Genomic DNA, 72,089 nt, shown 5'->3' with positions numbered 1-72,089 from the left:
ATACAGTTGCTCATTGCGAAGGAGTTCGAGGATAAGGCGTAGGTGCTGTTCATGCTCTTCTTGACTTTTCGAGTAGATCAGGATGTCGTCGATAAACACAATCACGAATTTGTCGAGGTAAGGTTTGCACACTCGGTTCATGAGATCCATGAATACTGCGGGCGCGTTGGTCATTCCAAAGGGCATGACAAGGAATTCATAGTGACCATAACGAGTTCTGAATGCAGTTTTGGAGATGTCTTCATTACGGACTCTTAGCTGATGATAGCCCGATCGTAAGTCGATCTTAGAGTAGTAGCTCGATCCTTGCAACTGATCGAATAGGTCGTCGATTCGCGGGAGAGGGTAACGATTCTTGATGGTAACCTTGTTCAGTTCACGGTAGTCGATGCACATTCGGAACGTGCCATCCTTCTTCTTAACAAAGAGTACCGGTGCTCCCAAGGGTGATGAACTAGGGCGGATAAACCCTTTATCCAATAGTTCCTGTAGTTGTGTAGAGAGTTCCTTCAATTCTGCGGGGGCTAGTCGATAAGGCGCACGAGCTATGGGCGCTGCTCCGGGAGCTAGCTCGATTTGGAATTCGACCTGACGGTGGGGAGGGAGTCCAGGTAGTTCTTCAGGAAAAACCTCGGGGTAGTCACGCACTACTGGAAAATCTTCAATCCTCTTTTCCTTTTCCTGCGTGTTGGTGACAAGTGCTAAGATAGCGGTGTGCCCTTTTCGTAAACACTTCTGGGCCTTCAAGAATGAGATAACGCCTGAGATTTCTCCGCCTTTGCCACCTTGTACAATAAGGGGTTTGCCAGAACGGCGGGGAATGCGAACCATCTTCTCTTGACAGAGGATTTCCACGCGATGCTTGGATAACCAATCCATACCGATGACGACGTCGAAGCTTCCGAGTGTAACAGGGAAAAGATCGATGCTAAACGTCTGACCAGACAGTTCTAGTTTGCAGCCTTTGGTAACATGTGAGGCCTCGATGTTTCTACCATTAGCTAACTCGACAATATGATGAGAACGTAGTAACGAAAGCGGACGCTTAAGCTTCTTACTAATACGTAGGGACACATAACTAGCATCGGCTCCAGAATCAAATAATACAGAAACATAACGATCATCGAGTAGGAACTTACCCGCCACGACATTGGGGTCATTCCTCGCTTCTCCAGCTCCAATCACAAAAGCCCTTCCCCTTGCACCATTCCCAGCATTGTTGTTCTGATCGTTGTTTCCAGCTCCCTGATTGTTGTTGCGGTTCTGGTTCAGTTCAGGGCAATTCTTCTTAAAGTGCCCCTCAGCTCCACACTTGAAACAACCCTTAGCGTTCCCGTGATGCTGCTGCTGCTGCTGGTTCTGCCCCACGGGACGTGGGCTCCTACAGTCCTTGGCCTCATGCCCCATCTTGTTACATCGCTGACACTGACTTTTCCCACAAGGCCCACTGTGATGTCGATTGCACTTGTTGCACTTGGGGTGGTTACCGCGATAGCCACCCTGTTGTTGAGTGCCCTTGTTGTTTTCAGTTTTCCTTTGCTGTGCTGGGGCCTGAGTGGGGTTAGTATCCTTGCTTTGATTTCCTTCCCACTTACGCTTGTTGTCACTAGAAGTTCCGACAGTAGCACTGATCCTTTTGGGCAACCTGCCCTCTTCTACGGCCTGATCAGTGAGTTTGTGAGCAAGTCGAACGATCGGCTGAATGGTAGTGAGGTTGGCTGCGGTCACATGGCTCCGAATTTCTAGAGCCAAACCCTTGACGTACAATTCGATTCTTCGATACATAGGTCGAGACATGTTTGGGCAAAGGGCAGCATAGTCATTGGACAGCTTGGTGTAGGTTTCAATCTCTGACCCAACCATCTTAAGCGCATAGTACTCGTTCTCAAGTTTGTGGATGTCATCCCGGTGACAGTACTCCTCCTTAATCATGTCCTTGAAATCCTCCCACGCAGTAGCATTAGCAGTTTCCAATCCAAACATCTGAATTTGCGCCTTCCACCTGGAAAGCGCGTTTCCTTCAAGCGTAGCAGTAGCAAACTTCACCCAATTCGCAGGAGGACACTCACAGACAGCAAGGACAGCTTCAACTTTCTCAATCCAGTGCAGAAGACCTATGGCACCCTCAGTGCCATTGAAAGGGAGAGGCTTGCAATCCATGAAAGTTTTGAAAGTACACACGGGTGGTTGCGCAGGTGCATGCTGACCTGTTCGTGAGAAGCGAAGCGTATAGATTTAGGGATAAAAGGCGATGTGGCGGTAAGATCTAAACATCCTAGGGTAACGAGTTTACCTCCAGGGTGAGCTGCGAAAGCTGCAGCCACCGTGTTAAGCAGGTTAGTGAATTGAGCCTGAGTCATGTTAATGTTTCCTCTTCCACGTCCACTCATTGTCTTCATAATCAGAAAACATAGTATGAGTGTGATGTCGTAATGTAGCGAGAATGAGATAGAAGAGAGAGGTGTATCTATCTAATTAGGCACACTAGTACGTATAGCAAAATAGGAAACATAAGGTAAGCAAACATGTAAACACCAGTCCGAGCTATGAGGTCTAATGTGTTGAGCCTTGCACTTGGAGTGTAGTGTCGTCGCGAGTCACGGGTTATAGTCTGGTTTTTCCCAAAAAGATTTTCCCCTTTTTAAAACCAAGTTCACTATAACCAATGGCTCTGATACCAATCTGTCACACCCCCAAAAACCACATGCGGAACACCACCGCTTGGAGGCGTGACCGACCAGGATCCAACCACCAATTATACTGAGCATTGATTAATAGTAGAAATATTTGCTATCCAAAGTAGTTAGCAACATCGTAGTTTAAGTTAGATAATTAGTTTAAACAAAACAGCGGAAGCAAAAACCAAATAGTTTTAAAGATAGTTCTTAGTTCAAGATAAGTAAACCCAACACACGGGTTTTGACGAACACTACACATCCCCAAGCAGCAGCTCCTCAGTCACTGGTTACCTGCAAAGCATGCAGTAAGGGGTCAACAATAATGCTGAGTGAGTTCACTAGTTGTCCAGTTTTAGTTTACCAAAAACTTAGGTTGTTTAGATAAAGCATTTATAATCACGTTGTGGGGAGCTACCCCATCTGTAAGCTCACTAAACTGTAGATACCGAAACTGTTGACGGAAAGTTGTTGTGCCCCGAGTCAATGTCTATCGTCATTGACCATGATGCAAGGTCTACTAGTTCACGCCCGATCTCCCCCGGTCACGGTGTGAGGTTGTCAAACCTAATAGCGCTATCAACTAATAACCCGTTCGCCCCCGGCGATTAATCGGTACTGTAAGCAGGGACTTAAAGTGATAGAGTTTCGTTTAGCATGGCTAGTTGTGATTTATAAATAATATCCAAACGTATCTCCCCCGGAGATAGTAGTTACCCATTCTGATTTCCCCCGGAAATAATGGTTCAAAAGTGTTTTTCCCAAAGTGGGTAGTTTGTCCGTGTCCCTCCACGGGACGCATGCTTTTAGTGTGTGAACTCACCTTGGGTTGCTCGGCAGATTAGGTTACTTTGTCAAACACGCTGGTTACCACGTCCTAGCATGGTCACCAGTAGGTCAGGTTTGGTATACAAGCATTCACGTATAATCTACACATAACTAACACGTAGCATGCATACAAACAGACATGGGGTTATTGGGCCGGCCCTAATATTTACACAATCAAACAGCAACACATAGTCCAGTCAACAGGTAGCCCATATTAAACACATTATGGCCCAATAACCAAAATGGACAGCCCAGTCGCAACAAGGTGGTCTCGACTCGAGAACATGCGGTCTCGAGTCGCAACCAGGAGGTCTCGGCTTGTGCTGGCTGGTTTCGAGTGGTGCAGGCTTGACTCGCAACCTCAGAGGTTCCGAGTCTGGTCTCGAGTCGCAACCGTTGTGATCTCGAGTCGCAACCGTTGCGGTCTCGAGTTGTCACGCTGTGGTTTCGAGTCGCAACCGTGTGGTCTCGAGGCGCAACCATTGCGGTCTCGAGTTGTCACGCTGTGGTCTCGACTCACTAGTATATTCGCATATATAAAAAAATATATAATACATACATACAACACATATTATGCACAAAGGTCACGTTTCCATTTAATAATATATATATATTCACAATGATAATACAAGATGTTCGTTCGGAAAAACCTAGAGTGTCACAAACATCTAGAATTATACACTAACCCCTTAAACAACATCAATTTAACACCATCATCAAAGGATTCATCCTTTTTAATCAAAACCCATATACTACAAATATGAAAATCCATCAATTCAAGTGATTATCATTCAAATCATCGAATTCTTATCTAGGGATTGTTCCTAGACATGTATTCACCTTAATTTATCCATAACATACATCAATTCATCAAAATTTTCATTTATGAGAATTCAAGGATCATTAAAACATCATCATATATCAAAATTTAGCATACCTTTTGATCCCCTAGGGTTAGTGATCAAGATTCTAGCTTAAGATTGCTTCCTATTCGAATTCTTCTTTGAGAATTGAAAGGATTTGAGGGAATTAGGGTTTTAAGATGAAGGCTCTGTTTCTCCTGTGGTTTGTTCGATCCCAGCTCATACACTCAATGTGTGAGTTTGAGTTTATCCAGTGTTTTAAAAACACTTGTTTCAATTTGCCCCACTTTAGTCCCTCTAATTTATTATGTTATACAAATGGCTAAAATTCTTTGATTTCCCATATCTTTATAACAAGATTTTAACTAGGTTTATTATTCCTAACTAAAAATCTCATTATTTTATTTTTAATTCACATTTAAATATATAATTTAATAATTTTAGGGGTGTTACATCCCGTAAATTCACCACCCCACCATTGTTATCCCTTTGGCACAAAGAACCACTGAGGACTCTATGAATGTGGCGTATGAGAGGGTCCATTATCTTTGTGCTCTTGGTTGAACTTGGGTTGTATGGTCCATCCCCAATCAATGCCCATGCAGCCTGGCGGAGGTTGTCCAGTAGTTCATGGATGGCTTCAGTAAATTCTGGTTCAGCCGCGTCCTCTTCGGTATATAGGCCGATGTTGATACCGAATTGGGCGACTAAAATGTTGTACCATACTGCCCTACATCAAAACTCCACAACATCTGTTTCAAACAAATCTTGTTCGGTCCTTTTGAACTTTAGTGTGCTTAAGAACTCCATATTATTTTGATGTATGGACCGGAGCCTGGTTTCTAGAAAGATTCGGAGTGGAGCAGTCACTAGCGCATCGTACCTCTCCCTTTGTCCCACTATCTCGAGCGTGTCTTAACAAACCTGCCTCGGGGGCTCTTCATGACGTGCTTCCAAGGTTTCGAATCATGTTTGCTACTCCAACTCAGAAGTTTTGAACCTCAGAAATTTGTGTGGAGCGATCCTGCAAGAAAGAACCAATAAGACGGTTGATACGTTCGAATAATATGTAAAAATACGATATCAAGGGGTCTGTACACAGCCTCGTGTCAGTTTGACCCGACCCCGTGTCTGGGGTTTAAGGTTGGGCACGGCCCCGTGTCGAACATTCTGTTTCTCCAAAATTTAAGGTTTTCAAGCCGGCTTTGAAAAATTCAAAATTTTTGGTTCATTAGCAGCGGTTTACCCCAATTAAGAAACCCCAATAATCATTTTCACCAAAAACGCTTGTTTATCCTTCTGATATTAAGATTTTCCGTCAAGAACAAGGGTTTGGTTGAAACATTGTGAATAAATCAATATCCTCAACATTGTTCAGATATTTACTTTTAAAATCACTAATACTAACTACTACTAACAAGATGTAAACAAAAATTCGAGATTGGCATGGGTCTAGTTCAAGAACCCTAGATTAAACCCGAATTTTTGGTGTTAAATTACATGCAAATCGTTAAACTAACTATCATGATGTTAAAATCATAACTTGTAGTTGGATTAGAGTGATGAACATCGAAAACCATCAGAAAATCGGCAGGAACCGGTGTGGCAGAGACAACGGGTCGTGTTGTGTTTGAAAAAGTGAAGACTGAGGGTTTTATATCCCAACAATCAGTCGGACATGGCCCCGTGCTGATACAGGACGGCCCCGTGCCGATACAGGACGACCCCGTGCCGATACAGCACGGCCCCGTGCCGTGTCCTTATTAATTTTTAGTATCTGGGCATTTGGGCACGGGGACGTGTCAAGTGGGCACGGTCCCGTGCTCAGACTGCCAGTAACATAACTTTTTATTCATGCACATGTGTTTGAACATTTTTCTGTGGTTCCTTTGGTACGTACCTGTTTTTCTTCAAATCTTCATGGTTGATACTTTCCAATTGTTCCTACAAGATGATTAAAAAGAAAAATATGCAAAATAAATTAATAAACATTTGATCATTTTACCGATCATGTGTCCACCTCTTGAAGATCCATTTCAATTTCCTCCTCCTCGATGAAGCCTCGATAGGGTTTAAGCCTTCGTCTGTTTACCTTGAAGGGCACACCGGTTTCTACCGCTCCATGTGGAAAGATTTGGGTGATGGAAAAAGGTCCCGTCCACCTTGACTTAAGTTTACCCGAAAATAATCAAAGCCTCGAATTAAACAATAGCACTTGATCCCCCTCCCGAAATTCTTTAGGTTTGCTTATTTTATCATGTATGTTTTTTCATGCCTTCCTTATAAATTTCAGAATTTGAATATGCTTGATTTCTTAATTCATCTAATTCATTTAATTGATAGAATCGATTTTTAACGGCAAGTTCTTGGTCTAGGTTTACGTTTTTTAACGCCCAATAGGCCTTGTGAGCAATTTCTACGGGGAGGTGACAATTTTTCACATAGACGAGCTTATATGGGGTGGTGCCTATTGGTGTTTTGTAGGCGGTTCGAAAGGCCCATAAAGCATCGTCTAATTTATCCGCCCAATCTTTCTTGTTTTGACCTACGGTTTTCTCTAGAATTCTTTTTAGCCCTCGATTTGTTACTTCAGCTTGACCGTTGGTTTGAGGATGGTAGGCGGTTGAAATGCCGTGATAGACCCCATATTTTATTAAAATTTTGTATAATTGATGATTGCAAAAATGGGTGCCTCTATCACTAATTAGTGTTTTTGGAGCACCAAAACGAGAAAATAGTCGTTTTAAGAATCTTATCACAACTCTACAATCATTGGTTGGAAGAGCTTTAGCCTCGGCCCATTTGGACACGTAATCAACTGCGACAAGAATGTATTTGTTACCTTTTGACGGTGGGAAAGCTCCCATAAAATCCATACCCCAAACATAAAAAATTTCACAAATAAGAATGCCTTTTTGAGGCATTTCATTTCTTGTTGTGATATTACCTGTTCGTTGGCATGCATCACAAGTTTGAATGAAATTATATGCATCCTTATGGATGGTTGGCCAGTAAAATCCTGAATCGAGTACCTTTCGTGCGATGCTTGCGACTCCGTGATGTCCTCCATACGATCCTTCATGACAATGGCGAAGAATTTGTCTTGCTTCTTGACCATGGACGCATCTTCAAATAAGTTGATCGACACACCTTTTAAAAAGATATTGGTCATCCCAAAAATAGTGTCTTATATCGGCAAAGAATTTTTTTCTTTGTTGATGTGACCAACCTTTGACTAAAATGCCACTAGCGAGGTAGTTAGCATAGTCGGCGTACCATGGTTCTTCTTGGTATTCGACCATTTCCAAAGATTCGGTCGGGAACTTATCGTTGATGAGCTCTTCTCGAGTCGACTCCAAAGCGGCATCTTCTAAACGTGACAAATGGTCGGCGGCAGTGTTTTCGGCTCCTTGTTTATCTTTTATTTCAATGTCGAATTCTTGGAGGAGGAGAAGAATCCACCGGATCAAACGTGGTTTGGCATCTTGTTTCTTGAAGAGGTATCGAATGGCGGCGTGATCCGTATAGACTATTATTTTAGAAAGAACAAGATAGGAACGGAATTTATCAAAAGTAAATACTACGGCTAGTAACTCTTTTTCGGTTGTTGTATAATTTTTTGAGCATCATTAAGAGTTTTATTTGCATAGTATATTGGGTGAAAATGTTTTTCTTTTCGTTGTCCTAGAACGGCTCCAACTGCAAAGTCACTTGCATCGCACATGATTTCAAAAGGTAATTTCCAATCGGGCGCTATCATGATTGGTGCATAGACTAACATTTCTTTTAAGGTTAGAAATGCTTTGTTGCATTCCTCATCAAAGACAAATGGTGCGTCTTTTTCAAGTAATTTTGTTAGAGGTCTAGAGATTTTTGAAAAGTCTTTGATAAATCGCCTATAAAATCCAGCATGTCCTAGGAAACTTCGAATGGCTCGAATGGAGGAAGGTGGAGGTAATCGGGAAATAGTGTCTATTTTGGCCCGATCCACTTCCATTCCTTCGCTTGAGATTTTATGACTGAGCACGATTCCCTCCATTACCATGAAATGACATTTTTCCCAAGTAAGGGCGAGGTTAGTTTCCTCACATCGGGATAGCATTCGTTCAAGGTTATCGAGGCATTGGTCATATGTATCTCCAAAGATAGAAAAATCATCCATGAAAACTTCCATAGTTTTTTCTATCATATCGTGGAAGATAGCCACCATGCAACATTGAAATGTCGCGGGGGCATTGCATAGATCAAAAGGCATGCGTCGATAAGCAAAAGTTCCATAGGGACATGTAAAAGTCGTTTTTTCTTGGTTCTCCGGTGCTATTGGAATTTGAAAATAACCGAAGAAACCATCGAGAAAACAATAGAATTTATGATTGGATAGTCTTTCTAACATTCGGTCAATGAAAGGTAAAGGAAAGTGGTCTTTCCTTGTTGTCTCATTTAACTTACGATAGTCGATACAAACTCTCCATCCGGTGACGGTTCTCGTTGGTATTAATTCATTTTTATTATTTGTTATTACCGTCATACCTCTTTTCTTTGGAACTACTTGGACGGGACTTACCCATGGACTATCAGAAATGGGATAGATAAGTCCGGCGTCTAGTAGCTTGATGACTTCATTTTTAACCACTTCTTGAACATTTGGATTTAGTCTACGTTGTGGTTGTATTACCGTTTTATAGTCATCTTCCATTAAAATTTTGTGGGTGCACATGGATGGGTTAATGCCTTTGATATCCAGGAGCCTCCACGCGATTGCATCTTTTATGTTTTTTTCAAACACTCTATTAATTTTTCTTTTTCAAAAAGTGTTACTTTAGAAGAAATGATGACAGGGAACTTACCATGTTTGTCTAAAAATGTGTATTCTAGACCTTTAGGTAGTTCATTGAGTTCAAGTGGCAGTGGGTCTTCAATATACCTCTTATTTTCTTCTATTTTAAAGTCGATGGTCGAAAAGGTTTGTTCTAAGGAGACTTCCTCTTCAACGAATTCTTCTTCTTCCGTATCGGGTGGTTCCGCTTCATCTTCAATTAGGGGGTCGTCATCATGAATTGGATATTTCATTGATTGGTCAAGATCGAAGTACCTTTTGTCGGCCCCTGATTGAAGTGGGAGGTTGTTTTGCTTCCGTTGGGTCAAGGCTTGATGGGATTTTAGAAATGGTTGTCCCAACACGAGGGGGGCATCATCTAAGATGACAAAGTCGGTTGGGACTACCTCTTGACTTGTTTGAATTAAGAAATTTCCGACCATTCCCGTGATATTAATCGTTTTGCGATTTGAGAGAAAAATAGGAATTTTAAGAGGAGAAAAATCACTAGTACCCAATTTTTTGAAAATATAGTTTGGCATTATGTTAACACAAAGATCTTTATCAATTAGCACATTACTAACAAAGATGTTTTGAAAAAAAAAACATTTTATCGGTTTTATGTTCATTTCATGATATTCATCTTTTATTAGTAAAGTTTGATCATTTGTTAACGTGACGCTTACTAATTCTTCGATCTTAATAGAAGTGTTCAACTCTTTTAAAAACTTAGCATGTGAAGAAACCAAACAACGATTTTCAAAAGAAGGTTGTAAAACATGAATTTCTGAAAAAGTTTCATCTATTTTAGAATCGTTAGTTGTAGACTTACCTTCTTCTTGGGTTGGTTCATGCGTGAGTTTTTCATTTTGTTCTTCTATTTTTACCTCTTCGATTATTACCTCTTTAGTACAAATAGCCTCTTCTTTTTCTCTAGATCTCTTAAGTAAGAGTTCTAGATTTTTGATACTTTGTATGAGTCTTTCGGCTTCGGGAATGATTGTCAGTGGCTCAAACCTTGGTTCTTCATAAGTGGTATATGAAGAACTTGGTGTGGTGTATGAGGTTGATGGTCTAAAAAGTTCACAATATTGTACCGAATGAGATTTTCCGCAAATGGTACAATAAGGTTCCTCATAATCATCCTCAATGTAATAGGTGTAGTCTTCTGAGTAGTAATCCATTGTGTTGGAAGATACCTAAAAGAATAACGAGCATCGGGATCAAAAACAGAAATTAAAAATTTAATAGAGGATTGACCACGGCCCTGTGCTGAACTGGCCCGGCCCGGCCCCGTGGGCAGTTCTGTATCTCGGCGTTTTAAAAAGTTTTTAGAAAAATTTGCAGCATGGCCCCATGTTAAACCTACTGTAAATAGAAAAAAAAAATTTAAAAACGAGCGCAGTTTTGAAAAAATGTTAGAATTTGATTAGGCCGTTAATTTTAAGCTTTCTTAAAATCCTTGTGTCCCCGGCAACGGCGCCAAAAAGTTGACGTGCGTGCGGGTGTCTATATTTTTTGGTATATTTTTAGCTCCTTTTACTTGCCGATTTCAAGTTTTAAATTTCTAAAACAAGATATTCTATTATCACTCTACACACACGCTAGGGCAAGTGTACCCATCGCGGACGTAGTATAGTGATGGCAAGATACCGAGGTCGTCCAAGGACACAAGTGCTTTTAATACCGGCTTATCGTCAATGTCTAATCAAACCAAACTTTGAGGAAAGATTTTTAAATTAATAAAAAGATAAAAACATAAAATAACATAAAATAAAAACAGATAGACAAGAAAGAATCACTTGGATCTGACTTATCTTTCATGTACCCTTTTGATGATTTTCGCAGGATCTATACACTGAACGAGACATAGAATTACCCAACCACCCTTCTAACCCCATTCCAAGTAGTTAACATGCTTTATATAGACCGTAAAGACATGAATATGTGCATAAACGACAAATGAAGAATGGTTGAATAAATTCGCCTTCAATATAAAAACCTAATTATTAAAGTCATTAATACATACCCAATTAAAAAGTTGCCAAAGATTGGAAATCATAAAAGAAATACATAAAAGATATGTCTTCACCAAGTGATGAAGAATTTAGCCAAGCATGCCCTTTGTTTGACAAAGATTCTTACTATCAATCTTGGATCCCGAGACTACACACACTCTAAAAGATGGAAAATGGATGATGGTGGTGGATGATGGTGTTGTAGTGGTGGTGGAGTGGTGCAAGTGAGAGAGAAGTGGTTTGCCAAGGGATGAGTTGAAGTGAAACCAAGCATCCCTATTTATAGCTGAAAACAGAACGTCCACCACAGCCCGTGCCCGCCTGGCACGGCCCCGTGGCTATCAGTCTCCCTTTTCTACATTAACTGCAGTGTCAGACTTATACTAACACGGCCCCATGCGTCAATGGCACGGCCCGTGGCTAATGTACTTCCTGTACTTCTTCAGATTCTGGAAATCCAAGAGTTGACCACGCCCCGTGTTGCTTTAGCATGGCCCCGTCTTGAGCTTGGAATTTATCTTTTGTTGTTGTCTCTTTCTGCTGCAGTGAATTCCCACCGGGCACGACCCGTGCTAGGTGAGCACGACCCCGTGCCAGAGCATCTTTTTTTGTTATTTCTTGGGTTTGGATGTGGATAGGGGCTCGAAAAGTTGGTCAATCCTTCTTTATAACATTTTATATTGGTTTTTGCTGTCTTTTTGCTTCTTTTGTTATTTTAAGCTCTTTTAGCCCTGTTTATTATAAAGGAACAAAAACACAAGCTTTTTCCAACATTAGTACTAGAAAAGGGTTGCTTTTATGACGTATTTGATACAATTTATATCTTGTATTTTAAACACATCATTTGACAATTCACAAATATAGTTCTAATGTAGGACAAATATCAAGCAATTCAAAATACAAAACAACTTGTCACAAATCAACTAAGAAACATAAAGCAAACCTTAAACCTTGCAAAAGTCTACACCAGGGTGAAACCTTCGGGAATTAGCCGCTCATGGTGAACGAGACTTGATCAAAGATGGATGAGAGCTTGAATGTTGACATCTTGGAGCTTTGAAAGTGATGAAAATGATGGTTAGGGTTTGTGGTGATGAAAGGTTCGATAGAATGATAGAAGGGATGATGATCAGGGTTGTGGACGTGATGGAGATAATGAAATCGAATGATTGATGGATCGAATGGATGAATTGTGTGACGCCCATTTTAAAAGAGTGGTCAAAACGGCATTTATAAACGACTAGCTTTCAAAATTTTCATATCAATGTAAAATTTCAACCAAACTAAACTTTATACATTTTAAGAAAACATTGGTCACACCTAGAGTGATGACCATATTAGTCTAACAACCACTATTCGACATATACCAAAAAGGTAACCATAAGTCTTTAAACAACTAGACATAATTTACTACATAACCAAAATGTTTTGACCCAACTGAATTCACTAGATTCGGAAGCGTGTGTCGAAGGCGTCGCGGTTCGTGTTCGTCCCGAGCAAGGCCTGGTCGTTTAATTAGGTGCTTTACCTAACATTCAACAAAAAATAAAAAAAATAATAATTCTTACATAAAGCAATATTCAACTTCTAATAAACATAACCTTAAATTCGTTGCAATTCATTCTTTCATAATCAACTTATCACAAGATCGTTGGCCCATAGCCAACGGGTAACATATTACAATTCTTTCTTTTGTCATTCTTTTTCCTTAGTTCCGAACGACCCGTTTAGAAACGGTTCGACACAATACCATTCTTTTACATTCCTATTCCATTCTAAGTAACCCATTCATAATGGGTTACCATGAAACCTTATCTTACACATTCTCAATCAAATCCCAATTGACCCGTTCCACACGAATCAATACGGAACCTTACTTTCGCTTTCTCATTCAAAATACAAAATGTCTTCTATTAAATGACCAGTATCCAAAGGAACATACTCTAACAATATTCATAGTTTTGATGATACTAATTTACAACTACTAATATTAAATAAACTTGTAAGTAATGAACTTACCTCGTTCTTGAGCTTTTTGTTGCAATCCGGAACTTGCTCATTCTTCTTTCAATCCTTATGCTCAAATCACTTAGGTTAGGGATTAACTAGGCTCATGCATTCAATCTTGTGTCTAAAACCATCAGTAATTGCTGAATTTCTTGAGTTAGATTGAAGGAGAATGGTTTTCTCCTTCCCTGCCCTCTTGTTCGCGACCCCCACACCCACCAACACTAGGTTTTTATTTTTGTTATGTTTATTATCATATTTTACAAGTTCAACCCCTCAAAGTTTCTTAAGTTATCATTCTTGTATATTTTCTAACTTTTTAAACTTCCATTATTTATTTATAACTTAACTAATCATTTAAAACATTTAAACATTCAAATAATCTATTATAAAATTTTGGGGTGTTACAAATCTACCCCCCTTAAAAGAGGTTTCGTCCTCGAAACCTTAATACGTACCAAATAAAGACGGGTAGTGCTTTCGCATTTCATCCTCCGATTCCCATGTTAGATCCGGTCCTTTCCGATGTTGCCATTGAACTAGAACTTGTCGAATGGCCTTATTTCGAAGATGCGTTATTTTGGAATACTTGATAGCCACCGGCCTTTCAACATAGTTCATTTTCTCGTCCAGTTCGATATCGTCAAGTGGCACATAAGCCGTTTCATCCGTGAGACATTTTCTTATTTGTGACACGTGAAATGTGTTATGGATCCCATCCAAAGCTGGAGGTAATTCCAACTAGTATGCCACCTTTCCAACACGGGTTAAAATTTTAAACGACCCAATGAATCGAGGGCCCAACTTCCCTCGTTTTCGGAACCGTATTATACCCTCCCACGGTGAGACCTTTAAAAATACTCGATCCCCTTCTTGAAATTCAATAGGGCGCCTTCTTTTGTCTGCGTAAGATTTTTGTCGGTCTTGCGCTGCTTTCAAACGACCCCGCACTAGATCAGTCTTTTCATTTGTTATTTCCACAACATCATTAGGAGCGAGTTCTCGCTGTCCTATTTCTCCCCAGCACACGAGGGTTCTTCACTTTCTACCATACAACATTTCATACGGCGCCATTTGAATACTACTTTGATAACTGTTATTATACGCGAACTCTACCAATAGCAAATGGTCGTCCCAGTTTCCCCCAAAATCTATGACACAAGCTCTCAACATGTCTACTAACGTTTGTATAGTTCATTCTGACTGCCCATCCGTTTGCGGATGGTACGCGATACTCAACCACAACTTAGTGCTCACACTTTCATGAAATCTATGCCAAAATCGAGATGTGAATCTTGTGTCGCGATCTGACATAATAGACACGGGTACTCCGTGACGAGCTATTATTTCATTCATGTAAATTTCCGCCAACTTTTCGGAAGAAAAGGTTTCTCGTATAGGCAAAAGTGAGCACTTTTCGTGAGACGGTCGACAATAACCCAAATAGCATTGTGCCCTCTTTTTGTTTTGGGGATTTTTGTAATGAGATCCATGGTTATGTCTTCCCACTCAAACCGGTACTTCTAAGGGTTGTAATTTGCCATACGGTTTCTTGTGTTCCACTTTCACTTGAGAACACGTCAAACACTTGGTGACATACTTAACGATGTCGCGTTTTATTCTAGGCCACCAATATTCCCTTTTTAGATCTTGATAAATTTTTGTTGCTCCGGGGTGCACCATATAACGAGATTTGTGAGCTTCCTCAAGTAAAAATGATTTTACTTCACATAACCAAGGTACCTAGATTCGGCCATACCTGGTCATGATGCCGTGAGCATTCTTTTCTAGCTCATCAATGAATCCCTTTGTTCTCTCTTTCCTCAGGTCATTTGCATTTAGAGACTTTATCTGGGCCTCTTTTATCAACTCCAATAGTTTAGGGGTGGCTCTCATTCTCATAGATTTAACTTGTATTGGAGGTGGGTAATCCTTCCGACTTAATGCATCTGCTACAATATTGGCCTTCCCGGGATGATAAAGGATTTCGCAGTCATAATCCTTAATTAGCTCCAACCACCTTCGATGTCTCATATTTAAGTCTTTTTGTTCGAAGAAATACTTGAGACTTTTGTGGTCTGAGTATATCGTGCATTTCGTTCCATATAGATAGTGTTGCCACAGTTTTAATGTGAATACCACTGCAACCAATTCCAGACATGCGTCGGGTAATTGCTTTCGTGTGGTTTAAGCTGCCTCGAGGCATAGGCTATCACCTTACCCCGTTGCACTAAAAAACCTCCCAACCCCTGATGTGAAGAATCGGTATATACAACCAAGTCTTCCGGTCCCTCGGGTAAGGTTAACACCGGTGCACTAGACAACCTATCCTTTAATGTTTGAAACGCTTTCTCTTGTTCAGGCCCCATACAAATTTCTGATTCTTCTTCGTCAGTTTGGTTAGGGGTAAAGCTATTCTGGAAAAAACCTGTATAAACCTTCTGTTATACCCAGCTAAACCCAGAAAACTTCTTACTTCACTCGGGTTCCTTGGAGGAACCCAGTTCAAAACGGCATCCACCTTAGTTGGATCCACTAAGACGCCATCCTTATTGATCACATGGCCGAGAAATTGTACTTCTCTAAGCCATAAAGCACATTTTGAAAACTTTGCGTAAAGCTTTTCCCTCTGAAGAGTTTCTAATACTTCACGCAAATGATTCGCATGTTCGGCTCTACTACGGGAGTAAACCAGAATATCATCTATGAATACTATTACGGACTTATCCAACATAGGCCGACATACTCTGTTCATAAGATCCATGAATGCGGCTGGTGCATTAGTTAGTGCGAATGCAAGCCTGGAATTGAATCGTTTCAGAGTAGAGTAAATGAAGCAGCGTAATTTCTTAACGGAGAGAATTTGACCATCTCAAGCAATCAAGAAGCCATAAATTTCATAATCCTTTGGAAACCGTTGGAAGATCTTAAAATGGGTACGTATCATGTGCTACATCCCCATCGTCTTCTCTGTTTTTTCGAAGCCGACGGAAACTACAGTAACCACCGGAACCAACTATCAAAGAGGTCATGTTTCCCATTTGTTCGGCTTCCCGCGAAAGCATGTAAAGGCCGTCACACAATGCCCCCTTTAATATCGGTAAGAAACTAAAACCTTAAACTGATGTTATAACTGTACTATTTTTTGTTTCATTAGTATTTTTGGTTGTTTCTCTGGAATATCTTTTGGGCCACCATTTATGTGTATATATTCATGTATAACCATTTATGTGGTTAATTTAATTAGATGTGGAAAAGTGAATGTCTGCTTCAGCGAGGATTTTCGTCAGGAACGTGGTGGCGCTGGCACGATTTTAATGCAGGCAAGTGTGTACGTAAGTGGCTATTTTACAGGTTGTGTCAGTGATTATGTTTGTTTTAAAGGCCGAACGCCAAGTGTTTGTGATATTGCCTGAATGAATGGAATTAGATTGGTTGATTGGTGGTGTGTGTGTTTTGTATAGATGGTCTGAGCATTGGGCTATGACTCTGGTTGAGGGATGTTGACTATGTTTCAAACAACATTCAGCTTACTGTCTGGTTACCATCAGGTTAGTTTTTGGTTTAATATCATTTTGTTCGCATGTGCTTGGGACCGATGAGTAAAATGCATATTTTACAAGTATCAGTTAGAGTTTGAGCCAAAACTTGAAGCTCTTGTTGGAAGGTATAGGAATGAACTCTATCCTTTTTATACTTTTGATTGGGCAAAAGATTACTCTTAAAAGTTGTGAAATCATATGCCAATGTAAACTTGGTAAACATCAGTTATAGAAATACTGTCAATTCCACAAGAAGAAAAAAGGTTAACAAAATTGCCTTAAAAGAAGTATGCAAAAGTTACTAAAGTTGAACAAGATTATAGATTTCAGTAGGATACTTTCGATGCTTTGTTGTGAGTTATTAAGCTTGGTCAGCTTCTCAACAAAAATTTGTGGATTAAATGTACTACCCATTGTTTGTGATTGAAGTCCCTTCAGCTTAAGAACGAAAATAACTTCCGAAAGACAGTCAATCTACACAGCACAAGTATGTCTTTTGTGGTAGTGGATGGATATAAATTACGTGAAACCGTCGCACAATGTGCGCCAAAAAAATAAAAGTACCTGCTGCAAATAAAAGTCCTCTCGGCTCTGGAAATTCAGAAAATAGCGACCATTGGGAGGCTGGTATGAGAAAATGGATGAACAGGTTATAACAGTTTATAGTCTAATATGTAAAAATAGCTAGAGAGATGCAGCTTTTAGTTATACATAAAGCTAATTTACGACTGTTTGTCTTCAATCATGCTTTATTCATGTAAATATTTGTGCTCAAACTTCTCAAGCTCCATCATCGTATTTTCTACATGAAAAAAAAATTATTTATCTTTCTCAGGTATTTACTTTGTGCACGCACGTTTTTGTAAAGAAACAAGGTCCAAATTACCATTTTGCACCCACGTTTTTGTAAAGAAACAAGGCTCCGACTGTTGTGGCTGCAACACCGGCTGCGGTTGTGGCGGATGGACCGAGGAAGGTTGTTTCGACGCCGTATGCGAAGAAGCTGGCGAAACAGCATAAGGTTGATATTATTAAGATTGTTAAGACTGGGCCATCTGAGAGGATTACTGCAGCTGATGTGGAAGCTGCTGCAGGAATCGCGCCTTCGGAAGAAAGGAAGCACTAATAATATATGTGATTAGTTGTGTTTCTTTGCTCCTTTCTTTACATTTGCTTGACTACAATGTACCTAGAGGTAAGAATGTTTGATATTTTTTTTCCTATGACTTGTTTTATTGCAATATATTTTGTTGTATTAACAACCACAGTAAAATCGATCCTTGTAGGAAAGCTGAATCGGGGCCTCTCTGTTATTGACAGTTACCAATTGCTTAAAGGTGCAGAATTGATCGATGATGAGGTTTTCCTTGCACCTGCCCTTGGTTGGTGCATAAAGCAAATAAACTATATTTAGTTTTTGTCATGACAGTGAGTGGAAAGACACATGTATATTTCAATGGGATGCTATACCAAATTTCCAGTTCTGGTACAGCCAGTAGGCAACTATTATGGCCTGTGTTATTAAGAGGTACAAGTTCAAAAACTGGGATGATCTTTTACCTGATATTCAGTCAATTTCTAAACATGTTTGAGGTACTTTCAACATATATGGTTTAGCATTTACCAATTACTATAATTAAAAAAAATTGTAATCATGGATGTTTACAATACTTTTAGTCAGGGATGAATCAAGCCGGGCTGGGTTGGGTTAACTACAAACACTTTTTTATCCGTTTGTTTAAATAATGGATGTGCTATTTATGGTTCCAAAATTTATATTAGAATAATGATCTAAATTGTTAAAACAAAAACGATTTTCAAGGTTGTATGGCATTCTTTATTGTGTTCTTGAGAACTAAATCATCAAATCAATCTATATGTTTATTGAAATAATGTTAGAATGAGATTATTACTCAAATTAGATTATAAGAGGCGGGAAGAAGATATACAGAAATGGACAAAGATAAGAAGAGACGTGGTTCAAGTTTCTTTTCATGGCTCCACGTACATATTAGACGAGTTTAACTATCTTAATGCTTCTAAGCTAGATGGATCAAGAAACCCGTCCAACTGTACTTAACCTAAAGATGTTTCTTTTTTTTTTTTTTTGCGTCAGGAAGTCGTTGAGCTTGTACATAGGGCACATTTGCTTTGTTTAATTAAACGAGGACGATTGATTGATAGCCTTTGTCATGATATACAGGTTATTTTCTTAACAATTACTTATACTTGACATATATGTTCTCATAACAAAACGTGTTGAAGTTATAACTTTAAAATGTTAATAAGCATAAAAAAATCGGTTTAAATGGGCCGTGTTGAAGTTATAACTTTAAAATGTTAACCATACGGCTCACAACTTCACTAGATTGGGGGAAATCATTTATGTGGTTCACTTTTGTTGATATTGAGGTTTGTTCCATCAATTTTTTTTCTTTCGATTTCAATTTATGGTTTCCATGTTGTTTTCTTCCCACCTGTTAAAGATGAAACATTAAATGTATTTAAGGTTTTTCTGCCCTAACTTTTGCGTTATCTAAATTCTTCAGACCCATTTTAGGCTTCTAATCTGTATTTTTTTCCTCCTTCACAGGACCAGTCACTTTCAAGTTAAACCAGTTTGGAAGTGAATTCGCCAAAGGACCAATTCCTTCAGACCCATTTTGGTATTCAATTTGTATTTTTTTAAACTTTTTATCTGAATTTTTACTTGAGCTTTGACTCAACAAAATCAAGGATTTTAGGAGCTTAATTAGACTACTTTTACAAGGTTTGATCTCGAACAAATCGCTAACACTGACCTTGTTTTCTATTCAAGTTTTCTTGATCACATACTTCAACTAAATCAGATTTAAACTAAAAAAATTCCAGTCTAAATTCTTTTACATGGATGACATTTGTGTTGGGGAACCGAATCGATTGCAGCGGAAGGTTTGGATAGATTCGAGTTAACAGACATGGTTTCTAATGTGGGAATGTGCAGTAACTACTGAATGGACAAAGTGTGCAGGGAATGAACGGTTTAGTGGACAATTTCGGTTGAAAGAAAATGTCTTGATACCGGATCATGTTGCCGGTAATCAAATATATATACTTCAGTTTTGGCGGTTGATTTGGCGGGAAACTGCTCCGGCAGTTGTTTTAAAATCCACCCGCTTATCAACATAAATTCGAGTACATATCATAGTTACATAACCTATCTACATGATTCGAGTACATATCACATAAAATAATACATAAACATAATTAAGTTTAACTTTGTTCTAACATAATCCCCCTTAAACTAGATTATGTTTTGTTGCATTCATAAGGACGCTGTAATTGGCTTCTTCCACCGCTTTACGAGCTTCATTGAAATTGAACCGGCGGCGTTTCTGTGCAGGTTCCATGATCCTTCCCAACTTTTTCCGGCATAAAGAGCATAATGCTCTGTTGCAGCATCCTCCGGTACCGATTCTGCACTCTTTTTTCTTCCTTGTTCATCGCCGGCTATAGAGCTTTCACCTTCATTGATCATCTCTTTATCATACATCTTTTCTTGAATGGATTTGAACCTGTAATAGTATATCAAGACATCCAAATACATGGTATAAACTGTTGGTACACATTATGTGGACGCGACTCGATTCGGTTCGACCCGGTTAGGTTCGGCTCAAGCCCGATGTCACGACATTCCTCCGTCGTGCGCCCCAGAGTTCGACACGCGAAGCACGAAGAGCCGTGAGCCGTTTCCCACCAACACATCATCATGACATCACCATGATGATGTCATATGAAGTCCTTTCATGTGAAATATAAATATCAACGTGAATTCATTTTCAATGAATTAAATTGTTGCTGTTGACTATTCGACGAAAGTCTTGCAATGTATGGTGATGACGAAACTCCTACTTCCTGCACGACGAAACTCCATCAAGATGAACATGTTTCGTCAACTTGTGAGTGTGACGAAACACACTGAAGTTTCGTCGCATTTAAGTTTCGTCGGCTTCAAGTTTCGTCGACCTACCAGATGTTTCGTCGAGTGTTTCGTCGCTGAAAGAGTTTCGCCGATTAACTGCCTATATAAACACCAGACATGAGGCAGAAGAGGGTAGACAGAACAGAGAACACACACATACACGAGAGTGAACTTAGAAAGTTTGTGAGTGACTTATCTTATGTAATCTGTGTAAAACAAACTTTCGAGCATTAATACAGTTAACTGTTTAAACATTGAATCTTTCTGTTTCGTGTTCTTATCTCGGTTTGCTTTCTCGGTTGGATTCCGCACAACCGGGTTAGTTCGTATACAAGGATTAGGCGACTAGATCCTCCGCGCTAGCCGGACCTACAAGTGGTATCAGAGCCGCGGCTCTCTTCCTTGTTAAAACCGAGTGTTTTTCGAGTGTTTGAAGTTCATAATTTCTGGAAAAATCAGTTTATAACTTCGAAAATCTTGGTATTTTGTTGTTAGTTCTCACAAAAACCTTGTTAGTTTTCATTTTTACATGATAAGAAAAGGTTTTTCTTTGAACTTTAATGCAAAATCATTGTTTGGAAATTTTTCCATTGGCCGGAAAACTCATATTATTCACCAGAAAACTCATCTTGTTCTTCATATCTTCATTGTATTCTTGATGTTTCTGGGTTTTTTGATTTTTAAAAGGGATTGCTTGTTTGAAAATTCTTGATTTAAAAAAAAAAAGGTTACTGTGATAGTTGGTAAGAATGATCGTGGTTTGAAAATATGATGAAAAGTATGGTGTGAATGAAAGTTGTTTTACCCACCTTCTGTGTGTCAGAAGAAGGGATAAGGATAAGATTTGGTTTATTAAAAAAATATCTCATAAAGTTGCCTAACAATTTGGTCAACGAAAAACCTGGGTTTATTCTATTCTCAACTGGGCTTTTTGTTCACAAAGAATCCTAACCATTTGGATTTAACTTCCTTTCAAGTGGGCCAACATTGATAATTAGTGGATATTAGTAATTTTTAGTGGATATTGATTCTAAGTGGGCCAACATTCAACATTCATATCCATTAATTTTTAGTGGATATTAATTTTCACACCATTTTTTGTGGTCTCGTTTCTTTCACAGTTGGTTCACAGTTGCCTTTTAAGTTGCTTGTTTTCAATCCATCATGAGTACACACTTTTAGGGGTTAAGCATTTTAGGATCTCAATCATCAAATGATCCTTCTCATCAAAGTACACCGAAAATGACAACAGATATGTATGGTCGTTGGATACCGGATCCTAATGCTGATATGTATACGAGTAAAGGTTCATGTTCAGTTCCTTCATGGGCTCAGTCTCCCACACCCCATCCTCATCAACTCCATCCCTAGTGAGTTTAATTGCGAAAATTTCTTATAAGCAAAAGGGTTCAGTACCATCTTCAAAAATCAAGCTTTGGGATAAATCTAATGTCGATTGTGATCCGACAGTTCAGTTGGAGAACAATGGTCAAACAAGAACGGCGTTTTATGCTGAAATTGTTAAGAATGTCAGCGATGGTGAGTCCTCGGGAAATGATGACAGTTCTGAACATGGCAGTAGTTCAGTTGAAGATGTTACAAGTTCAAGTTCAAGCGAGGATGGATCAGAATATGAATCAACAAGGGAGGTTGTTGATTCTGAGGCAAATGAGTCACTATCTGAGAGCGAATCCAGTCAGGTATGTGTCGATAAACCAAGTTCTGATAGGTGTAATAAATGTGTTAGTTTAGGTGATAAATTGTCGGAGTTGCAAAGCAAATATGACGATTTGCAAAGCAAGTATGACGTGACATTTATCCACAATTAAGGTTTGATCGTGGATCTTTCGAAATGCAATGAGGCCAACATGTTTTATGAAAACCATGAAAAAGAGTTTAAAACGGTGATTGAAAATTTAAGAAAAGATAAAACCGAGCTAACAAAAATGGTTTGAAGAAAACAAACTGACATAAACTGTTATATCAATCGTCTCAAGATCATGCAAAAAGAGTTAGCCTGTGTAAAGTGTGAAAGTGAGGCGATCCGGCTTAAGCTAGACAGTTATTCAAACTCTAGGTATGTGCTGGATCACATCATTGACATACATAAAGAGAAAAAGGATGTCATGTGCATTGGATACAAGAAATGTCCACCACCTGTTAGACAAAATTACGATGCAATGCCTGATGGGGAGAATAGAACTTATTATGAGCAATCTGTTCCTTTATACATTGAAGAATTTGCAACCGGACTTGGATACAAAACAGAAGTATCATCAGATTCAGATGTGTCAGCAGATACAGATGTGTCAACTGCTGAACAGAATCAGGATCCTCCAGTCATTATTGAGGATGCTGATTCTTCAGATGATGAATCCGATGATACTGACTCAGCACAGTCTGATGCGGTAATCAAAGAAGAGGACAAACCTCTTGAGAATCATATTCTATGTGATCCTCCCGCAAAACCTGCTAAGACTGTTCTGGTTGAGTCCACGTCTGCGTAAGAGTCTGAAAGTTGTGAAAGCGTGAATTTGCTTTACACGTTGATTGGATCTGATAAAATATATTCAGTCAAGGATTTCCAAATCAAGAATGTCAATCAATCCTTGATTGATAAAGTTTTTGAAGATTCTACTAGTAAGTTCTTGGGAAAGTCGAGCCCATGAGTTGTGGTAACTCAGTGTGCTCCTATCCCAAAATCCGAAGTTAGAAAGAAATATGGGAATCAAAAATTGCAACCACAAAACAATCAACGAAAGCAAAGTCACGCTCAACAAGGAAATGGAAAAGGCAAACAGAGCCAAAACAAGAACAAGGTTCGGAAGGTAAACTTCGTGAAATCCCGAGGGACTGATAAAATTGAAACTTTCGAAAACAAATCCAACACGGATTTTGTTAAACAAGTTAAAATTTTGAAAAGAAACAGTCAAAATAATTACACACAACACACAAACGGTTGTGATGTAGGACCAAGTACCTCAAGATCATGAAGTTCATCATCAAGTTGTTCCGGTTATGATACTCCAAGGTTTGTTGAGTGGAGATCATGTTTTGAATGCGGTGAGTATGGGCACATTGTCAGAAACTGTCCATATCTCACGAAAGGAAAGGCAAAGGTTGATGCCCCTCGTGGTAACAGTAACCATAAAAGATCTGTTTCATCAAAACAGGACCCTCGTCTTGTTAAACAACGGGAAATGAAATAGAAAGGGAAACAAAGAAAAGAAATTGAAAAGGTTTTAAAACCAGAGGTTGTCCAACGCAGTCTGTTAAATCAGATGTTAAACATGAAAAACAAAAACTGATTTGGAAACCAAAATCGGAAATTGTTTCAGGGGGAGTACATCAATTCCGAATCATTAGGAAATGGATGTCACAATTCTCGATGATGACGGAAGACCCAAGTCTGTGAAGGCTTGGGTCCCCCTCTCCAACTAATCTCTGAATGAGTGTGCAGGATGTTCCAGGAGGAACTATTGATAGTCTTAGGATTGTTGATAGTGGAGCGTCCATGCACAAGATCGACGACATAACGCTCCGAAATATTGTTACATCTAGGAGAATATTGTTGCCATTGATGGAGAAAGGAAAAAGAAAAGAAGATAAAAATTCCGATGAAGGAATGATGGTGAAAGAATGTGGTTGAATGAAGTTGAAAATTCAACAAGTTGAAAAATGTGCCAAGATTTGATTGTTGAAGGTTTTGATCGGGTCAACATGATAGATTCCAACAAAATGTACGTGCCTGTAACACGACTGAAGTTTATCGAAGATTCGTGACTTTTTATTCCATGAGAAGTTCAAAGTCTGCAAGATGAACGTGTAGTGTACTTTTCTCCACGGTGTGATTGAAGAAAATGTGTTTGTTGATCAAACCAACTGTGACAACTCGAACTTTAGATTTATCTCGTAACGTTATGTGCCTATATGATACTTTGAGTTAATGAATGTTTTGTTTATGTGCATTATGTGTAACGTGGATTGCATGATTGTATGTATGTATTGAACCGCACAACACTAGGCAACCCGAACCACACAACATTCACACTCGCACAAGCCTTTGGGCCGTTTTGCTTGTATTCGGGACTCATAGGCAGGCCGGTATGGGTTACGACCCACTACTCTTAATCGTGTAAACCCCATAGTTGGGGATAGAGGATTCTCATTTGTCATAAAACACAAGAACACACAAAACCCTAGGCGATTTCCTCTCTATCTCTCTCGTTTGCTCGGAACCGACGGCAAGACCTTTCCCTACTCGGATCACCTCTGCTTCTTCTCTAATCGGTTAGTATGTTTGATTATGTTCCTGTATGATTCGTGTGGTATTGTTTGTGTTCTTGCTAATCGTTTGTTTACCGTATGAGTGTAATCGGATGAGATATGTTATTAAGATAAACTGATTTGTTATTGCTATGCCGAGTATGCGAGATGGTGATGTTTGAGTGTTGTTAATGTTCATAAATCGGCTCACATGTTTTAGAATTGCATGATGATAAACTAGGGCTAATCCGGTTAGGGTTCATGTAATCGGTTATAATAAGATGTATGGTAATCGATGGTGTTTGATAAATCAGTCGATGTGCTAGATGGTTCGGATTGAACGTTATGATATATGCTCTTGTAAATCGCTATATTATTGTTCATATGTTTAGATTCAGGTTCATACGATGTGGATGTTAAAATGCCATGTTTGATCGATTTTGTGTTAACTAATTTGTTGGAAATTGTGTTAATGGATATGATAAGTATGGAAACTTTGAATGAGTGTAACTGATTTGCTTAAATCATGGAAATTGGTTAATCAATCGCACAAGACTTCTTGGTTGAACAAGAAGTCCAATCGCACAAAAGAAGCACACAAGCTCTCGGTTGTACAAGACTGACCTGGTCGCACAAGTTAATCTGGGCCTACCTGTTGGGCCGGGCAGTCCAATTGTCCATTCGCACAAGTTGAGCTGCTATGCCGTTTGGGCCGGACAAGCCCAAAGGCTAGTCGCACAACCAAGTTCACTCGCACAAGGTCACTGAATCGCACAATGTGACCTCAGGCCGCACAAGTTATGTTGAATCGCACAAGACCGTCATTTGTTTAATGTGTTGGGCTGATATGTTAATGGATTGTTATATTATTGTTGGGCTGGACTAATCGGATCGCACAAGCCGAGCTGGACCGCACAAGGCCCTTATGTGCTATCGGTTTGGGCCGAGAATTATTATTGGGTTTGTTTATGTTATTGGGCCAAATCATTCAATCGCACAACGTAGGATTTCATTATACTAATTGACTGTTATGTCTGATTGCTATGTGGTTTGCCATGATCAATACATGTTAGTAACGTGGTTATTTATGTGATTCATACGTGCATTACTTGAGTCAAAACCTGACTTGTATGGTAACCCTGTTAGGACGAGGTTGACCACTTTAGTTCAAGAACCCTATTTGTGTATCTGCCGAGCAACCCAAGGTGAGTTCACACAGCCAAAGCATGGGGTTCCCAGGGTGGGAATGGGATTGAATGAATTATACGTACATACTTAGTTAATGGAACTTAATGATATGAGTCCTCAGGGTGAGGATGGTGAATGATAAGATACGGCTAGACTAGTATACCTACTTGAACAGATCTTCGCACACACGCCAAGGGTTGGCTGCGATAATTATGACTGATCTTCGCACACATGCCTCGGGAAGGCTGCGAACTAAACATATTAGAACTTCGCACACATGCCAGGGTGGCCAGCGATACAAATATACATAGTCTAGGATATTTGGGAGTATTAACCCAAATCTTCGCATACATGCCGAAAGGGCCCGCGATGGAAGCCAATACTATACATGAACAACGAACGAACTAATACGATACGTGATTAGATGAACGAACGCAATGCTTGCTATACCATTTCTATTACTGAACTTACTTTCTGTGAACTCGCTCAACTAGTTGTTGACTCTCTGCTGCATGCCTTGCAGGACCTTAGGTACATATTGGAGCTTGCACAGGGAGGAGCAGGTCGTTGTGGGCAAAGGATCATGAATGCTATTTGAACACTTATGATGCTTCATACATTAATATTTATGTTTGGGTTTACTTAAATGCTTCCGCTATACTTAACTATATTACACGTTCAATATGATTGGTGGTTAAGATCCTGGTCAGTCACGCTCCCAAGCGGTGATACTCCGCAGTTGGATTTTGGGGGTGTGACACCAACCGGGTGTGCGGATGCCTTGGAGTGGATTGAACAATCGCACACTACTTCTAAAAGAGAAAGACAAAGACCTTCGCTGGTGCAATGTGGAAGACCAGCCGGACCCGGAGGTTACCGATCTTGATGCTATGAAGAGATTTCTCAGATTAATTGAAGTAGCTGCCAAATCGACTTTGAAGTCCACACCGGGTGGATATCCAGTTTGGGAGAGCTCTCAGATTCCTGCCAATGCACAAAGAAGTTGCAGGATTACGGTTTTGAATTTCTAATCTCTCTTATACTTGTCGATATTTAAGCTGCTTTACGTATTACTAGAAATCCAGTGCAGCACTCAAAAACCGAACACATCGAAATCAAATATCACTTCATACGTGATTGCTTTGATAAAAGGCTTATCGATGTTGTTAAGGTCCACACCGATGACCAACGTGCCGACCTTTTTACCAAAGCACTTGACAAATCCTGATTTGACTTTTTATTAATGGTAAACGACATTAAGGTCAACCAAGAGTAAAACCAACATCTAAAAATCATTTTTGTAAATATTTGTTTGTGTTTTCTTAATTTCTCGTACTTTTTGAATTTTAGGGGGAGTAAATTCAAAAAATACAAAAACAATGAAGAATTTTAAAAAAATCCAAAAACATCGAAAAATTTCAAAAAAACAAAAACAATAGAAAAACAAAAATGAGTTTCCTCGCGAGCAAAAGAGAAAATGATAGTACATCAGTGGTCTGTCCAAACCTCTTTAAACCTAAAATGAAAAACGATAAGCAGCTCTATATAAGACGTATCGGTAGGCTCACAATCATTTTAAAGTGTGCAGGGTGATATAAACTTAAATCGACTGATATGGTCTTGGTACCAAATTTCGTTTGAGAGATTGCTGAGGTTCTGAGATATGTGGTCTTTATGCTGTTTATCATCTGGGTATCATAGTTGTTTCCTTTGCCGAAATATATCGGAGACGAAGTCTAGATCTTCCATGATACCATACATACGTGTACATACTGCATACGACCTCAATAAGTGATCAACAATCACATGTCCCACAAAATAAGTGATAATATATCACATTTATCCGGGAGTCAAGTTCGTCTCTTTGTTGTACTGTAGGATCGTTGAATCGATCTAGTGAGTCTATCAGAAGAGTTCTAATCCAAACCGAAGGCGGAATTCAATGATTCGGACTTGATTACAGCTTGTCTAACACTTAGATTCACTTTAATTGTCGTATATATTGATTTGAAAGCTTTTACAGTTCACTCGACACTTTGGCAGCACCTCCGCTCCGGAATCATAACTGTTCCAAATGAAATCACAACTCAACTATTTATAGGAGATCCAGTCCTCACGAACCAGCACAACCCACTTCGTGCGAAGTGGTCACTTCGTACGAACTGGCTCTGCCAGTTCGTGTGAACTGAACTGTTTGCTCTAAAAACCTATTTTCTTGACTACCGAGCTCTGTTCTATCCTATCTAGATACAAGACTCGATACAAGACGAAGTCGACAGACATATGCACCAACAAACTCCCCCTTGGATGTTGACGAGTCTTCTGTACGAGTCTTCAGTATGACGAATCTTCAGTCTTGATCAGTCCTCTCGCTCTCTCCAAAATGTCTTTCACTGTAGGCATCCTTCAATCTTTATCTTTCACTCTTCAGACTCCCCTTTGCTAACAGACTCCCACCTAAGTTGTTTCGGGATCGTAATCTGACCTAGCTTTCGTCCTAAGATCGTATCCTGGCTCAAACTCTGCTCAGGCTTAGACACGGGGATCTTTCTTTGCAGCTTTCACAGATTCAGAAATGTCTCCTGGCTCTCCGTAGCAACAGGATCAGAAACTTGGCTCTAATCTGCATATCCTTAGAAATCAAACCTAGCTCTTTAACAACTTCTTTCCTGCACAAACTCTACCCAACAGTAAATTTCTCAGATGTTAAGATTTAACAAATTTAGAATCCTCTTGAAGATATCATCCAATCATCAACAATAGTTATATCAAGTTCAAATTAGTGACCTTGATTAACCACTTGTAGGATTATTGATACAACAAATCAATACAAACATTGATCATTTTTCATTTTTCTTTTTTCAAAACAATCACCCAACCAGTTGTTGTTCATCATGTTTAGCACTTGGAATTTTGAAAATCAGCTTTTTAACCTCAGTTGTCGAAAACAAGATAAAATAAAATCTTTTTGATTTTTCAAAATTTATGCTAAAACATTCCTAAAATCTTTTTGTAATTTTTCATTAATGAAAATCTGTAAAGAAATATTTACAGACAATATTTTTGTGAGTTTGTGTAAGAGGATCATATCAGTTTATGAGACAAATCACTAACACCGTTGAACTTTAAACACTTTAAGTTCTAAACGAATCACTTAGATTGTCAGTATATTGATCCACTTAAATTTTCACACAAAGTTCAATTGTTTCGAGATACGAGATTAGTGTTTTAATTGACTTAAACTTATTCGCGTGTGCCACCTCAGAATATACTCCCGTATCCAGACTCCTATATTCAGTCTTACAGGTGAATGTACACTAATGATATCTGTAAATGGGTAATGCGAGACCATGAGAGCTCAGGTTAGAATTTCCGTTCAGACAAAGAGATGATGGCTCGACTTTAAGGTATGTCCCGTTTGGGGATCTTTTCTTCAACAGCACATGATTAGCATTTTTCAATGTTTCATCATTTTATACTGAGGGTGGGCTTTATGATTAAAGCAGTGCAGAGTATTATACGAGGATTTGGCTATTGCTTCCGCAAAATCAGAAGTCCCGGTATAATACCCCAGATATCATCACGCACAAAGACCTAGTATGTCAGAAATAGAAAGCCCTTCAAACAAGATTTCAGGGGTTACCTATATATCCGAGAGATGTTCCCCACGAAATAAGTAAGTATTTGATATTTAGGTTTATATCTCGAAAACAATCTACTGAATGTGTAAAAACCTACTGGCATATCGTCAGTGAGACCGTTTATCACATTTTAACTTTCCAATTCTTTAGCGTGCTGTGATTGTCTACTGATGTACTATCATTTCCTCTTTTTCACAACAAAAATCGTTTTGGATTTTTTGATGTTTTTGGCGTTTTTCTGGTTTTATCATGTTTTTGGATTTTTCAAATTTTCAAAATTTTTAAATTTTTTACTCCCCTAAAATCAAAAATATGTTTCAATTTTTGATTTTCTGGGAAAATTTGAAAATGAATGCAATAAACTGTACAAATAACGTGACAAACTGATGTGAATTGCTTCAATTCTCCATTCTTTTGGCTTAAACAATCAGAACTCCCTCTGACAACAAACTCTTTTCCCATTATGATTTCAAAACACTTAAGTTTGTTTTAATCAAAATGGTTTTTCCGGAAAATTAGTTTTGTTTATCATTTCACAAACATGGGGTCTCATTCATCACTTTGTTTTCATATTACCACTTGTAAGATCTAACACTTGTAGACTTTTTCACAAAAACATTTTTCAAGAATGATGTCGATTCATGCTCCACGATTACCAACTTGGGAGCTCCGGCAAGTCCGGATTTTACTTCTTAAAAAATCTCACCCATGCCTGAGGAATCACGGGTGAACCATCCTCATTCGGTTTAACAATTTTCGATTCATAAAACTCTTTTAATCCCTTCACTTTTCCATCTGTCATCTTTCCAAAAATATGTAACACTTTTCCATTAAAAGCTTTCTCAGCATCAAACTCTTTCTCATCAGCAAAGAATTGATCTGAAATCTCACTCTTACCATCTTTTGACTTCAAATTTCCGTTTGACAATGGTGGAAAATTTTCATCATCCATTGTTGGAACAAAATTTTCACCTTTTTGCACAACAGATGGCTCCTCTGACTTTGACGAGTCAGATTCATCGCCAGAACTAACGTCTGAATTTTTGACAACCCATTTTTGTTTGTTTAAATTTGCTCTTCTTTTGTAAAAATGTTTCTAACTTTCACCAACTTCGAAAGTCGAATTTTTGAACTCTTTAATTTTTTCTGTTTGTTGTTCCTCATTGTCAACACATTTCTCTTTCATTTTAGAGTTATAAGAAACTCCCTGTTTTGTGTTGGTGGACTTTGGGCAATTCCAAGCAATGTGTCCAACCTCTTGACATTTGAAACAGGTTCTTCTTTCAACTCTCTGTTCAGATTCCTTCAACACATTCTTTTGCTTTTCAGCGAGAAACTCCTTGTTTGACTGTCTCCAGAACGGTTTGTTGGTGCATGTTTGTGACAACAGCTTAGATTTGGTCTTTGGATATCTTGTAATTAGTTAAACGATAAACACTTAGCGGGTTTAGCTTTGTAATAGTTAGTTGTTATGTTTGGGCTAACTAAACCCAAGGAATTGGGTGATGGGGGCGAATTGGGCCTATCCAATTCGCAGCCCAGGAGTCTTTAACCTAGCCCAGTTGTGAACCTTGTGTTATATAAACAAGGTTAGACATTAGGGTTTAGGTTAATCAGCTAAAACAGTTGTGTGAGAGAGGAATTTCGTGAGAGACATAGTCTTAGACGAATTAGGGTTTGGTTGATTGTAATACGCAAGTTTGATAATCAATAGAAACCCGGTTGAAAGTGAATTCTGTTTCCTACACGTTTTCTATTGCAATCTGATCTAGAGGATTCCGCACTCTAGGTTAGATAGACGATTCTGTGAAAGATCCATAGACTCAAGGGGACCTACAATTGGTATCAGAGCGTTAGGCTCTTGGTTGCTCGGTTCAGAATTATTTGCTGCAGAAACAGGGAGTGATTTCGAAATTTTTGTTAAACCTGAAAAATTAGGGTTTTTAAAAATTTTCGAAATTCTTGTGTGTTTGATAAAATTTTCGAAAATTTTTGCTATTTTGATCTTTTGGTTTGTTTGTTTGCTGATTTGCAGGTTTTCAGGATAGTTTCTGATTGACTGTGTGATGGATTTTGGCTGAAAAAGCTTGAAGATTCGAAGATTGTTCTTCGTGTTCTTCGCGTTCTTCGTTCTGTTTCTTGTTTGATTTTCAAGAAATCACTTATATTTTGCTGTTTTGATTTTGCAGATTTGTGTTGGAGAGGAGATAAGATCTTCAAAATTTCGGAAAGATTGGATTTCCATACTGAGTTGGCGAATTTGATTAAATTTGCTGACTGACCAGCGAATTTAACTGATCCAGCATATTTACCAGCGAATTTAACTGATCCAGCATATTTAAATCCAAAGGCGACTTTGGTAATCGTGTTAGTTTCCACAGCGAAATTACCACGGTTTCAGCGAAATTAAGCAGTGATTTTGACCATTGAAAGTGAACCAGCGAAATTAGCCGTTTCAGCGAAATAACCAGCAAACTTAAACTGACTAGCGAATTTAACTCAATACCAGCGAAATTAAGTGAAAACCAGCGAAATTAATAGAGGAATTAAGTGGTGGAATTTCAGTTGGCAAGCGTCGAAATTTTTTCAGTGTTTTGCAAATAGAAATTGATCTGCACCTCGTTTGACAGAACCGTTTGCGCCGTTAGATTCGTGTGATTTTTAGGACAAAAAAAAAAAAAAAAAAAAAAAACTCTGGAAAATCCCGAAATCGGTTTTTGACATTATATATCATTGGACTCGTCTTTTCGAGACGATTCTAAAGGTGTAATTTGGTAACCACTGTTTTCGGAAATATTTTGTACGGTTTTCTCAGTCTGCAACGTTTAAAATGTCGAACATGACCAACTTGAATGCTCCAAAGATGATGAAGGTGAAGAATTATCTTACATGGAAGGACAACTTCAAATCCTTCATTAAATCTCATGATGCACGAATGTGGATATGTATTGAAGATGGATACATAAACCCAGTACATGATTTTGAGGGCAGACGACGTAGAACAGACTACGTGAACATGAATGAGGCTGATAAGAAAGTGTATGAAGCTGAAAAGAGAGCTTTAGCTGCAATAAAGTCATCCTTACCTGATAACATCAAGCATACCTTCACAAAGTACACAAATTCAAAGGATATGTGGGATGCATTACAAAAGCGATATCAGGGAAATGAATGCGCCACTCAGGCCTTCATGGCAGAGATAGTGCCAGTTGATGAGGCTGAAACTAGTGTGAGTGATGCTGAATCTCAAGTGGAGAATGCTGAAGCAAAAGTGGATGCTGAAGTAGGGAAAGAGAGTGAAGCTGAAAAGGTTGATGCTGATGAAACTACAGAAGTTCATGAGAAAGAGGTACATTCTAATTCTGTGTGTTTGAGGTGTCGTGAACTACAGGGTGAGGTTGACAGGTTGTCAACTCAAAATCAAAGTCTGGTGAGTGAGATTTCTAGCATAAAAGAGTCAAACTTTTTTGCTAAAAGAAATGAATCTCTATACTTGAAGAAGATAAAAGGTTATGAAAGTGAAATCGAAGCCTTAACATGCAAATTAAACGAAAAACTTCAAGTGATAGACTTAGCTCACGAAATGATGGCTGAGAAAACAAAAGAGAATTCTGAAAAATGCAAAGAGTTGTCAGATGCACAACTCAAAATCATTGAACTTGAACAGAAATTAAGTCAATTCAGAGATTCGTCTTTTGTTATGAAACACATGATGGGTGGGTTAAAGAAGAGTAATGACAAGACTAGTGTGGGATATAATGAAGTCCCACCTCCTCTTAGTCATGAATATTCTTTCCTCCCTGATGAAGATGAGCTAGCAGCCTGTATGTCAACTGCACCAAGTAGTTTCGCATCTACATCAAGTCAAGGTGAAGGGTCTGAGAGTGGTGATGCTAGGAAGAACAATAACAGGGAATCTTTGAAAAAGAAAAATTCACCTCCTAAGAGCAAAAATCAAACTTTTGTTAAAAAGATTAATTTTGTTCAAGGTAGTGATATGAAGAATGAAACTTCTGTTATTGAAAAAGAATCAAATGTAGAGTTTGCTAAAAATAAAAACAAAGAAAAATCTGAAATTAAGCAAACTGAACAAAATTCTTCAAAGGCATCATCACCATCCGACAAGGGATCTACCTCAGAGACTCCAGCTCAGAAGTCTTTGAAAAGGAGATCGTGCTTCAGGTGTCACGTAAAGGGACATGTAGCTAGCTGCTGTCCTAACAAAAATAATGAAGCACAGGTGAATGAGAGGAAAAGAGAGAAGTCACCAGAGAAGAGTGATGATAGTGAGGAGAAAGGTTCAAATTCTCCAAAGAAATCTGCTCCTAAGCAACCAGAGCCAGTTGCTGTTGGTGAGGATAAGGCTGAAAAAGGAACTCCACAAGTTCCTCGTTTTCAAAGAAATCAACCTAGATTTCAGCCTAGATCTCCACCAGGCAGATTTGAGAGACCTAGAAGCAGTTCACCAAGAATGAACAATCAAAATACAAATAATTTCAGAAGTCAAGGTCAATATCAAAATCGATACCAAAATAATGGTAGTCGAAATTTTTATAACAATGGCTTTAGAAATTATAACTATAATGCTTCTTGGAATCAAAATCCAAATTTTCAAAGGTCAAATAGTCCAAACACACATAGGAACCCTCAGGACCAAAGACCTAGTGGAAGTCAAAATAAATTTCCAACAGGTCTAAGATCCAAGACTCCAGTTAGGAGTAATGGATATTGGATGGATGTTCCAGTTGTTGGTGAATTTGGACGACCCAAGACCATTAAGGCTTGGGTCCCCCAAATCTAACTAATTTTTAAGTTAGTGTGTGCAGGAGCTGCTAAGGAGGATTATCAACTTATGTTGATAGTGGCTGCTTCAGGCACATGAAGGGGGGTGTGAGATTGTTGATATAATTTTTTTAAATGATTTAATTTGAAGTTCAAAGTGCTGAGTCGACACAGAAGATAACCTGGCAGATCTTTATACTAAAGCATTTAACAGGGCTCGCTTTGAACATTTAGTCGAACTCAACGGGATGAGGAATCCTGAATAACTGGTTTTTCATAAGAATTTTTGTAAATAGTTTACTGTTTTTCTTAAAAAAAAAATTTGAAAAATCAAAAACATAAAAAAAAATGAAAAATAAAAAACATAAAAAAATAGAAAATCAAAAATGAGATTTCACTGTGTGAAAAAGAAGAAATGATAGTACATCAGCAAGTTAGACTGTCACACTGAAATTGAACATGAATTGCTTAAGTGTGATAGCAGCTTCATTATATGATGTACCAGTAGGCAAAAAGCATGAAATAATCAACTTACTAATGTGATATAAACTTAAATGAACTAAATATGAGTGGGGAACACATTAGTGGTGTATGGTTTAATGACCTTAATTCTTGCGTTGATAGATTGCCAAAATCTGAAGTTTTGGGTCTTTATACTGTTGTTTCAACTAGGGATATCTTGGCTGTCTGTCTGTTAGAACAAAAAAATTGTACATGACCCCAGGAAAGATAGTCACTTGGAATTAGCTCATTTCTATTTGAATGTCTGTATATTTCCCGATACACACAATTTTGATCTGATTCTGAAATCTTCTCTGAAAAAAGTCGTGTACCTCCTCTGCTGCATCCAGATATATGCTGACCTGGAGGTGCTAGGCAACGACAGCTTCTGCTGCATCCAGATACATGCTGACCTAGCTGTACGTTGTCGCGCTATAGATCTAATACACCCGAAAGAGGCCCTCAAGTGCCCAAAAGAAACCCAATAAACCTATATCAAACTGAGAAAATCTCATTTGATCTGTATATTATACCATCTCTCCTAAAGATCTATTCTGTTCTCTTCTCAACCTCTTCCCAGTTAAGATTTCAGAACTCTGGATTGGACTTGTGAAATATGTGGTAGGGAAGATACTTGCATGATAGAGTGTGCTATTTATATTTCCAGGATTTGATTAATATTTATTTGGGTGTTCATGGTTACGAAATCAAAACATGATAAAACAGTTTATATGCTGAACTAGACACAGTCAGGATATCTTAAAGGATGAATTCAGTATACTCACCTACTACGATGAATCTTTGTGCATACCTTGATCGTGGGGGTATATCCTGAAGTGGGACACGCTCGTAATTCAGAAAATAAAATTACTTTAACGTATCATATGGTAATGGTACTTGAAATGTTCATGCATTTTGTTTAAGAGGACAAACATACTGGTAATCGTCTTGAACTGCTTTGTGTGAAACAGTTTGATTGTGCTGATATGATCTTCTTACCAGTGATTCTCACAAAAATAGAGTGTTTATTGCTTTTGTATTTACTTGCTTTCAGAAAAATATAAAAATCCAAAAATAGTGTCTTTTTCTGTTTGAAATTCTTAACGTACGGAAAACTGTTATTCTTGGAGGAATTGTTACTGATAGGGGGAGATGGTGTTAGTAAGTGAGCTCAAAATTTTCAATCAGGCAGGTTCTTGTGTGTTGAGCAAAATGTTTTGCGTGTTGATGATTTTGAAAAAGCTTAATCTGTTACACAGTTTAACTAATCTCTTGAAAAATAATAATTTATTTAACTTATGTTGAAAAATTCTTATGGTTTCTCGAGATGTTTGTTTTATAGTATACAGATTGAAGCCGTTTGTTGCAGAGAAGTTGCTGTGAAGTGTGAAGATGAGAGTTATGATTGGCTGCATGGTAGAACCTCCTTTCTACATTGCAGACAATGTTGAAGAGTTGAAGATTGCTTTGCAAATGCTGAACTGGAGTTTACTCAAACGCTAACGTCTTGAAGATTTGGTGATTGGATGCATCAGCTTAGGGGGAGTCTGTTGCTGACAGTCTGTTGCTGACAGAAGCTGTTGAAGCTGAAGCTATCCAAAGACCAAAGACAGTGCAAGACTACTTGAAGATTGCAAGAAGACCGAAGACAAAGTTTTGACTCAAGACAAAGTTTTTATGAAGCTATTGTCAAGGGGGAGTTTGTTGGTGCATGTTTGTGACAACAGCTTAGATTTGGTCTTTGGATATCTTGTAATTAGTTAAACGATAAACAGTTAGCGGGTTTAGCTTTGTAATAGTTAGTTGTTATGTTTGGGCTAACTAAACCCAAGGAATTGGGTGATGGGGGCGAATTGGGCCTGTCCAATTCGCAGCCCAGGAGTCTTTAACCTAGCCCAGTTGTGAACCTTGTGTTATATAAACAAGGTTAGACATTAGGGTTTAGGTTAATCAGCTAAAACAGTTGTGTGAGAGAGGAATTTCGTGAGAGACATAGTCTTAGACGAATTAGGGTTTGGTTGATTGTAATACGCAAGTTTGATAATCAATAGAAACCCGGTTGAAAGTGAATTCTGTTTCCTACACGTTTTCTGTTGCAATCTGATCTAGAGGATTCCGCACTCTAGGTTAGATAGACGATTCTGTGAAAGATCCATAGACTCAAGGGGACCTACACGGTTTCTCCTTCTCCTCTTCAGAACTTGTTCCTGAAACAAATTTTGTTTTTGGTTTAAAAATTTTCTCATTTTTATGATTTTCTGGTGGAATAAAACCTAATCCTTTCTTTTTGAAATTACTGTTATTGTTTGGTTTCTTTCGATAACCCGAACCAGAACTGTAACCTTTTTTCTTGTTCAATCTTTGTTGAACTCTTGAAGTGTATTTTTTAGGTTTTCCATTAAGATTTATATCTTTTATTTCAGAAATATTAATTTTTGTTAATTTGAAAACCTTGTTAATCATTTCAGTTTTAACACTTCTTATTGGAAATTCTTCATCAGAATATAATTTGTCAATATCATTCAAAGTATATGCTACTTTGAAAGCTTCGTCATTCAAATTATTTTTTGAAAATAGAAAATCTTTATTATAAACCCGTTTGACCGGTGAACTCGAGTTTTTGTCTAACGAACTCGACTTTTCAGATTTAGACTCTGACTTTGTGATGTGCACAAAATGCAACATATAAATTACATCAATTGTGGCATAAAACTAACCCTTTTTAGTACTAATGTTGGAAAAAGTGTGCTTTTGTCTTCCTTATGTATTTTCAGGATTAAATGAGCTCAAATAGACAAAAGAAGCAAAAAGGCAGCTAAATCTAACATAAATACAAGAAAAGGAGCAAACATGGCATGCCCGACCTCCCGACAGCATCTTCCCAAGCAAAACAAGAAGACAGAAGACTGAACACGCCCCGTGCTCAGTGAGCACGGGGGCGTGCCCAAGTGTCAGCAGAAAAGACAAAGTTGTAGAAGCTTCCATCGCCCACCACAGGGTCGTGCTCAGCGGACACGGGGCCGTGGTCAACTATAAGAGTCGTGGAATCCAGGCAAATCTTGATAGTACAGATATGCTTCTGCACACGGGGTCGTGCTCAGTGGACACGGGGGCGTAGGAGGATGGACACGGGGCCGTGCCCAGTGGACACGGGGCCGTGCCCAAGCTTCTATTCAGCCTATAAATAGGAGTGCTTGGAGCTCTTGCAACTTATCCCTTGACACACCACCTCTCTCACACTTCACCCACCACCCACCACCATCACAACACCGTCATCCACCACCATCATCCATTGTCCATCATAGAGTGTGTGAGTCGTCTCGGGATCCAAGATTGATCGTAAGAGTTCTTGATAATAAAAGACCATGTTTGCCTAAGTCTCTTACATCACTTGGTGAAGACAAGTGTTTAGTTTAATACTTTTTATTTTTAATCTTTTGCACTTTTTAATTGGTTTTGTAGTAATGACTTTAATTACTAGTTTCTTATGTTGAAGGTGATTCTTCCTTATCGTTTGTCCGTGGTGTCTTGGCATTATTTTACTGTCTATATAAAATAAAAGATTTTCACCACTCATACCTCCACGGTCTATATGGAGGTATGTTGGCTACCTGATCAGGGGTTAAGGGAACGGTTTGGTAAGAGTCCTGCCATTGTTCAGTGTATAGATCCTGCAAAGGACCTGGGTCTAATTTAGTAGGACCTCCTTCAATACCCAACGGTATTGGATGGCGGGGGTCCAAACTCTTTGACCCCCTCATAAGTTAAACTACTATTAAAACTTTAACCCGGCTACTTAGGACTGTATCCTTGCTGACTCAGACTACTTAGCCGAGGGTAACGTCGCCTTCAAAAGAGGGGCCTACCACATTATGCATTAATAACTTAATTAATTATCTTTCAATAATCCGACCCTTTAGAATTGTATCCTTGCTGACTCAAACTACTGGGTTGAGGTTAACGTCGCCTTCAAAAGAGGGGCCTACTACAATAACTAAGATAATCTCTTAAACAAGGGCAAAAGTGCGAAAATAATCAAAGGTTACACTACACACGAGTCGGATCCAAGTGATTCATCTTGTCTATCTGTTTTTACTTTTATTTTATTTTCAGCATTTTAGTTAGTTTTATTTTTCTAGTTTAAAAATCTTTTTCTAACATTTTTGATTTGATTAGACGTTGAGGATAAACCGGTACTAAAAGCTCTTGTGTCCTTGGACGACCTCGGTATCTTACCAACACTATACTACGTCCACGATGGGTGCACTTGCCCATATGTGTGTTTAGTATTAGTGAATATCGTGTTTATAAATTTAAAACTTGGCTAAAAAGCGTAAAAAGGGCTTAAAATATACACCTAAAATATATTACACCTAACGCGCATCACTTTGACTCTTCATCTTTATCCAACACCTGATCGACCACTTTCTTAATTAACTCGGACTCATGATCAGTGTCAGACGCTGTGAAGGTAACATCAATATCATCTTGTAATCCATTGATAGAATCGGATTTCAGATTTGGATTGAGTGCTTCAGCCACTTTTTCAAAGTCTTGGGGGGTATAGCCATCCAACATTGGATTTGGAACTCTGTTATAATTCAAACCAGTTTTCTTACCAGGATTTTCTTCATCTTCTGCAAAGTTATGAGCAGCCACGGTAGGATAGATTCGATCAATAACATACTTTGAACTTTGATAACTTCGCAGTAAATTGTTCACTCTTTCGGTTTCAATCTTCATTGCTGCCAATTCTTGTTTCAGATCAGCATTCATCTCAATATATTCGTTGATTGCTCTTTGCTTTTGAAGAACTGTTGCTTTCAGAAGATTTTTCATCTGAACATCCTCATCACAAGCTCCTTTGTACACGTTCACTTTGCTGCTTAGGAGATCATGTGACTCCTTTATGCTTCTCACATTGTGCAGCAAGTTCTCTTTGAGCTTTTCCAATTCAGCCAACTTGGTATCTTTCTCAGCACAATCTTTTCAAGATACTAAACACTTTGTACAAGGTTTTTCAACCTCTACAATCTTTTCAACTTCAACAATTTTTTCAACTTCAACTATTTTTTCAACTTCGACAATTTTTTCAACTATTTTCTCCACCACCCTTTCAATCACAGTTGGTTCTTTCTCAACTTCTACCTCCATTACATTCTCTTCAACCTCGACCTTCTGTGTCGGTTTTTCTTCAACTTTTGCCTTTTCTTCAGCAATCCTTCTTGCTTCAATTTCTTCTTCAATAACCCTTCTTGCTTCCAATTCTCTCTTCAGTCTAGCAGCCTTTTTCTCGTTCAAAATCTCGATTTTATCTGCAAAAAAAAAAAAAAAACTAAAACTATAAGTATCCAATTGTTTTCTAGCTTTATTAATATACTCTTCCTCATCATCAGTGTCTTCATCACTTCCTGAAGACTTAAAAATCGGTTGTCTTCTAGGACGGTTCTTAGATTTGACTGATTCTTCTCCTGAGGTTGAGTCTTCAAAGATTCGAGCAACAAACGCTTTAGGAACTGTTTTTCGATTTGAAGGTCTAGAAGGATCATAATCATCTCAACTAAAGCCTTCTGAAATTCTCTCATCATCTTGGTCTATCAGACCATAACAAGCTCTGCCCTTTGATGGTTCTTCAATCAGATCCTTCCTAGCATGTGCAATTTTTGACGATTGTTGTTGATATGGTTGTTGAGCAACCTGATGATAAATTGCTTTTCGATGATAATCGTTGTTTCCAAATAGATCTTGTCATCCGGGTGCTTCCCTGTTTGTACACTCTCGTTTAAAATGTCCTTTTTCTCGGCAACGAAAACAAGTAACTTTTGATTTGTCAAAACCTAGCTGAGATGTAGCAGCATCACGAAGATCATCTCTACCGGTTATTTGTTTGAATTTTTCTGCTCTTCTCAAAACACTAGCTAAACACCACTTGATGTCCATCAACTCAAGTTCTTCAGAATCAATCTGATCATAATCCTCTTTAGTAAGCATCGGATTTCTGATTCTTCTAGCAACTAAGCTTTCATACGACTCTAACACAGTAACAAGAGATGCCATGTGTTGCTTTGCAATATCTGGAGAGAAATTTTGACTATTTTGAATGTTTAATGTCACATTGCATTGCAAATTTGTTGAACTTTGTTGTTGAGAACAAAATTTGGTTCAAAGCTTGAATAAGATGAAGAATATCCACCACTTTGAGTTGTAGTGCTAGCATTTACCACCAGCACTGAAAGCAGTCTGAATCTTCGGACTCGAAGTAGTCTCAACTTTGCTTTCTCTATAGTATAGACTAACATCTTGTTGAGCACCCGGATTCTTCATGATCGCAGTTTTCTGAACATCCAGCTCATGTTCTTCATGTTTCTGAATGAACTTACACAAATTCATATCTTCAAATTGTCGGTTATGCTTTAAAATCAACAGATATGTTCCCCATTCATTCTGTTGTAACGCATCAGCTAGCTTATCAACCCATTCTTCATCTTCTTTCTTGATGTCCAATCTTTTCATTTCCTGGACAAGATGACAATATCTCTCGATAATCTTCCTAGTCGTCTCACCTTCAAAAGCTGCAAACATGTCAAAAGATTTTTTTGGTAATGCGCGTTTATTCTTTATCATATCAGTACTTCCCTTAAACTTTTTAATCAACGCTAACCAAATTGATCTAGCAGTTCCCTCATGTTGAAGCAAAACGAAAATATCTTCTTTTACCGCTTGTTGGAGAAGGCTAATCATCATCTTTTCACCGGTGTATCTTAATTTTTCATTCAATGTAAATTCACTTAATGGTTTTTCATTTTCAAGATCATCTTTCGGTCTAGTGTAATCTTTCTCTAATGCAACCCATGCATCAAACTTATTAGCTTGTACCCAGTTTTCAAAACGATTTTGCCATCCTTTAAAGTCCTTAATGTACATAAGCTTTGGAGGCTTTTGGAAAGTTCCCGTTTCATTTTCAATTCCAACAGGTTCGGCAACTGTAACTGGAGCAGCTGGTGCAGTAGCAAAGGCGTTGTAAAACTCGTTATCCATGTTTAGGTATCGAAAGTTCAAAAACTGATTGTTCAAAACTATCTGGGTTCTCACACGATCTGGTTCAAACGAGCTAGTTCAAACTTTCACACGACCTGAGCAATTTCAAACAATTTGGTCAACTTCGTACGACCTGGTCCACTTCGTACGAGTTGATAGTGTCTCAAAAGATCTGTTTTGGTGTGATCTGGGCTAAACCGTACGACCTGGATTCGATTCCAAACGATCTGAACCTCTAAGTCACTTCGCACGACCTGGTTTATCTCCAAATGACCTGAATTCACTTCGCACGACCTGGTAACAGTTCACCTCGTGCGAACTGGTTCAAAATTTCAAACAACCTGACTCCTCGTACAACCTGGTTCTCAACTCGTGTGAATTGGGAACAATTTCGAACGACCTAAGTAAGACTTACACGAACTGGGTCAAACCGTCAAACAACATAACACCTCATACGACCTTGTTCTCAATTCGTATGACCTGATAATATTCTCAAATGACCTGACCTACTGTTCAAACAATCTAATTTGGTTTCACGCGGCCTGGAACACTTCACACGAACTGAATCACTTCGTGTGACCTGATATTGAACGACCTGGTTCAAAAGTTCATGATTTTATCCAATTTTGATCGATTTTAGGTTGAATTAAGTTCTGATTTCTTCAAGGATTGTTTAAAACAGTGTTTCGCATGTTATATCAAGAAATTAGATTATTTTAACCGTGAAATCTTTCTGATTTGATGAAAACGTGTAGAAAAGTAAGAACAAATGAGTAGAAATCAGATGTTCTTGATGAAATCAAGCTGAAATGGTAAGGACCCTTCCTCCTGAGCTCTGATACCACTTGTAGGATCGTTGAATCGATCTAATGAGTCGATCAGAAGAGTTCTAATCCAAACCAAAGGCGGAATTCAATGATTCGGACTTGATTATAGCTTGTCTAACACTTAGATTCACTTTAATTGCCGTATATATTGATTTGAAAGCTTGTACAGTTCACTCGACGCTTCGGCAGCACCTCATCTCCGGAATCAAAATTGTTCCAAATGAAATCACAACTCAGCTATTTATAGGAGATCCACTCCTCACGAACCAGCACAACCCACTTCATGCGAAGTGGTCACTTCGTACGAACTGGCTCTGCCAGTTCGTGTGAACTGAACTGTTTGCTCTAAAAACCTATTTTCTTGACTACCGAGCTCTATTCTATCCTATCTAGATACAAGCCTCGATACAAGATGAAGTCGACAGTCATATGCACCAACATGTACGATAGTACTGACCTGTTCACGGACTTGCTCCTGTGCCCTCATGCATCTGAAAATAAAGTTCCTCATCAATAAGTGATTCTGTCACATAGGGCTTGTTTTCAATCAAAATAAGTGAGTATCTCACATTTTCATATACGTCAAAACAGATGATAAATGGTATACTCACCAGTAAGATGAATCCTCGTGCATACCATGATACGGGAATTTGTTGTGTGTGGATGAACACCGGTCGGTAAGTATAAATCATACACTAATCGTATCCCCTCGCCATGATTACATCTGATAAGTTGAGCTTAAGTGGACAACAATACCGATAATCGTTATAGGATGCTTATCTAAATGTTAACTAACTGAACAACAAGAGCGTTTTGGCGTGACCGTACACTGATATGATTCTCTTACCCTCGAAACTCGCAAAAAGAATGTCTGTAAATATTTATTTAATGCTTTCAGTTTCTGCATCTTTATATATATTTATTTACTGCTTTCCGTCTTTAATTTTGATATATTCAAAATTCCAAAAAGATTTTAGGTGTGTTTTAATATAATCTTTATAAAAGCCAAAAAGATTTTATTTCTGTTTTCTTTTAATTAACCGATGTTGGAACTCGAGTCTTCGCCACCTGAAATCTGATCGAAAACCAAAACAACTGATTCTTCATAAGCGGTCGAAATTTGCAAGTTCTGAAAGTTAAAGTCTAAAATTGAACAATTTGTTAAACTTTCAAACTGTCAGACGGTGGTCGATTGAAAACTGGTCACATGTGTGTCATTTAGTTATTTTAACTATATTCCAAGCAGTTGTTCTCATTGCGCGTTTAGCTTTCTTGTATGTGCAGATGCTACAATCAAACCAGCTAAAGGTGAAGAGAACGTGTTCGATGACAAGCTTCGGAATGAAGACACGGCGTGGAAGCACTCAAACAATGAAGATGATCGAGTTGCCGTTGACCTCTCATCAACACCTCAAGGATCTAAGTGCTGAAAATGGAGTTTATGTTAAGGGGGAGTTTGTTAACACACTTCCCAATGAAATGGGGAGTTTGTTGTTACACTTTCTACTTACGACACGTGAAGACTTTTGAAGATCCTCTGGAAGACATGAAAGATGAACCTCACGAGCAGCGTCCAAGGGGGAGTTTGTTGATGCATATATGTGGACGCGGCCCGTTCGGTTTGACATCGCTACAAGATGCAGACCGAGACTCGAGATCCTCCATCAAATCTCGGTGAACGATGCTGATCTGCAGGTTATAGATGAATCAGTTGCTGATGTTATTTAATGATCCTGTTGCTGCTGTATATTGTCGACGAAACTCAGGACTTGTTGATGATGACGAAACTCTGACTTGTTGATGATGACGAAACTTAGGACTTCCTGATGATTGACGAAACTCCCTGGATGTGATCATGACGAAACTCCAGCTGAAAAAACTCCTGTTTCGTCGTATATAAGGGTGTGACGAAACTCTCCATGTTTCGTCACTGTTAGTGTTTCGTCGATATGTTTCGTCGACTCATGAGGTTTCATCGACCTTTGTTGCTATATATACATCAACTATAGAACTGAAACGGAGGAGAACACAGAAAGGAGAGAACACCGAGAGTATTTTCAAGAGAGCTTTGAGAGAACCATTGTTTAATGATCTTGTAACAAACTCTTGTGTGAAATACAAGTTGAAACTTCAACAGTTATTTCTTTATCTTGTGTTTGCATGTTCTCGATCTCGGTTTGCTTTCCCGGTTGGATTCCCCAATTCAAAAAATACAAAAACATTGAAAAATTTTAAAAAATCCAAAAACATCGAAAAATTTCAAAAACCCAAAAACAATAGAAAAAAAAATGAGTTTCCTGGCGAGCAAAAGAGAAAATGATAGTACATCAGTGGTCTGTCCAAACTTCTTTAAACCTAAAATGAAAAATGATAAGCAGCTCTATATAAGATGTATCGGTAGGCTCACAATCATTTTAAAGTGTGCAGGGAGATATAAACTTAAATCGACTGAAGACCAGGTGGGAACCACTCATTGGCATATGGTCTTGGTACCGAAATTTTGTTTGAGAGATTGCCGAGGTTCTGAGATACGTGGTCTTTATGTTGTTTATCATCTGGGTATTATTGTTGTTTCTTTTGCCGAAATATATTGGAGACGAAGTCTAGATCTTCCATGATACCATACATATGTGTACATACTGCATACGACCTCAATAAGTGATCGACAATCACATGTCCCACAAAATAAGTGATAATATATCACATGTATCCGGGAGTCAAGTTCGTCTCTTTGCTGTACGATAGTACTGACCTGTTCACCGACTTGCTCCTGTGCCCTCATGCATCTGAAAATCAAGTTCCTCATCAATAAGTGATTCTATCACATAGGGCTTGTTTTCAATCAAAATAAGTGAGTATCTCACATTTTCATATACGTCAAAACAGATGATAAATGGTATACTCATCAGTAAGATGAACCCTCATGCATACCTTGATACGGGAATGTGTCATGTGTGGATGAACACCGGTCGGTAAGTATAAATCATACACTAATCGTATCCCCTCGCCATGATTACATCTGATAAGTTGAGCTTAAGTGGACAACAATACCGATAATCGTTATAGGATGCTTATCTAAATGTTAACTAACTAAACAACAAGAGCGTTTTGGCGTGACCGTACACTGATATGATACTCTTACCCTCGAAACTCGCAAAAAGAATGTCTGTAAATATTTATTTAATGCTTTCAGTTTCTGCATCTTTGTATATATTTATTTACTACTTTCCATCTTTAAATTTGATATATTCAAAATTCCAAAAAGATTTTAGGTGTGTTTTAATATAATCTTTATAAAAGCCAAAAAGATTTTATTTCTATTTTCTTTTGATTAACCGATGTTGGAACTCGAGCCTTCGACACCTGAAATCTGATCGAAAACCAAAACAACTGATTCTTCATAAACGGTCGAAATTTACAAGTTCTGAAAGTTAAAGTCTAAAATTGAACAATTTGTTAAACTTTCAAACTGTCGGACGGTGGTTGATTGAAAACTGGTCACATGTGTGTCGTTTATTTATTTTAACTATATTCCAAGCAGTTGTTCTCATTGCGTGTTTAGCTTTCTTGTATGTTCAGATGCTACAATCAAACCAGCTAAAGGCGAAGAGAACGTGTTCGATGACAAGCTTCGGAATGAAGACACGGCGTGGAAGCACTCAAAAGATGAAGATGATCGAGTTGCCGTTGACCTCTCATCAACACCTCAAGTATCTAAGTGCTGAAAATGGAGTTTATGTTAAGGCGGAGATTGTTAACACACTTCCTAAATGAAATGGGGAGTTTGTTGATACACTTTCTACTTACGATACGTGAAGACTTTGAAGATCCTCCGACATGGAAGACATGAAAGATGAACCTCACGAGCAGCGTCCAAGGGGGAATTTGTTGATGCATATATGTGGACGCGGCCCGTTTGGTTTGACATCGCTACAAGATGCAGACCGAGACTTGAGATCCTCCATCAAGTCTTGGTGAATGATGCTGATCTGCAGGTTGCAGATGAATCAGTTGCTGCTGTTATTTAATGATCCTATTGCTGTTGTCTGTTGTCGACGAAACTCAGGACTTGTTGATGATGACGAAACTCTAACTTGTTGATGATGACGAAACTCAGGACTTCCTGATGATTGACGAAACTCCTTGCTGATGATGATGACGAAACTCCTAGATATGCTGTTGACGAAACTCTCCTGGATGTCGACCTTCTGTGTCGGTTTTTCTTCAACTTTTGCCTTTTCTTCAGCAATCCTTCTTGCTTCAATTTCTTCTTCAATAACCCTTCTTGCTTCCAATTCTCTCTTCAGTCTAGCAGCCTTTTTCTCTTTCAAAATCTCGATTTTATCTGCAAAAAAAAAAAAACTAAAACTATAAGTATCCAATTGTTTTCTAGCTTTATTAATATACTGTTCCTCATCATCGGTGTCTTCATCACTTCCTGAAGACTTAAAAATCGGTTGTCTTCTAGGACGGTTCTTAGATTGACTGATTCTTCTCCTGAGGTTGAGTCTTCAAATTCGAGCAACAAACGCTTTAGGAACTATTTTTCGATTTGAAGGTCTAGAAGGATCATAATCATCTCAATTAAAGCCTTCTGAAATTCTCTCATCATCTTGGTCTATCAGACCATAACAAGCTCTGCCCTTTGATGGTTCTTCAATCAGATCCTTCCTAGCATGTACAATTTTTGACGATTGTTGTTGATATGGTTGTTGAGCAACCTAATGAAAAATTGCTTTTCGATGATAATCGTTGTTTCCAAATAGATCTTGTCTTCCTGGTGCTTCCCTGTTTGTACACTCTCGTTTAAAATGTCCTTTTTCTCGGCAACGAAAACAAGTATCTTTTGATTTGTCAAAACCTAGCTGAGATGTAGCAGCATCACGAAGATCATCTCTACCGGTTATTTGTTTGAATTTTTCTGCTCTTCTCAAAACACTAGCTAAACACCACTTGATGTCCATCAACTCAAGTTCTTCAGAATCAATCTGATCATAATCCTCTTTAGTAAGCATCGGATTTCCGATTCTTCTAGCAACTAAGCTTTCATATGACTCTAACACAGTAACAAGAGATGCCATGTGTTGCTTTGCAATATCTGGAGAGAAATTTTGACCATTTTGAATGTTTAATGTCACATTGCATTGCAAATTTGTTGAACTTTGTTGTTGAGAACAAAATTTGGTTCAAAGCTTGAATAAGATGAAGAATATCCACCACTTTGAGTTGTAGTGCTAGCATTTACCACCAGCACTGAAAGCAGTCTGAATCTTCGGACTCGAAGTAGTCTCAACTTTGCTTCCTCTATAGTATAGACTAACATCTTGTTGAGCACCCGGATTCTTCATGATCACAGTTTTCTGAACATCCAACTCATGTTCTTCATGTTTCTGAATGAACTTACACAAATTCATATCTTCAAATTGTCGGTTATGCTTTAAAATCAACAGATATGTTCCCCATTCATTCTGTTGTAACGCATCAGCTAGCTTATCAACCCATTCTTCATCTTCTTTCTTGATGTCCAATCTTTTCATTTCCTGGACAAGATGACAATATCTCTCGATAATCTTCCTAGTCGTCTCACCTTCAAAAGCTGTAAACATGTCAAAAGATTTTTTTAGTTATGCGCGTTTATTCTTTATCATATCAGTACTTCCCTTAAACTTTTTAATCAACGCTAACCAAATTGATCTAGCAGTTCCCTCATGTTGAAGCAAAACGAAAATATCTTCTTTTACCGCTTGTTGGAGAAGGCTAATCATCATCTTTTCACCGGTGTATCTTAATTTTTCATTCGATGTAAATTCACTTAATGGTTTTTCATTTTCAAGATCATCTTTCGGTCTAGTGTAATCTTTCTCTAATGCAACCCATGCATCAAACTTATTAGCTTGTACCCAGTTTTCAAAACGATTTTGCCATCCTTTAAAGTCCTCAATGTACATAAGCTTTGGAGGCTTTTGGAAAGTTCCCGTTTCATTTTCAATTCCAACAGTTCGGCAACTGTAACTGGAGCAGCTGGTGCAGTAGCAAAGGCGTTGTAAAACTCGTTATCCATGTTTAGGTATCGAAAGTTCAAAAACTGATTGTTCAAATCTATCTGGGTTCTCACACGATCTGGTTCAAACGAGAGAGTTCAAACTTTCACACGACCTGAGCAATTTCAAACAATTTGGTCAACTTCGTAAGACCTGGTCCACTTCGTACGAGTTGATAGTGTCTCAAAAGATCTGTTTTGGTGTGATCTGGGCTAAACCGTACGACCTGGATTCGATTCCAAACGATCTGAACCTCTAAGTCACTTCGCACGACCTGGTTTATCTCCAAATGACCTGAATTCACTTCGCACGACCTGGTAACAGTTCACCTCGTGCGAACTGGTTCAAAATTTCAAACAACCTGACTCCTCGTACAACCAAGTTCTCAACTCGTGCGAATTGGGAACAATTTCGAACGACCTAACTAAAACTTACACGAACTGGGTCAAACCGTCAAACAACATAACACCTCATACGACCTGGTTCTCAATTCGTATGACCTGGTAATATTCTCAAATGACCTGACCTACTGTTCAAACAATCTAATTTGGTTTCACGCGGCCTGGAACACTTCACAGGAACTGAATCACTTCGTGCGACCTGATATTGAACGACCTGGTTCAAAAGTTCATGATTTTATCCAATTTTGATCGATTTTAGGTTGAATTAAGTTCTGATTTCTTCAAGGATTGTTTAAAACAGTGTTTCGCATGTTATATCAAGAAATTAGATTATTTTAACCGTGAAATCTTTCTGATTTGATGAAAACGTGTAGAAAAGTAAGAACAAATGAGTAGAAATCAGATGTTCTTGATGAAATCAAGCTGAACTGGTAAGGACTCTTCCTCCTAAGCTCTCATACCACTTGTAGGATCGTTGAATCGATCTAATGAGTCGATCAGAAGAGTTCTAATCCAAACCAAAGGCGGAATTCAATGATTCGGACTTGATTATAGCTTGTCTAACACTTAGCTTCACTTTAATTGCCGTATATATTGATTTGAAAGCTTCTACAGTTCACTCGACACTTCGGCAGCACCTCATCTCCGGAATCGAAATTGTTCCAAATGAAATCACAACTCAGCTATTTATAGGAGATCCAGTCCTCACGAACCAGCACAACCCACTTCATGCGAAGTGGTCACTTCGTACGAACTGGCTCTGCCAGTTCGTGTGAACTGAACTGTTTGCTCTAAAAACCTATTTTCTTGACTACCGAGCTCTATTCTATCCTATCTAGATACAAGACTCGATACAAGACGAAGTCGACAGTCATATGCACCAACATGTACGATAGTACTGACCTGTTCACGGACTTGCTCCTGTGCCCTCATGCATCTGAAAATAAAGTTCCTCATCAATAAGTGATTCTGTCACATAGGGCTTGTTTTCAATCAAAATAAGTGAGTATCTCACATTTTCATATACGTCAAAACATATGATAAATGGTATACTCACCAGTAAGATGAATCCTCGTGCATACCATGATACGGGAATGTGTCGTGTATGGATGAACACCGGTCGGTAAGTATAAATCATACACTAATCGTATCCCCTCGCCATGATTACATCTGATAAGTTGAGCTTAAGCGGACAACAATACCGATAATCGTTATAGGATGCTTATCTAAATGTTAACTAACTGAACAACAAGAGCGTTTTGGCGTGACCGTACACTGATATGATTCTCTTACCCTCGAAACTCGCAAAAAGAATGTCGGTAAATATTTATTTAATGCTTTCAATTTCTGCATCTTTGTATATATTTATTTACTGCTTTCCGTCTTTAATTTTGATATATTCAAAATTCCAAAAAGATTTTAGGTGTGTTTTAATATAATCTTTATAAAAGCCAAAAAGATTTTATTTCTGTTTTCTTTTAATTAACCGATGTTGGAACTCGAGTCTTCGACACCTGAAATCTGATCGAAAACCAAAACAACTGATTCTTCATAAATGGTCGAAATTTGCAAGTTCTGAAAGTTAAAGTCTAAAATTGAACAATTTGTTAAACTTTCAAACTGTCAGACGGTGGTCGATTGAAAACTGGTCACATGTGTGTCGTTTATTTATTTTAACTATATTCCAAGCAGTTGTTCTCATTGCGCGTTTAGCTTTCTTGTATGTGCAGATGCTACAATCAAACCAGCTAAAGGTGAAGAGAACGTGTTCGATGACAAGCTTCGGAATGATGACACGGCGTGGAAGCACTCAAACAATGAAGATGATCGAGTTGCCGTTGACCTCTCATCAACACCTCAAGGATCTAAGTGCTGAAAATGGAGTTTATGTTAAGGGGGAGTTTGTTAACACACTTCCCAATGAAATGGGGAGTTTGTTGATACACTTTCTACTTACGACACGTGAAGACTTTTGAAGATCCTCCGACATGGAAGACATGAAAGATGAACCTCACGAGCAGCGTCCAAGGGGGAGTTTGTTGATGCATATATGTGGACGCGGCCCGTTCGGTTTGACATCGCTAAAAGATGCAGACCGAGACTCGAGATCCTCCATCAAATCTCGGTGAACGATGCTGATCTGCAGGTTGTAGATGAATCAGTTGCTGATGTTATTTAATGATCCTGTTGCTGCTGTCTGTTGTCGACGAAACTCAGGACTTGTTGATGATGACGAAACTCTGACTTGTTGATTATGACGAAACTTAGGACTTCCTGATGATTGACGAAACTCCCTGGATGTGATCATGACGAAACTCCAGCTAAAGAAACTCCTGTTTCGTCGTATATAAGGGTGTGACGAAACTCTCCATGTTTCGTCACTGTTAGTGTTTCGTCGATATGTTTCGTCGACTCATGAGGTTTCATCGACCTTTGTTGCTATATATACATCAACTACAGAACTGAAACGGAGGAGAACACAGAAAGGAGAGAACAACGAGAGTATCTTCAAGAGAGCTTTGAGAGAACCATTGTTTAATGATCTTGTAACAAACTCTTGTGTGAAATACAAGTTGAAACTTCAACAGTTATTTCTTTATCTTGTGTCTTTTTTTGCATGTTCTCGATCTCGGTTTGCTTTCCCGGTTGGATTCCCCAATTCAAAAAATACAAAGACATTGAAAATTTTTAAAAAATCCAAAAACATCGAAAAATTTCAAAAACACAAAAACAATAGAAAAACAAAAATGAGTTTCCTGGCGAGCAAAAGAGAAAATGATAGTACATCAGTGGTCTGTCCAAACTTCTTTAAACCTAAAATGAAAAATGATAAGCAGCTCTATATAAGATGTATCGGTAGGCTCACAATCATTTTAAAGTGTGCAGGGAGATATAAACTTAAATCGACTGAAGACCAGGTGGGAACCACTCATTGGCATATGGTCTTGGTACTGAAATTTTGTTTGAGAGATTGCCAAGGTTCTGAGATACGTGGTCTTTATGTTGTTTATCATCTGGGTATTATTGTTGTTTCTTTTGCCGAAATATATTGGAGACGAAGTCTAGATCTTCCATGATACCATACATATGTGTACATACTGCATACGACCTCAATAAGTGATCAACAATCACATGTCCCACAAAATAAGTGATAATATATCACATGTATCCGGGAGTCAAGTTCGTCTCTTTGCTGTACGATAGTACTGACCTGTTCACCGACTTGCTCCTGTGCCCTCATGCATCTGAAAATCAAGTTCCTCATCAATAAGTGATTCTATCACATAGGGCTTGTTTTCAATCAAAATAAGTGAGTATCTCACATTTACATATACGTCAAAACAGATGATAAATGGTATACTCATCAGTAAGATGAACCCTCATGCATACCTTGATACGGGAATGTGTCGTGTGTGGATGAACACCGGTCGGTAAGTATAAATCATACACTAATCGTATCCCCTCGCCATGATTACATCTGATAAGTTGAGCTTAAGTGGACAACAATACCGATAATCATTATAGGATGCTTATCTAAATGTTAACTAACTAAACAACAAGAGCGTTTTGGCATGACCATACACTGATATGATACTCTTACCCTCGAAACTCGCAAAAAGAATGTCTGTAAATATTTATTTAAAGCTTTCAGTTTCTGCATCTTTGTATATATTTATTTACTACTTTCCATCTTTAAATTTGATATATTCAAAATTCCAAAAAGATTTTAGGTGTGTTTTAATATAATCTTTATAAAAGCCAAAAAGATTTTATTTCTATTTTCTTTTGATTAACCGATGTTGGAACTCGAGCCTTCGACACCTGAAATCTGATCGAAAACCAAAACAACTGATTCTTCATAAACGGTCGAAATTTACAAGTTCTGAAAGTTAAAATCTAAAATTGAACAATTTGTTAAACTTTCAAACTGTCGGACGGTGGTTGATTGAAAACTGGTCACATGTGTGTCGTTTATTTATTTTAACTATATTCCAAGCAGTTGTTCTCATTGCGTGTTTAGCTTTCTTGTATGTTCAGATGCTACAATCAAACCAGCTAAAGGCGAAGAGAACGTGTTCGAGGACAAGCTTCGGAATGAAGACACGGCGTGGAAGCACTCAAAAGATGAAGATGATCGAGTTGCCGTTGACCTCTCATCAACACCTCAAGTATCTAAGTGCTGAAAATGGAGTTTATGTTAAGGCGGAGTTTGTTAACACACTTCCTAAATGAAATGGGGAGTTTGTTGATACACTTTCTACTTACGATACGTGAAGACTTTGAAGATCCTCCGACATGGAAGACATGAAAGATGAACCTCACGAGCAGCGTCCAAGGGGGAATTTGTTGATGCATATATGTGGACGCGGCCTGTTCGGTTTGACATCGCTACAAGATGCAGACCGAGACTCGAGATCCTCCATCAAGTCTTGGTGAACGATGCTGATCTGCAGGTTGCAGATGAATCAGTTGCTGCTGTTATTTAATGATCCTATTGCTGTTGTCTGTTGTCGACGAAACTCAGGACTTGTTGATGATGACGAAACTCTAACTTGTTGATGATGACGAAACTCAGGACTTCCTGATGATTGACGAAACTCCTTGCTGATGATGACGAAACTCCTAGATATGCTATTGACGAAACTCTCCTGGATGTGATCATGATGAAACTCCAGCTGAAGAAACTCCTGTTTCGTCGTATATAAGGGTGTGATGAAACTCTCCATGTTTCGTCACTATTAGTGTTTCGTCGATATGTTTCGTCGACTCATGAGGTTTCGTCGACCTTTGTTGCTATATATACATCAACTACAGAACTGAAACGGAGGAGAACATAGAAAGGAGAGAACACCGAGAGTATTTTCAAGAGAGCTTTGAGAGAACCATTGTTTAATGATCTTGTAACAAACTCTTGTGTGAAATACAAGTTGAAACTTTAACAGTTATTTCTTTATCTTATGTTTGCGTGTTCTCGATCTCGGTTTGCTTTCCCGGTTGGATTCCCCATAACCGGGTTTGTTCGTATACAAGGATTAGGCGACTAGATCCTTCGCTAGTTGGACCTACAAGAATTTTTTTTTTCAAAGATTAAACACACACTTGGAGTTCACCCTGATCGGGTTTGGTTGCTGAACAAAGCTCTCTATGGTCTACATCAAGCACCACGAGCTTGGTATGCAACCTTATCTAATTATCTGCTGGAGAATGGATTTCGAAGAGGTCTTATCGATTGCACTCTTTTCATCAAAGAACAGGATGGAGATCTTCTATTCGTACAGGTATACGTTGATGATATTATATTTGGTTCTACTAACGATGTTTTGTGTAGGAACTTTGAGCGCATTATGCAGGATAAATTCGAGATGAGCGCAATGGGGGAAATAAATTTCTTTTTGGGCCTACAACTTCAGCAAACTGAGTCTGGGATATTCATCCATTAGACTAAATATGTTGGTGACATCTTGAGCTGGTTCTAGATGTCTGATGCAACGCCCATTGGTACCCAACTGCAGCAAAATCATGGAATTAATCCGGACTTGAAGGGTGAAGTTGTTAACCCCTCATACTACCGCGCTATGATTGGATCTCTTATGTACCTCACAGCATCAAGACCAGACATAAAGTTTCCAACATGCCTGCTTGCCAGATATCAAGTTAACCCGAAGGCCTCACATCTTGCAGCTGTAAAAAGGATTTTTCGTTATTTGAAGGGTTGCCCTGACACCGGTCTATGGTACCCTAGGGATAATTACTTTGACTTGATCGCTTTCAGTGATTCTGATTTTGGCGGATGCAAAATCGACGGCAAATCCACGACGGCTGGATGTCAGTTTTTAGGAAATCGCCTAGTCACATGGCAGTGCAAGAAGCAGACTTGTGTCACTACATCAACATGCAAAGCTGAATACATTGCTGCCTCAAGTTGTTGCTCCCAAGTCCTGTGGATCCAACAACAAATGCGCGACTATGGTTTTGAATTCCTAACTACTCCTATTTTCGTTGATAATTCTGTTGCCTTACAGATCACTAGAAATCATGTGCAGCATTCAAACACCAAACACATCGAAATTAAGTATCACTTCATACGTGATTGCTTTGATAAAAGGCTTATCGATGTTGTTAAGGTCCACACCGATGACCAACATGCCGACCTTTTTACCAAAGCATTTGATAAATCAAGATTTGACTTTTTATTATTGGTAAATGACATTAAGGTCAAGCAAGAGTAAAACCGACATCAAAAAATCGTTTTTGTAAATATCTTTGTGTTTTTATTTTATCATAGTTTTTTATAACAACCCTAAAGAAAACCGACACCCTCATAATTTTTCCGACACCCCAAAAATATTTAAAATATCCCAATATGTCCCTAAAAACACCCCATACGTGAAAACGGACCCCGAATACCCTAAATATTGTTAAAAATAATTAAAAATCAAGATTTTGGGTTTGTCGCGGGCCGCGTAGACCCCTTAGGGATCTAACGCGGGCTGCTAGAGATCAAAAGTGTGGCACAGCCCGGTGATGACACGTGTCCGACTCGTGTTGAACCTACTAGCTGACCCGGATCACCTACGCCATTGACCATAGTTGACGCGGGCCGCATAGCCCCTTGCTATACCTTACGCGGGCCGCGTAAAAGTCGAAAAACAGCCCTATAAGTAGAGGGCATCGGATCTTCAGTCTGCTCGTTCATTTCTTTCTCAAATCTCGAATTTCTGAAGTAGTAGGCATTATACTCGGGTATAATACCCCCCCTAAATAACAAGGTTCTACTCCGTTGTAAGTATCATAACCCCTGGATACGTATTAGATACTCTGCCCGATTGATCTAGGGTTCCGTAACGGCTGTTGTAGTTCTGCCCGACGTAGTCGTTGGAATGCCGTCTCGGGGAGGGTATTACTAATGTTAAAATGGGTTATTATACTAACACGTGTGCATTTGTGTAATTTATAGATTATTCCTAAGAAACCCTTACTGAAAATCCTTAGACAGTAATGTGAGTATTCTCCTTTTTGCAAACTGTTTTACAAAGCCACACTTAATTAATTATATATTAAGCAGTTACTGAGTATTTGTAAGGATACAATTACAGTCGGTAAATTTGGGGTTTTGTATACAAAATTCGTTACAACCTGGTAAGGAGTAACATGACCATAATCGGAACGACAGTACCGTGGGTGGTAATTGATATAACTTGGAAACAAATGTAATTGCGCGACCGCCCTGAATACTGTACAATGGTTTTTATCAAAACTTGATTGAACTGGGATTCACTCACTAGTATTTCCCACTAACAAAAATGTTTTTAAACGCGTTTCAGGTAACAAAATGTAAAAGCCAATTAGAAGCCAGCTGGACAGCATTAGAAGCCAGCTGGACAGCACTGAAGGCTTGGAAAAGTGGCAATAAAGTTACCTAAAATGGATAGATGTTTTTATTAAATAAAAATAGGATTTATTCCTATGAAAAAGTGTGTACTGAAAACTTGGGTTTTACCCATGTGTGGTATTTTACTCTGATAAAATATTTCCTAACTACGGTCCTGATGTACAATCCGCTGCCAAAATAGACAAAAACAAGATACCAACAAAACTGGCTGCGGCCGCCCGTTCCTATCTATGTAACAGGGGGACGGGGGTTGCGACAGAAGGTGATATCAGAGCCAAGCCACTGATTAAGCCACAGAAGTGTTCTGCTGACACCAAAATTCACAGTGTTAGGAAATAAATTACGTAACTACGTGCATAATTGAATTTTCTTGTTATGTCTTATTTGACTATTTGTTAGTTAGAGTATGAGCGACCAAGGACCATCTGACGCGTACTGTCAATTGTCTGGTTCGCCTAGAAGCAAAGGTGCCTCTTCTCAGCCTGCCCTCTCTGGGTACTCTGCTGATACGGAAGAAGGAATATTCGTATTTAAGGCTCAATCTGAAGAGCCATTTCCTCAGAAAAAGAGGGGATGGTTCAGTAGTGGAGCACACGAGCGTAGAAAGCGTATGAAAAAGTTACAAGACCAGAGAGCACTAGCCGCAGCTAAAAGAGAAACTAATGCTTATGCCCAGGATATGCTTAATAGGGGTATAGCCAATATTCACATCTAAGCAACCACTGCAGTTGACCCATACCTGGAGCAAATGTTAGCACCTCAACCACAACCACCAATTCCTGACCAACCGATGGAGATAGAAAACCCTGAAAATCAAGTAGAAATGCATGATTTCAATCCGGAGGAAATACCTAGGGTACCCGCACCAAATCCCCTAGACCCAAATTACGACCCATGGTGGGACGACAATAGGGACTATGTGCAACGTTACCCGATACACGAAAACATGCCCATGCCGAACCTAGGAGCCTACCCAGGGTTAGATCCTCTAGATCCCTATTACGATAATGATGTATTCATTAGGGAGATTCTAGAAAATCCTTACCCATACCAGGCCCCTACATCTCCATACCAGGAACCCGCACCCCAGATTCCGAACCCAGTCCTAGAACCGGCACCCCCAATGAGTGTAGAAAACGTACAAGAACTTAGGACATTTGGTGAGGAAATTTTAGAAAATAGTGAAAGGATGAGACAGGTGCGAGAGCGACTCGTCTGGAAGTATGACGAGCGCAATTTGGATTTTTGGATGAATCCATATCCGTAGGAATGATGGTGGAGAAGGTTATAATAATAATAATAATATAATATATGTGTGTATGTGTATGAAAAAAAAAACTACGGATGCCTATTACTAGTAGTGTAGCTTTAAATTTCAGTCGGTATTGTAATTTTAATTTTAGTACTGGTGTGTAATATATGCATACTATAATAAAGAGTAAAAGTCGCAATGCTCGACGCTTTTGACCAAAGTGTGTGACATGTGATCTGCTATATTAAATATTATTTGTGATATTAATATGTGGTAAATGTTTAAAATTCAGATGGACAACGAAGTGAACCAGGAAAACCTAAAAAACGAAAACCAGAATGAAAACCACCCGAATAATGATAATCTGAACAATGAGAATCTGAACTGCAATAACAATGGAAACCAAGTGGATAATAGTGCCATCCAACACATAGTGGCACAAGGAATCATAGGTGCAATGCCATTTATTATCCAAACTGTTAAAGAAGCAGAAAATAAAAGTAAGCATAGCAGTAAGCGACCAACTGAACCTGAGCACAGCGTAAACAATGAACCGTACTTCAAGTGCCTATTCCCAAAAGAAGAAGAACCATGCCTTATGGTTGTTCTTACAAAGAATTATGGTCCTGCAAACCAATAGAATTCTCGGGCAATGAAGGACCTATTGCAGCTCTACGCTGGATAGAAAAGACTGAGGTTGTTTTAAAAATAAGCAAATGTGCTGAAGAAGACAAGATAATGTTTGCTTCTAATCTGTTTAAGAACTCAGCCTTAGAATGGTGGAACACTATCCTCCAGTCAAGGGGAAGTGATAGGGTTTATAACATGAAATGGGAGGAATTTAAAAATATGGTAGAAAGGAAATTCTGCCCTCCCAATGAAAAGTAACAGATAGCAAATAAGTTTCTGAACCTTAGGATGATCGGGGTACATAGTAAGGGTTATACTACCATATTCTTTGAATATGCTAGAATAGTACCAACCCTTGCGTTACCTGAGCCAGTATTAATCTCCCGTTACATCTGGGGATTAATTGGGGAATTAGACATGTAGTCAAGGCAGCTAGACCCCAAACTATAGAAGAAGCTGTTTAACTAGCAAATACCTTGACAGATGAATTAATCCGTACTAGAGAAGAAGACCAGAGGAGAAACTTAACCCAAAGGCTTACCCAATAATTCCGTTCTGGGAATTCCAACCATAGAAACGTAGGTTCTACCTCTTGACCATACTGCAAGGCCTGTAAAAAGAAGCATTCTGGAAGATGCTCCACTTACTGCAATTTCTGCAAAGTACTAGGACACAAGGAAGAAACCTACATAAGGAAACCTACTAATGGACTATGCTTCAATTGTGGGGGAAAAAGGTCACATCAAGCCAAATTGTCCGAAATTGGCTCCAACTGAAAACAACAAGAACACTAAAAATGCTAGAGCATTTGTTCTGACTACAGATGAAGCCAAGATAATTCCGGACGTGATAGCTGGTACGTTTTTAGTTAATGATGTTTTTGCTAAAGTATTATTTGACTCTGGTGCAAACCAAAGTTTTATTAATACTTCGTTTTGCAAACTTTTAAATCAATCATTAACTAAACTCCCACAAGAATGTCTAATAGAGACAGCAAATGGAGAAACCGTTAGAATTTCTGAAATCTTGCAGGGGGGCAAGAATAGAAATTTTAAACCAAAAGTTTATTGCAAACCTTTACCCAATGAATCTGGCAGGATTTGATATTGTATTAGGAATGGATTGGTTAATAGCCAATAAAGCCAGTATTTTATGTGATCAAAAGTCAATTCAAGTAAATTCACCAAGGGGTGAAAAGATCACAATTAAGGGAGATAAACCATCTAGATCCACTAAATTAATCTCTGTGATGAAAACTGCAAGTTATATAAGAAAAGGATCTATAGTATATTTGATTTCCATAATCACTAACGCTAAAGGAAAAGAACTAAAAGACATTCCAGTAGTGTCTCAGTTTTCAGATATCTTTCCAGAAGAATTGCCAAGGCTACTGCCAGATAGGGAAGTTGAATTCAGAATCCATCTGTTACCAGGAACGGCACCGATTGCCAAAGCACCTTATCGTTTGGCACCCGCCGAAATGCAGGAACTGAAGAAACAGTTAGACGAATTGTTGGAGAAAGCATTCATACAGCCAAGTTCATCGCCGTGGGAAGCACCGATTTTATTCATTAAAAAGAAGGACGGATCAATGCGTATGTGCATTGACTATCGTGAATTGAACAAGGTCACGATTAAGAATCGGTACCCATTACCAAGGATCGATGATCTGTTCGATCAACTTCAAGGAGCTCGATTTTTCTCTAAAATCGATTTAAGATCAGGATATCATCAACTAAAGGTACAGGAAGAGGACATTCCTAAAACCACATTTAGAACAAGGTATGGCCATTATGAATTTACTGTCATGCCATTTGGTTTAACCAATGCCCCAGCCGCATTTATGGACATGATGAACCGAATATGTAAGCCATATTTGGATAAATTCATAATTGTTTTTATTGATGATATTCTCATTTACTCTAAGAGTAAAGAGGATCATGCAAAGCATTTGCACGCACTTTTAAGTCTATTAAGAAAAGAAAAGTTGTATGCTAAGTTTTCAAAGTGCGAGTTTTGGTTAGAGCAGGTACAGTTTCTTGGACACTTAGTTAACCATGAAGGAATTCATGTGGATCCAACAAAGATTGAGGCGATTACCAAATGGAAAACTCCTGAGTCACTAACCGAGGTTAGAAGTTTCTTAGGATTGGCCAGTTATTATAGACGATTTATTCAAGATTTTTCTAGAATAGCCATTCCCTTAACCAAATTAACCTGTGAATCCATTAAGTTTGAATGGGGACCAAAACAGGAAGAAGCCTTTAGAATTCTTAAGCAAAAATTAACCCATGCACCCATACTAGCGTTACCAAAAGGAACTGAAGACTTTGTAGTCTATTGTGACGTTTCTAAGTTAGGTTACGGTTGTGTATTAATGCAACGTCAAAAGGTTATAGCTTACACATCTAGACAACTTAAAAATCATGAAGAAAATTATTCAACCCATGATTTGGAATTAGGAGCCATAATTTTTGCTCTAAATATTTGGAGACATTACCTTTATGGTAGTAAGTTTACTATATTCACTGATCATAAGAGTTTAAGGTATGTTTTCGGGTAAAAAGAGTTAAATATGAGACAAAGACGCTGGATGGAAATTCTTAGTGATTACGGTTGTAATATTCAGTACCATGCAGGAAAAGCCAATGTAGTGGCTGATGCTTTAAGTCGAAAGTATCATGAAAAGCCAAAAAGGGTACGTTCTCTTAAATTAAATCTACAAGTAGATTTAAATGATCAAATTAGAAAAGCACAAGAATCAGTAATCGAGGATGATACTGAAAAATTGAAAGGAATGATTAAGGAATTAGAACAAGGAACTGATGGAATTTGGAGATTCCATAAGAAAAGAATATGGATACCTAAATTAGGAAACCTACGTCATCGTATATTAGAAGAAGCCCATAAGTCCAAGTATACGATGCATCCAGGAAATGATAAGATGTACCAGGATTTAAGGAAAAATTTCTGGTGGATAGGAATGAAGAAGGATATAGCAGCTTACGTTTCTAAATGTTTAACTTGTTCCCAAGTTAAAGCTAAACATCAGAAACCCTCAGGATTGCTGCAACAACTAGAAATGCCAGTTTGGAAATGGGAATTGATAACAATGGATTTTGTTACCAAATTACCCAAAACAAAAAAAGGTAATGATACAATCTGGGTGATTGTAGATAGGCTAACCAAGTCAGCTCATTTCCTACCAATGAAGGAAACTTTCAGTATGGAACAATTAGATAAAGTGTATGTAAATGAAATCGTTTCATTACATGGAATTCCTTTATCAATTGTTTCTGACTGGGATAGCCGTTTTACCTCTCATTTTTGGTCAAGTTTCCAAAAAGCAATGGGAACTAAGTTGAATCTAAGTACAGCTTAGCATCCTCAAACAGACGGGCAAAGCGAAAGGACAATTCAGACACTGGAAGACATGCTTAGAGCTTGTGTAATTGATTTCGGAGGTAATTGGGACGATCACTTACCTTTAATAGAATTTTATTATAACAACAGTTATCACACAAGTATCAATGCTACACCATTCGAAGCACTTTATGGACGAAAGTGCCGAACCCCGGTCTGTTGGGCAGAAATTGGGGAAAAGCAACTATCTGGACCTGAGATAGTACAGGAAACAACCGACAAGATCATTCAAGTCAAGGAATGACTGAAAGCAGCACGTGATCGACAAAAGAGCTATGCTGATCACAGAGGTAAGTCGATAGAATTCCAGGTAGGTGACAAGGTATTGTTAAAAGTCACTCCTTGGAAAGGAGTGGTAAGATTCATCAAACAAGGGAAGCTAAGTCCCAGGTATGTTGGACCTTTTGAGATTGTTAGAAGAATAGGACCTGTAGCCTATCAGCTACAACTGCCAAAGGAAATGGCAGGAATACACGATGTATTTCATGTATCAAATCTCAAGAAATGCTTAGCTGATGACTCGTTAGTTGTGACAACTTGTATTTCAAACTTCTCTTGGTACTTAGTATAACTCGTTTGAACCTTATGTGATTGTCTGAACCTTATATGATTGTGTGAACTTAAACGATTACTTGAATGTTATATGGTTATGATTTAGTGACAATGTGTATCGAATATAAACAAACCGAACCTTAATCCGAGTACACAACCCCATTCGGGCCACACCTCTTGACTCGAGACCAAGGGCAGCCCATTAAGGGGGATTCGGCCCACTCTCTTATGCGCATAACACTTAGGGTGTTAGTAACCATCTCACATTTTACCAAAACACTTTACACACACAAACCCTAGCTCTCTTCCTTCTCTCTAGAACTTGACGGCAAACACACCCTTTCCATCGAAGATCCTTGTGTTCGAATCATCCTCGTTATACACTCTCAACCGGTTAGTGTTTTGTTATTAGTTGATGTTATGTGATGTGATTATACATGTCTTATGTGATGAATTGTAAATGGTACATGATTGTTGATTAATGTTTGTGTATTGTCATATGTTGATCGAGTCCAACTAGGGTTTCATGCTAGTGATGTTTATTAATGAGCTTACGTTGTGAAATCAGAACATGTGCTGGATGGTAATATTAATATGTGATATGATATTAATAAGATGATGTTTATGCAAACCGATTTACATACGAATGTAACTAATTGATCAAGAGTTAGTAGTCCACGATGATCATATGATTAAGGGCTAGACATGACTTAGTTGGTGTAAATGTTCATAGAAGTGCATGAATTAAACTGCTTGATACGATTGCTATTGTTTTTTATTCAAGGATGAATAATAGGGTTGAATGATTATGCATGATTTCTGAAATAAATTGTTGTTTGATCTGAATTGGAATTGCCAAAGTTGTTTGCTGATGTTACGGGAATATAGGGCTGGAAATTTGGAAAGTTGTTGCGTAATTAATCTGGACGCGGGTTGCGAGCCGAGACGGCACAGTCTCGACTCGAGACCGCACCTCACACACAAAAACAGCACAACTCGAGACCATGGTTGCGGGTCCGGTTGCGACTCGAGACCGACTAGTCTCGACTAGTACATGATGACTCGAGACCTTCTTAGTCTCGACTCGAGATCTTTGGGCCAACAACTCGAGACCGCCTAGTCTCGACTTGAGATCTCTAGTCTCGACTCGAGACCACGAACACATGCACACTGATTTGGACTTGCACACTGTTACGGGCTTAGGTAATAGGGCCGTACTATTGGGCTTTGTTTGCTACATGATTTCTACTGTTGAGCTAGCACTGTTGTTGAACTGCCATGCTAGACGTGTATGCCATGATCTTTACTTGTGTACAATACGTGTAGAATATACATGCACTACTTGAATATGAACCTGACTTGTACGGTAACCATGGTAGGACGTGGTTGACCACCATATAGCTTGATTGACTTTCTGTGTATCTGCCGAGCAAACCAAGGTGAGTTCACACTCTTACCAAGGCATGGGATTCCCGGGGTTGGGAATGGGATTGAAGGAATGAGACTGTACTTACACTGTTACTTGACTATCTACCATCGTCCTCGGATGCGAAGGATACATACGTAAAACCTACGTATACTTGTACTCATCACTGTCCTCAGGTTGCGAAGGACACTTACGTAAAACCTACGTAAACTTATACTCACTACTGCCTCGGGTTGTGACAGGCACTTACGTAAAACCTACGTAAACCCCCGCGTACCACTGTCCTCGGGTTGAGAAGGACACTTACGTAAAACCTACGTAAACCTTGTACGTACTACTGTTCTCGGGTTAAGAAGGACACTTATGGTTACAAATAGTCTAGTGTATATATATAACTCTGGGAAGCCCCCACTAATAGAACATACTATCGGCCTAGTAGAGCCACATGTTACGAAACGAACTTACTATTATGGACTTACTTACTGTGAACTCGCTCAACTAGTTGTTGATTCTCTGTTGCATGCCTTGCAGGACCATAGGTACTTGGAGCTTGCACGGGAGGCGCGATCGTTGTGGGCACATGGACTGTTGAGTTCCATGTTAAACATTTACATTATGAGAACTTGATACTTATGTTGGATTTTTACATTAATGCTTCCGCTACACATTTGATTATGTTTGGTTTTGAAAACACCTTTCGTATTGATGAATGACATTTACTATTTACTCTTATGTTCAATATGATTGGTGGCTTGATCCTTGTCATATCACGCCTCCAAGCGGTGGTACTCCGCGTGTGGATTTTGGGGGTGTGACAGATTGGTATCAGAGCCATTGGTTATAGAGAACTTGGTTTTAATATGGGGAAAACATTTTTATTAAAACCAGACTATAACCAGTACAGTGCTCAACGATCCACAACGACGCCTCGCTCCACGTGCAAGAATCAACATCCTAGGTAATAAGGTTTATGTTTATTGCCTACATGCTAGATTACATAGAACTTTGCTCATGGTATGCTTAGATACACATAACCACTATTGCTTGAGAACACTTGTGTGCTTACTCCCTTCTATCATCGCACTTTTCGTGAACCTCTCTCACTTATGTTACCTTTGCTATGAAGATCATGTCTGGACGTATTAACATGACTCAAGCCCAGTTGACGGCTCTCATCAACGAACAAGTTGCGGCGGCACTTGCAGCCACACAGGCAGGAGGTCAACACGCATAGCCACCTGTTTGCACTTTCAAGAATTTCATGGACTGTCGTCCAAGCACGTTCAGTGGCACCGAAGGAGCAGTTGGACTCCTCCATTGGTTTGAAAAGCTCGAGTCAGTGTTTGAAATGTGTGAATGCCCTGAGGCTCGCAGGGTGAAATATGCCACTGGTACTCTAGAAGGAATTGCGCTGACTTGGTGGAACGCGCAAGTTCAGATTTTAGGGTTAACAGCTGCTAACGCCACCCCTTGGAATGATTTTAAGGAACTCATCAAACGAGAATACTGCACACGTGATGACATCCACAAGTTGGAAGTGGAGCTCTACCATCTGAAAATGACAGGGTCGGAAATTGAAGCTTATACGAAACGGTCAAACGAGCTGGCGATCTTGTGTCAAACTATGGTGGACCCTCCAGTCAAGCGCATCGAGTTATACCTCAAGGGGCTTGCACCAGAAATTCAGAGACATGTGACATCGGCTAACCTCAACAATATCCAGGACATTCAGCGTCTTGCTCATCGCCTCACGGACCAGGCAGTGGAACAGAACAGGCTGCCTAAGCGCATCAGCGCTACTACTACCGCTACCACTTCTGCCACTCCTGCTACTCCCAGTGACAACAAGAGAAAATGGGAGGGGGATTCCAGCAAAGGTTCGGCTTCAGTTCAGTCTCAGGTGCAACAGCGAAAGACTGACAACTACCAGAGTCCTGGTCAGCAATCTTCGGGCAATCAGGGAAGGGGTGCGTATCGAGGAAACCTCCCAAGGTGCAACAATTGTAACAGACACCACAGTGGCCAGTGCAACAAGGGTCGTTGTCAGAGGTGTCTCAAGATGGGTCATGAGGCCAAGGATTGTAGGAGCCCACGGTCTATAACTCAGAACCAGCAGCAGCAGTAAACATCGCAGAATCAGCAACAGGACAACAAGGGATGTTTTCATTGTGGCGCGGAAGGTCACTTCAAAAGACACTGCCCCCAGGTAAACCGAAACCAGAACAACAACAACAACAACAACAATAACCAAGGCAACGGGAACAACAACGGGGGAAATAACAATGATGGGAACAACGGCGCTAGGGGATGTGCTTTCGTGCTGGGGCAGGGTGATGCCAGGAATGATCCCAACGTAGTTATGGGTATGTTTCTTCTCGACGACTTTTATGTTACTGATGTGCAGAATGTGGTCTATATAAAAACTACTAACCTAATCTAGACACCCTAGTTTTAAATTTATAAACTAAGACTCTCTAAATGCTAGACCACTGACAGGCAAGTGTACCTATCGTATGTAGTAAAGCCTAATGAAGTCCGAGTATCGAACCCACGAGACACTAGCGACGCTAAACTAGACTCTGACTTAACTAATTATTTAACTGGTTTATTTGATTTGATTTGATTTGATTTTGGGGTTTTAACTAATTAAACTAAAGGAATTAACTAAGACGAACTAAACTATCTAGACGCAGGCTGAAGGATACTAAGGTGAAATCAAGGATGAGAAAGTACCACCCAGGTTTGGAATCCTATTCGTGACTATCGGTTTTCTCTCGGCAATGGTAACTATGATGGAACCAGCTTCTAGTAATATGACACTCTAAACTAAAGACAGGTTGAATCTCCTCCCGGTCTCATCAACTTCTCCTACGGTCCTAGAGGTCAAATAAAGCTCACTGGTATGGGTTGGATCACCTCCCGGTCTCTCCAACAATACTACAGTATCCAAAGACTAGATCTCCTCTCGGTCTCACTAATCACAATACACCCTAGAGTGCATGGGGTAACCTAAAAACACTTGACAAGACTTAGGAAAACAAATAATACTAGGCCATTTAGACAGATCACCTCCCGGTCTCACTGCACCTAAATATCTAGCACCAAAGGCAATCCTAACTATCTATCTCCTCCCGGTCTCAAGAATAGGTAGAACACTAAACTCCTCTAAATTATCAAACAACGTTCCTATGGAATACGTGCACCATAAACCATAAACTAGTTACAAACACAAAGTAGGTAACCTAACATGCATCTATACATGAAAGACATTCACAAAGACACATGAGGAACGATTGAACGATAATAAATCAAAGTAAAGCATGCAAACACATCTAATCAAATATTATTAGGTCTTTTACTTTAATATTAAACCATCAATGAATTACCAGAACAGAGAAATTACCGATTATCAACAAATATTCATCACAAACTCGGGTAGAAAAATAACTAGCCAAGAATCATAGTCATAAACAATAAACAAGTCCGAGATATCAAAAACATCATGTTCACAAGTCTAAAAAAAACACAAAGTCTAATTAAAAACTGTAAAGCTAACTCGTTTGTGAACCCAGACTCGAATCTTGAACCGTGACTTGAAACTAAAACCAATCCCCTTCTCCTCTCTTGAATTTTTTCCTTCTTTACTCTCGTGCGCGTCTGATGTGCAGCAGTCTGATGTTATGTGTAAATCCCTTCTGTCTTTTTCGAATATAATATAGGAATTCCTTCCCAATTTTTGTGTCTGCCGTCTATTGCTTTCGAAAACAATTATGATAGGCCCAATATCACAATTTAGAATTCCTGCTCGGCTTTGATTTTCGTTGGGCTCTTATTTCTTGCAAAGGATGGCTTCTCAAATTTTTTGTCTAGAATCATACCTCTTAGAAACCTCTCAATTAAACCACACTAGCCTATATTCAATCTGATGCTGACTACTTATGTCCCCAAATGAATGAATTCATTGGGTTTTTATTATAATTTATAAAATCATGATCAAAAGTCCCACCTCCATAAAATAATATCAAAGATGGCAGCGAATTTCCTTCGGTCACTGGCGTCCCACTCTGACCAACTGGCTGGTTATTTTCTTTTTACTCTTTTTCGCTCCATTTGCACCATGACCTGGCAAAACACAAAATAATGTAATACAATACTAAAATTAAATAAAAACTATACAAAAACTATACAATTTACACGGGACAAATATGTATATTTTACCACACATCAAATATCCCCACACTTTACCTTTTGCTTGTCCCTAAGCAAAATCCCAAGCAACATGTCCAACTTAACCACTTAACAATAACGCAAATCTCGAACAAGTTATAACGCGAACTACGAAATCATCAAACACAGCGGTTTCGCAAGACTTACAACGTTCAAAAGGTTGACGAATCAAAATATTTAAATGAAAACCGGGCCTACCTAATCAAGCTTTTCTTACCTTCAAGCAATTAATTATGCACTGTCAACACCCCTCACAATTTCACTCGTCTCTCGGCTAATAAATATGTAATTTCGAGTGAACTCTCAAAACCGAACTATGAAACATACTATTATAAGCTTGTACGTCAATCAGATCTCCACCTAAATGTTAGAATATAACACGGATCAAGAGGGCTTTATTGGGTAGGTAAGGGCTTAAGGTAGGTTTTTTTCTCTCTCTTTTATTTTCATATTTTCTTTTTTTTTTTTCAATTTTCAATTTTCTCTTTTTTTTTCCTCTTTTTTTCATATTTTTTTTTTCATTTTCGAGATAAAGATAATAATAACACAATACGATCCGGTTATCACATCACAAACGGGTAACAAACTAATGGCTAGGCTCAAAGTGGTGTATCTAAGGGTAGTGGTGAAACAGGTCAAACACAAAGGCTACATAAACAAGGTGATCCTAATGCCTCTATCATATCCATGCCAAATCCTAACCGAAGGTCTCAAACTGTATCAAAACGCACAAGTTCTAAAGTAATGCAACAAGTCGGTAAACACACATGAAAAGAAAATAGTAAACATATAAATATGAAAGATATAAAGGCTCAAATCTCACTATCATGAGGAAAATAGGGCTACCGATATCGACAATGCACAACCAATTAACTCTCCGGCTCCATCCACTATTCTAGGCATCCCAAAACCTTTTACTCCCCAAAAACCGATTCAGTCAACCTACTATCCCGCAACTTAAAGAAACATGCGCTATCGACTCATAAATTCGACAATTAAACCGCTTTTGACCGACGTGTTGAAAAGGTTTTTCGTTTTCTTTGCGCTAAAGGACCGGGACTCGCAACGAACTTACTTTTTTTTCAATTTTTTGATTTATTTTTATTTTTTTCTTTTAATTTTTTTTTCGATTTTTTTTTAATTTTTTATTTTTTTTTATTTTTTTTAATTTTTATGACTCAAGACTCACTAACTAAGACACTAAACGATAGTTTCCCATCCCCACACTTAAACTCTTCATTGCCCTCAATGTAGGATGGAAACCGACTCAAAAGACTAAAAATAAATAAGAAATAAAAAGACTAAGGGTAAATTGGAAAGGACTTAGCTGGTTATAATAAGGCGTATGTTCCAAAACTCTCGTCCAATCCAGTTCGATCGTATAGCATTTTGGTCGCGATCGGCTCTGACTCTAACTGGTACACTCAGAAAATGCCTTGAAATTTGAAAAGCAACTCCAAAATCACCCGAATGGCGATTGAGTACGGGTGGTACATATCCAAACCTGCATAAACAAAAACAAGCAAAAACCAAAGCAGTACCGACTCTAAAAAAACGACTCAAAACTACTAAGTTAGACTCATGGTACAAAAACTACGAAACCTCCTCACACTTGAACTCAATCAGGAGGCTTCTCCTTTATCCAACCCCTATCCAACTCGTTTAATTTTAATTGATCATCATTGTTTGTTAAAAACTCAATGATGAAAATAGAAAATGTTTTAGAACGTTTAAACGAGTCAAACCACCAAAATTTAAATTTACCTGGACCAAACCTAATACGAGATATGTAGTGAGGAGGATGGTCGTCTTTGTACTTCAATTTTGCCTTGCGCCTCCGTTTGCACCATCTCTGCTCCCTCAGACAATGTTGATCCAAGCATTTTTGTGCCTTCTCCTGTGATTTTGTTGGTGTGTGTGGTAATCCATCTTTTAACCTCTCCACGGGCCAGCCATCAAATTTCGTAGCCACTTCCTCTTCTTCTTTGTTTGGTATATATTTGATCTCCATGGTTGGCTTCTCTTCAAGTAATATCTCTAGATATGCTAGATCACCAACCGGGTCAAATTCTTCATCTATAAGTGTTGCTAAACCAACCAACTCATCACCAAACTCATCCTCCCAAGATGGTATATGCATCCCTCTCTCATTTTCCATCTTGTCAAGTGTCTCATCCACGTCTTCTCCCTCATCATCATTCCAGAAGTCGTCATCAATGGGTTCAGGACCATAATACCATGGCGTGGAATACCAATTAGGCGTTACGTCCTGTTGAACCGGAGGTGGGACTGAATCGTCCATTGTCGTCTCCAATTCTAAACCTGACAACTCTGGATCACCGGGAAGCTCTTCTTTAACTTTTTCTTCCTCAACCTCTTCTTCTTTCTTTCACTCTCTCATAGCTCTCAAAGTCAATATGATTAGAATAGTATTCATCCCATGTAAAGCGTATTGTACTTTGATTTTTCTTCTGATTCACGTAAATCGGACAACCTTCGTACCGATGCGGTCCACCACAGTCCTCACACCTTGGATGTACGTGCTGATTCATGCTTTCCTTAATCATTTGACTCAGTGTCTCGATCATTCGCTGAAGAATGGTGAACATTTCGGGAAACCTCGGATCTCCTTGGTCCTGTGCTGTTGTCGTTATCTGAGCGAATATTTGACATGATTCCACGAACTCCCAAACATAGGGAGGGTACTCGCTATGATAACCTGCCATGAAGAGAGTAGCAAAGACAGCACAAAGTAGATAGAAGAAAGAAAAAAAAAACAAATTATCTAATAAAAAAAATATTTACAAAAATAAAGACTCGACACACTACTACTAGACACAAACTCTAGAACTCAAACCCTAAGACCCAAATTACAAATAAGACCAATTAAACAAATAAGATCAATCAAAGCTAATAACGCAATCGCCTAAGTGTCCCCGGCAACGGCGCCAAAAACTTGATGTGCAGAATGTGGTCTATATAAAAACTACTAACCTAATCTAGACACCCTAGTTTTAAATTTACCACTGACAGGCAAGTGTACCTATTGTATGTATCAAACCCACGAGACACTAGCAACGCTAAACTAGACTCTGACTCAACTAATTATTTAACTGGTTTATTTGATTTGATTTGATTTGATTTTGGGGTTTTAACTAATTAAACTAAAGGAATTAACTAAGACGAACTAAACAATCTAGACGCAGGCTGAAGGATACTAAGGTGAAATCAAGGATGAGAAAGTACTACCCAGGTTTGGAATCCTATTCGTGACTATCGGTTTTCTCTCGGCAATGGTAACTATGATGGAACCAGCTTCTAGTAATATGACACTCTAAACTAAAGACAGGTTGAATCTCCTCCCGGTCTCATCAACTTCTCCTAAGGTCCTAGAGGTCAAATAAAGCTCACTGGTATGGGTTGGATCACCTCCCGGTCTCTCCAACAATACTACAGTACCCAAAGACTAGATCTCCTCTCGGTCTCACTAATCACAATACACCCTAGAGTGCACGGGGTAACCTAAAAACACTTGACAAGACTTATGAAAACAAATAATACTAGGCCATTTAGACAGATCACCTCCCGGTCCCACTGCACCTAAATATCTAGCACCAAAGACAATCCTAACTATCTATCTCCTCCCGGTCTCAAGAATAGGTAGAACACTAAACTCCTCTAAATTATCAAACAACGTTCCTATGGAATACGTGCACCATAAACCATAAACTAGTTACAAACACAAAGTAGGTAACCTAACATGCATCTATACATGAAAGACATTCACAAAG

General features: G+C 38.8%; 1 protein-coding gene and 1 long non-coding RNA gene across 4 annotated transcripts; both read left to right on the top strand.

Moving 5' to 3' along the window:
• The first annotated feature begins 17,602 nt into the window (after positions 1-17,602).
• On the top strand, positions 17,603-19,509 carry LOC110891989. Its single transcript, XR_004872461.1, has 3 exons — positions 17,603-17,944; positions 18,070-18,952; positions 19,343-19,509. It is a non-coding gene; the product is annotated as an uncharacterized LOC110891989 (long non-coding RNA).
• Positions 19,510-21,878: 2,369 nt separating this feature from the next.
• Positions 21,879-37,903, top strand: LOC118483937. Of its 3 annotated transcripts, none has more exons than XM_035979749.1 (2): positions 21,879-22,410; positions 23,681-24,374. In XM_035979749.1, the coding sequence occupies exons 1-2, from the start codon at positions 22,021-22,023 to the stop codon at positions 23,912-23,914; spliced, it is 624 nt and encodes a 207-aa protein (XP_035835642.1). In that variant the 5' UTR covers positions 21,879-22,020; the 3' UTR covers positions 23,915-24,374. The 3 variants fall into 3 exon arrangements, with proteins under 3 accessions (XP_035835642.1, XP_035835644.1, XP_035835643.1); XM_035979751.1 differs by lacking the exon at positions 23,681-24,374 and adding an exon at positions 37,863-37,903 and having other exon boundaries at positions 21,895-22,410; XM_035979750.1 differs by lacking the exon at positions 23,681-24,374 and adding an exon at positions 29,471-29,511 and having other exon boundaries at positions 21,895-22,410.
• The last annotated feature ends 34,186 nt before the right edge of the window (positions 37,904-72,089 follow it).

This window comes from Helianthus annuus, chromosome 11 (genome assembly GCF_002127325.2).
Source record: "Helianthus annuus cultivar XRQ/B chromosome 11, HanXRQr2.0-SUNRISE, whole genome shotgun sequence".
Classification (NCBI taxonomy): Eukaryota; Viridiplantae; Streptophyta; class Magnoliopsida; order Asterales; family Asteraceae; genus Helianthus; species Helianthus annuus.
The sequence above is the reverse complement of the archived record's forward strand: the minus strand, read 5'-3'. Positions and strand labels throughout refer to the sequence as shown.

What these genes read in the sequence shown, in the direction of transcription:
- LOC118483937 (XM_035979749.1), top strand. Translation starts at nt 22,021, where the DNA reads ATGTTCAGTTCCTTCATGGGCTCAGTCTCCCACACCCCATCCTCATCA. An exon ending in CTGAGAGCGAATCCAGTCAG is followed by an intron (nt 22,411 to 23,680) that starts GTATGTGTCGAT and finishes GTTGTGATGTAG; the next exon opens with GACCAAGTACCTCAAGATCA.